Here is a 60,948-nt window from a genome sequence, read left to right as displayed (position 1 = left end):
GGCTAAATATAATTAGGAGAAACCTAATTTAGCCACTACCACATGATGACGACTCTATTAATGATCAATTGAGTCTAATTAAAACCTTTTGATTTTAATAATTATATCCTAAACGTAATCAATATTAGATATTAGTGACAGCCTTCCGTTGTCCAATGATATATAGTAATGTTTAAGACATTAATTTTGTCCAATTTACACACGATATTTAAGTGCTTCCATCCCATATGCAAAAAAAAAAAAAAAAAGATTTTTGTGATTTGTTGTCGACTTGTTATTCTTTTGATAATTTTAATTTACACAATATTCTTTTGATTATTCATGTCATAATAATTTTTTTGATTTGATTATATTGAAATATCTTCATTTATTCCATAGACCATAGTCATGTACGGAATATTTGTCAAATGATTTTAAATAACTAGTTTTATTTTTCCTTGGAGGTTTAGCCTTAACTACATAAATGGATTTTTACTCTTCAAATTATCACTTTTATTTGGGTTAAGATTCTGTTTGTTTTTGTGTTTTAAAAATGTTTCTAAAAAAGTTTAATTTTTTTTTTATTTTTTTCTTTGATTCAAATTAATATTTTTTTTAGTATTTTTATATCATTTTGATGCACAGATGTCAAAAATAATTTTTAAAAAGTAAAAAAGTATTATTTTGATGTATTTCTGAATAGAAAAACACTTTGAAAAGCAATCACTACTACACTTCCAAATACATCTATGTAAAGACTTATAGATGTTTTATTTAATTTAAATATATATATTAACTAGAAGAAGAATATGTATATAAATAAAATAACTATTTATTGTGGAATATAAGGAAGGAAAGAAAAGTCTAGATTGAGAAATCGTGAGCCGTAACGAGAATCTATAATTTGAAAAATATAGATTCGATTAACCTACTTTTCAGATGCAGTCTATTCAATTAAGTTCCGTTCCAAGATTTAGAGGTTTTTCTTGGAACCCTCCTTTCCTACAAATGCCTTGCCAAAAGGTGCTCGGGTCCCTGGTGTTGGACCGTTGGTGTCTGTTCTGTTGGTTTTTTGTGGCATGACCACCGGCGTTTGAATATGCAGGGCCACTTGGTCAAGCCACGCGGAGATTTTCAAGTGGACTCATATTCCCAATTTTTAACCTACTTCAGCTGTCGATTTCCTTAACGTGGGCCATTGCTAAAGGGACATCACTAGCCACGTGATTGTGGGGGCTACTCCTCCGTGACTGGTTTTTCTTTGATTGCTCCATGGTGATTCTCCATCTTCTTGTTACTCGATGCCCTGCCTCTGGTCACAAATAATGAGAGCTTGCAGCCTAGATGAGCTCTGCTCACAGCTAAGCCTGGTTCATTCAGCACACAAGCTCCTGGTCTCGCCTGCTGGAAAGGGATTGTTTGAATTCCAAATGTTAATAACAACTTGTTAGATATTGTGATAACAGATGATATAAAACTTAAAAACGAAGACAAACATCATCGGGAAAATCCGAGCAAAAACCACAACTGTAATGCATGTAATGCAACATGATGCTTGCATAAGCCAACAACTTTTCTCATTTTCCTTGTCTTTCATGGGTGTTCAATTGAATCATGAGTGCTAGTTTCTAATTTTATAATGTATACAGTGGTAAAGGTTCGACTGGATTTGGTAGAAATCTTTAGGATTCTATAGATTCTTTAAATAGTTCATCTTGTAAAGTATAGGAGGAAGCTTTTTCGTGGTGATTTCATGTTGAGGTGGAAGGTATTCAACTAGTCTTACCAACTATTTTAGCTGTTAGCAAATCCAACTTTGCTCTCAAGTAGACGCTCGGTTTTTAATATTTGGGATTTCCATTATGAAGATCTTAGGATAAAGAGATTCACCTCCTGCCATACAGCTCCAGATTCTTTGTAAGAAAATAGATATCTTATGAAGAGAGGCAAGAATGGATTTCGGAAAATATGAAAATCTGTCAAATCTATTTAAATATGTTCATGTAGTACAAAATCCAATAAATCTCCCAATGAAAAAAGAAAAGAAATAAATAAATAAATCAAGTTTAGAACGTTTCATGTGCTTTCTAAATGATGAGATAGCACTACCTGCTTAATTAGTTCGGAAGCACGAGTTCTTGGACAAAGGCTAAGATCCACTTCTAATAAAGCTTAGCTGCCATAGTTGACTGCCTGACATGACTTTGTGGTTCTAGGAATTATAGGGTTTATGATGAAGAGAAGGTCCTCACCTGTTCAAGAATGAAAAGCACCATGTGATAAAAAAAGAAAAAAAAAAAAAAAAAGGTGCTTCTGGATCAATCTAGGGGAAGTGTTTCTCCTAGGGCTTGTTTGGAAATGAGATTGCGATTGTTTCTTAAAGTGTTTTTATATCAAAATACATTAAAATGATATTTTTTATTTTTTAAAAATTATTTTTAAGATCAGCGTATCAAAACGATCCAAAATATTAAAAAAAAAATGAATTTTTAGCAAAAATAAAATTAATATTTTTAGAAACGCGGATATATTATCTGGCATTAGCCCTAAACGTGATCAAAATCAAGTAGCAAGAGCTACGCAATTAAGCAACTAGGTTATTGGGAGCACAACGAACAATATCCAAAAAGATTGATATTTACTAAATTTTAAGAGGGAGTTGTTAGGCCTAAAGGTCGGCTAAATCAAATCAAATTATAGCCCCACTTGCGTATAATTACAAGGAGAAGGGCATAATTGAAAATGAAAGGGGAAGGGGAAGGGGAAGGGGAAAAAATTGTTGTTTAAAAGGAGTCACCAACCATGATCATTTCCATCTTCATTTGCCCCTCCCATCATTTCCTAGAATGGCTTCCATGTGAGTCATGTAAGCTTATAATGCATACTATTTAATCAACAAATTACAAAATCGATTCCTTCTCTATGCACGAAATGGACATTATGCAGTAGGAATGCCGCAGTAATTTCTTTATACCAAAACACACACACACACAGAGGTACTTGCATACTCGTATGTGATTCATGTTATGTGACACTTTGGAGAGGAAATTGAATTCAAATGGAGGCAGGCGGCATCATAGCGCATGGCAATGCATGGTGGTCCTGAGTCATGGCACGTATAATTGCAGGAAGGAAATAGGGATCGGACTTTGGTGAAAGGGAGATGGAACACAAGATGTCCCTTTTATTGATACAGATGGTCCAAAGAGGATTGTCCCACAACGAAACTTTCTTGCAAGTAATCCGAGAGAGAGCAACAGAGACAGAAAAAAGGGGGTCATGGTCTTCTCGTACATACAAGAAGAGATAAGAGAAATGAAGGGAGGCAAACGACCACCTAAATGGTCGGTCGATGTCAGCTTCCTATCTTTTGTAAAAGAGAGATTTTAATTGGCGGATGGTGAACCTATCATATGCTTTCCTCTATGTCGTCAGCTGGTCCAGCATGAGACCTTGGAAGTGGCGCATAAACTAAACCTCAGCAAGCCAATAACCAGATTGAGTGGGCATCACAATTCCTCACATCCAAGGAATAATGGTAGGGAGGGGGGCAACTAAGGGTTAAGGAGTTGGATTTGAGTCCACCAAGACTATGAACGCCAGGCCTATGGACCACGGTCCCTTGCTATACATATCCTAAGAACATGGACCATGGGATAATGCATGAATTCAGGCAATTATTTGACCTTGCGTACTCCTAAAGCCGAAAGCCAACATCAATGATAAGACGCACACCAGAATTCTGCCACTCCTACAGTGTTTTCCCAGTTACTATCTGTTCCACTGTGACACGGTTTTGGCCATGTAATCAATGAATTTGATTTCTTTCCTTCCTAAATCCATGCATGGGTGGTCCAGTTCCATTTTAGAGGAGTTGATTTCCGCGTAGGAGTTCGACATTGAGTGCGTAGAAATAGACTATAGCTTGATTTTGATTTCATGAAATATGCACCTAAGGTCTGCCAGCATCCATACCTTCATTAAATTGCAGGCCGATGTGGAGAACTATGAGAACAAACACAAGCAAGTGATTAGAGCAAAACCTAAAAGACGACCTTAAGATCATGAAGCGATCGAAGCACCAGCAAGTCATGCAAGTTGATCTTCATGTTCCGGACAAGCCTTCTGTTTGAGAAGTGCAATTCAGTAGTGCGCCAAGTGCTTGGTCCGGTGAGGGCCATAAATGCGCACCACATTGCCTGCGTGTGGCTAACAACAGCTTAAGAGACTCTTAACATAATTAATTAGACTGCACCTGAAGGTATCTCAACATCCATAACACACCGAAGTAACCAAGTGGCATAAACTAAGGCTTTAGAAAACAAGGAAATCGAATTTATACTGAATATCAAACACCAAAGGATCTGTATTTCAAGTTTATCTGATAAGCGAATCAATGTGTTCTATTTTGCTAATTAATTCTTCTGGACTACTCTGTTGTAGAGAATAACAGTGAAAGCAAAAAATGCTGTTAAGAGTGGACATTCATCTTAGGAGCAGAAATAAAATGCAACTCCAAACACTCAAGGGCCTAACCCCTAATGCAACTCAGATTAATATAAGGTCATCAAGAAGGGTATAACACATAAAAAAATGTGCAACAAGTCATCCAAGACCCATCTCCCAGCACAATCCCTGCTTGAAAAATCTGGAAAAATAGGCCTGGAACAGGCCATATATGCACACAACTACATACACAAGCAAGTACAAGGTCTTCGCTGCAAGTGCTGTCCTTGGTGCAAAGAGTTGAGACCAAAACTCTCATGTAGCTAAAAAAGGGAAGGGTCCCTACTGAACCTGATAAAGCTATAGTAATAGCCAGGAGGTAAGGTTAATTTGAGTCGAGCTTAAACACACAAATAAGATTAAAGTTCAGCATCAAAACACAGTCTGTAGGAAATGTATAAAGTTAGAACACAAAATAAACATATGGAACACCCCCAGTGTACTGGTCACTTCGTCTCTTAAGTAGATTAGAGCTTAAAGAACAATTCATCAAAAGGCAGAAAACAGTGGGTCATTTCCCTCTTATGGAGTCCTAGAAATACTTGCTATGGCCAATGATTTAGAGTGGCCGGTCAAAGTGAGGAAATATGATATGGATATAAACAGGAAAGAATACAAGAAAGAGAAAGCAAATGAAAAAGACAAATACCAAAGTTTTTCTCCAGGAAATCCAGAGGCCAGAAATTAGCACAGAAAGGAGCTAAACAGTTTAGTTGTGTGTTGGAGCAGGGAAGTGGTGGTGGATATTTTGCCATAAGACTGACTATAATATTACAACTCTAAATCAAACACAAACCAAGATCGTTGAATTTCTATTTCAGGAAGTTGATATAAACATCAACTGGCTCTGTAAATACACCATAAACCAACCAAATAAAGATTTAACAACCCTTCAACATGCCAATCATGTGAGGCATATTCTGCGAATTCAAGCTCAAATAAAAGATGATTTTTCATCAAAGGTAAACTACACTGCCTTTTTAGAATAAAAATAAAAGTTTATAAGGTCTCACCAAAACCACAAGCTAATTCATGATAAGCTAATTCATGATTGACTTTAAAGATTGCTACTGGTGCTAATCAACCATAAGATGTGTGGGGCAGAATCACCACGCACTTGTAGGACCACATCTTCAGGAACCGAATACAATGACAAGTTAGAGGCTGTTGAGAAATAGAGTAATATTCTAATCTTTTGGATAGCTGAAGTTAGAAAAATAAAAACTGGAACTTCTGTTCAAATGCAACATTTCTCCATTCATAAAAATAGAAAACTAGTTCTCTAGTTTTCCAAATATGTACTGAGTTTGGGGAACACATTTTAGAGGTACTTCACAGTTTTTCTTTACAAGATTTCCACTGATTTTTAAATGAAGAAAAGACATGACCATTACAATTTTTTTTCTTCTATATATAAATACTTTTTAGGAATGTTATATATATATATATATATATATATATAGCTGGTGTCATAAATTTATTTTTTTTATTATAAATCTAATATAAAGTTTTTTATAGTTAACAATATAGCTTTTTCATATATAATTTTAATTTGAATACAATAAAATTAACATTTTACAATTAAATTATCACAAATACAAAATATTAAAATGACTATTATAAATTATGATTTTGATTTTTTTTTTATAAAAAATAGTTGTACACGTTTTCCAATTTTTCATTGGAAAAGAAAACTAGAAATGAAAAAAGAAAATAGTTTCTTGTTAGTGAACAGACCTCTAGTTTTTCAAAAATTGGATCCCTATGATAAAAATCAATGTGAGTTATACAAAAAGAAGACTAGAATACACCTAGATTCCTTTTGTGTGTTTAATCAAGCCACAACTATATAGACATGCACCATAATATTGCCAATCTATAGTGGCTTACTAATAAACCAAACCAACTTCAATTCCAGAAAGTAGACTTTCCATATCAAAGCAAACTTCAATACACCTTTTTTTTTAAGGTTATGTAACTGCAATCCATACCCTCAGTACTTTTGGACAGGTCAATGTTAGCTGGAACACGATACATTATGGTACATGGTACGGGTATGCATATGTCATTTAATTGAGATAGAAGTAATATTTCCTATTAAAAAAACTATTAGATTGTTTTAGTTATTAGCCATTAGATCAGTTTATTAAGATAATCATGACATGTGCTGCTTTCTAATTCTCAAAAGATAAAAGTATTGTATGGGAGCATGTAAACTAAAGCTTCCAAACAAGATATTTTCCATCCCAGGGCCTTGAAAATTGCGTACAAGTTACCTCTTCCCCAAAAAACCTCTCGATCTTTGCCATGCATGCAGCTGAAGATAATTGTCTTTTTTCCTTCTTTATTATTTTTTTAAAAGGTAACAAATTGAAAAGTCCAACCTAAATATGCAACCTTTTAGATTCCAATTAATAACAATAACTTCAAAACTTAATTTTTCCTTTCTTATAAAGGTTTTACATATTTATTGCTATATTTAAACACAAATACTTGTAAATCCATGTGAAACATAAAAAAAGGGTGGCCAATTTTCACAATCTAGATCACAAACATACCATGGTTGGGATCATGCAATCCAGATCATAATTCTACGGATTTCAGCAAATTAGGTAACTGTGAGACAGGTTTGTACTCTATTATCTTTGAACTATTTACCAACATAGCAATTACATTGCTAGGCATGCATAGAAGTCCCCGCCAAAAGTTTGTCAAGAATCGCTAAACCACAAGAAACCACACAAAGGTACATATACCTCTTTACCACTAATTTACAGGACTACATAATCTCATAAATAGTTTACTCATATTCAAGGATCACCATGCATTCGCATATTTTCCCACTCATTTCCAAGTCCTAATGCAGGGTTTCGAACTTGCTACCAATAATTTGCAAATAAAATGAAATCACATTCTGTACTCTCCCCAACACAGTTCAGGGAAGAACAGTATATGAAACTCAGATGAGTTATTCAATGTAGTTGCTATACCCAGATGAACTAGCGAAAGTCACGACATTTGTCGATAATGGACAGCATTTAGTGGCATACTTTCTAAGAGAAGAAAGCTTCTATTAGACAGCAATTAAAATTCATTAATCATTTTCCTAAATCATGGATTCATGGATTTTCTGTTATTCCCAAGATGTCAATTAGACTCAGTGAGGAACATTAATCATATGTGCCAATTGTGGTCTGGTTAAGGAAAACTATTACACTATCATGTCGTTACTAACCTAGGTGAATGTTTTTCTCCAACACATCTCAATCACCAAAGTATCTTTTTTCCTACCAACTTTAGAAGGAAAGGATCCTACTGAGCATCACCATCGTTGCAACTTAAAAACTAGCTTGTTGTATTCCTCTAGATTGTTCATCCAAAAAGAACATACTAACACAATTCCCCTAGCATCTCTTCCTCTTTAACTCTTCAGCATTACCACTAAGTTTTGAAGGCAAACATCCTCTATGATAACATCACCAACTTGTCTACAAACAGAGATTAAACAATAAATTTGTAATAAGAGAAACGAAAGACTACCACATCTACATTTCCACAATGATCAATTTCAAAATTCAAAATTCAAAATTCAAATGGAAAATAAACAAAATATCTATTCAAGGTTGCTACAACATATATTGCCAAATCACTAAATTCTAATCACTACTTGACTAATGAAATTAACCTCAGTTTTCTTTAAAACAAAACTAACCTTGCTTTAAAATCACGCGTCACTGTCATCATCATCACCATCATTCACGTGATTGTCATTAGCAATATAAACTCCAGGATGCACCGCTTTTCTTCGAGTCCTCGACGGTAAAATATTATCCAAATCAACTTCAGCCAATGGATCATCCTCCTCCGCCTCCTCACTATCATCGCCACCGTCCAATTCACTTGATTCATCACCGTCATCATCACTCGAGTCGTCATCTTCAACTTCTTCAATCAATATCCCTTTCCCTTTCCTATCCACCAACACTTCCTCTCCGTTCTCTTCGTCTTCATAATCACCATCTTCATCATCACCATCTTCTTCTTCTTCTACCACTTTCTGTACGGTGTCATTTTGGTTATTGAAAGAAGCTTCTAGAGTTTGCGTTCTATCAGTGGTTTTCTCTTGGGTGTTTGGTGAGTTGTTGGTAAGAGACTCAAGCTTTTGCGATTTGTTGGTGTGATTTTCTTGCTTGTTTTCAGGAAATGGGTCCTCATCGAGTTTGCGTTTTGTGGGTAATGCGGGTTCGTTTGGGATTTCGGTTTCTGCCATTGATTTGTTTCGTATGGGGTTTATGGGAGAAAAACACAGATTTTTAGGGTTTTTGGAGAGACTAGTGAGTGTGGTACCTAGTTGCAATTTAAGAGACAACGAAGGATAGAAGAGGAAGGTTTATTTATTATGAGAAACCTAAGAGAGATCGGTGATTTTCTATACACCATGGATTAACACACTGTATTTACTTAAAACCAGATATCTAAATAATAAGGTAAAGTCATTTTTTACTTGGGATTAAGTAGTCATTAGTAAATTAATTAGTTTTAATTTTGTCTATTTAATGATTTTCTTGTCTTTAAAAATAAAAAAAATATTAATTTTTTGTTCAAGAGTTTTTTTATCATTTTCTTTACAAGGTTAAATGATGCAAATACATGATAAATTGAACTTTAAATAAAAAAAATAAGGTTGATTTGAAATGATTATTTTGTCTTTATATTATGGTTTTTGTTTTTTATTATTTAGATTCTGTTTGTTTGCTGGAAAGTAGTTTCCTTTTAGAAAGTGAATTCCGGCAAAGTGAATTATTTTTCGATGTTTGGCAGTGTAATGAAAAATAAGTTGGAAAACACTTTCCAGTGTTTGATTATGTCATGGAAAATGAGCTGGAAAATAACTTATTAATGTTTTATTTTTTTTAAGTTTATTAAAATAATGAGGAACAAATCTTACAAATTAAAAAGTTGAATGAGAATTAAATTGAAAAAAAATATAATTTCATAAATTATCTCAAATAAAATAAATAATAATCAAAATAATAGAGATCAAATCTAAAAAATAAAAAAAAATTGAAAGATGAAGAAATTAAAATAATAATAAATAACATTTCATAAATTATTTCAAATAAAATAAGTAACAATCAAAAGAATGAGGATCAAATTTGATAGATAAAAATTTTCAATTAAAAAATGATAAGGGAAAAGCAAATAAAAATTATAAAAATAAGGACTAAAATTAATATAAAAATTAAATTCTAAAAGATGAAATTGGAAAACAAATATTCAAAACAAAATATATATAACAATCAAAAGTTTGAGTACCAAATTTGATATAATCAGCAAATAATATGACATTTCTAAATTTTTCACAACTTCCAGAAAGTGTTTTCCGCCCAAAATAAAAGGAAAACACTTTCCTGGAAACCAAGCCAAAATTTTCTTTGACCGGAAAGTGTTTTTCGTTGACCAACTTTTCTAATGACAAACAAACACAGGAAAGTTTGGAAAGTGGTTTCGGTTTCCCGAAAACCAGTTTCCGGGAAACAAACGCAGCCTTAGATAACCTAGTGTTGTTTAATAATTTTATATATTAAAATATTAATAAATAAAAAAAAAAGCTTGCAGACGCATTCCTTGCAACTTTCTAGCAGCATGTGGGAGCCATACGACGACCAAAAACTGTCAACTCTCATGTAATCCAACTCATCCAGTGATGTCATTCACAACAGTTGTTCGGTTTTTTCTCTTTCCTTTCTTTTCTCTCTTCTAGGCCTTAGTGTTCGTGTTGAGCCTTCAAAACTTCAAATGTATCCTCCCGTTTTCATTTTTATCACATTTGGTTCTTATTATGTTGATTGCTATTTATTTTGATTTGGATGGTTTTTAAAGTTTATTGTTTTTTTCAATTTCATCTTTTAACATTTTATTCTACTTTATTTTTTATTCAATTTGATCTTTATTTTTTTATTTCTATTTTTTTATCCTTTGCTTGATTTATTTTTTATTTAATTTTGTATCCAATTTTGGTCCTTATTTTTTATTCCTATTTTTTTAATCTTTTTTTCATTTATTTTGTTTTTCAATTTAATCCATAATTATTTTTAATTTATTTTTTGTATTATATTTGATTCTCATTGTTTTAATTGTTATTTATTTTGATTTTTAATTTTTAATTTTTTATGATTGGAAATTTTGCTTTGATTTTTTTTATATGTCTGTCTTCTATAGGGTAATCTTGGTCTCATGACCTAGGCCACTGATTTCAAAGATTAGCCTGGTTTAAGTTTGTCTTTTTTTGAAGTCCCTTTTAAAATTGATTATTTTTCAAATTCATCATTTGAAATTGAGTTATTGAGTTTTAAGTTTTGTTATTTGTTTTACTTTTCTTTTTGTGAGGTTATCCCTATTTCATATTCCGGGTTGCGAGTTAGTTTGAGTTTAGTTAACCTGGGTTGAATAAGGTTTTATTTCAACCTTTTTTAACGAAATTAATTTTTTCAATTTTATTCTTTGGCATTAAATTATTGGCTCTTGAGTTTTGTGATTTTTTCCACTTTTTTTTTCTGCGAGGTCATCCTGGGTGCGAGTTAGTCAAGTTAACACGTGTTGGTTCGGGGTTTTTTTCATTGTTTTTTTATTACTTGAGCTTTGATCTTTTTTTCTAGGTCCTTCTTTTAAATATTTAATTTTTTTTTATTCCGATCTCATATCATATTTGGCAGGTTAGTAGATTGAACTCATGTTCACTTGAGTTTTTTCTTCAATATTTCTTTTTTGAAATTGATTTTTTTTTACTTTCATACTTTGACATTAAGTTATTGGACCTTAAAATTTATGATTTTTATCACTTTTCATTTTACAAAGTTATTCAATCTCATATCTTGGATCGCTTGTTAGACAAGTTGAACTAGATTGACTCTATCATCATCCAAACATCCATTTTTTATGTTATGAAAACATTAACTTGGCTGGGGGCATATCACGGGCCACCAGTCTAGTTAGTTTTTATTTTATAAATAAATTTCAATTTATAACCCTAAATTTTAGTGTTTTTGTCAATTACACATATATACTTTTAGTTTTATCAATTAAACACTTATTATAGTTTTGTTGATTAATTCAAGTAAGATTTTATGAGAGGTTGGTACTTTTACAGTTTTCCTTTCTCTCTGTTTTAATTTTTTTTATCTTAATAATTCATTCATTTTTATTTCGGCATATAAATAATAGAACAAATTTGTACTTTCATGGGATCCAACTCAAATCAATGGGCGGTGGTTTCAAAAAGGGAATTTATGAAATAAGAATATTAAGCATTGGAAGAGATCAATTTCTTTAACACAATAATAATCTCATTAAAAAAAAACCTTAAAAAATGTTTTTATTGTTCAGATTGTGGATTATGTGTGAATTTAATATGGATTGTAATAATGATTTTTTTTTAATTTAACTCATATATATTGTGTTTATTAGGTATTGAGTTTGATAATTTATTTTAATTTTTATTTTATTGAGTTGTCGTAGTATAAAAAAAACATCCTGACATTGGTTTAAAACTCAATTTTATAAAAAAATAAAAAAAAATAAAGGGATCAAAATTGAAAGTGGGTGACAAATAAAGTCTTTTTTTCCTTGCACTCTTCATTTAGTGTTATGTTGGGGGAATAAGCCTTGAGATTTTTCTCAATTTCTATTTTGGTTCCTTTAGTTTGACACTTGTATGGTTGGGTTTAAAATTTTATTTTGTTCATGTTTAAGTTATTTGGTTTGAGGGAGGAGAGAGAAAGTCATTGGTTGTTCACATTCCAACAAAAGAAAAAAAAACTCGTTCTTGGCGTCAATACGATATAGAGAAATACTTGAAAACACAAAAGAAAAAGCTAACACTCAAAGACATAACAATTCTTCTCTTCTAAAAACGTTTTAGGAGATTTTTTTACTAGTGATTCATATGGATTACTATTAAAGATCGGACATTTGGATGACTTATGATTTGCAACAACCCAGTTTGAGAGATTAAGGATAAGAATGTAATTAATACAAGATATTATAATTTTAGACCTAGAAAAATCAAGTAAGGACTTGGTTGAATAAATTTCTAAAACTATTATAAAAAAACATATGTGATATTTTTCTATTTATAGGTTATTAAGTTTTTTTTTTTTAAATAAAATGTTATGCCTCGTATTTTGTAAGTTATGAGTTGTACAAATGTTACATAATATATGATACAGAAAAACACTTGAAGACAAAAAAGAAAGAACTAGTACTTATAGGAATAATGACCCCTCTCTTCTAAAACGATTTTATGAGATTTTTCACTAGTGATTTGAGTGGATTACTGTCAAAGATTGAACACTTGGACAATTTATGATTTGCAACAACTCAGATTTAAAGAAGTTGATCAATCCTAAAAAGAAAGATCTAATCTTTAGGTAATTTTCGTTCAAACTCTAGATTATCTAACAAGATCATTGTGACTCCTATAAAAAAAAATTAAATTATTATTTACATTGCATTTATATTTTAGGAAACCTAACAACAATGACATTTTGGATTGACTTAGGTCAACTAAGGTTAACCCACCCAATGAGTGTCATGGGTTATAGGACAACCAAGTTTAATACCTTTGCCTTTTGAAATCTATTTTTATTTAATTATCACTACCAAAATATTGGCAAATACAAATAGAAACATTGATGAAATTTTTACGTTGATAGATTGCAGTGAACTTTACCTACAGAATAATCTCTTGCTGCATCCATCGATAAATATCGACAAAAATATTCTTGTATATACCGACGCAATTACAGTGGGAAAAGAAGAAATTAAAAAAACTAAAAAGTACGATAACATGTCATTTATACAGACAGAATTATAGATAGAATTCCATCAGTTAATTCCATTCGTAATGTCGTCGATAATATTTATTTTATGACTTAGCCAACAACCCTCCTCTTCCTTCCCCCATTTATTCTTCTTCTTCCTCCCAGCTTTGCAACAAATAGCACCCCCTATTTTATCACAAATTAACCTCCTTCCATATATTTAGCCGCCGCAACACTCAGTTTGTCATCATCTTTATTCTGATTCAAATTTTATTGAGGACTCCCCACATCAAGTAAGAAAACCTACCTATTTCTTGTTTGAACTTAATTTTAAAATTTAATTTTTATTGCATATTTTTGTAGTATATGTATTTGATTTTGAGTGTTTACTTTTTTTATAGCTTTTTCTCAAATAAATTTGTTGTATGAATGTATAATTTGTACATGTTAGAGTTCATTTGAGATTTTGAATTTTTTTTTGAATTGATGAAATTTATTTTGAATTTTTAACTTAGGTGTTTTGTAATGAAATAAATAATGGCTTATTTAACGGGTCTGTTTTATATTTTTTTTCAATTTTATTATTGATTTGAAAGTTTTGGTAAATGTATAGGAATTTGGATTTATGTAGATCATTGATAATGGATTAAGAGTACTATTAAAACAAATTGAATAAGTTTGAGTTAAACCAATATTAGCTAATTTATTTAGTTTACATAATTAATTAATAAATGTTGTCGTCAATATTCTATATAGGTTTGATATAGGTAATGGATGATCGTTTATGGATGTATCAAGATTTTCCCAAAGGTTGCACATGATGGATTATTGTAATGATGTTGAGGGTTTTTTTATTAATTATGCACTATCTAATATGAGAAATATTAATGGAGATGATATTAAATGTTCATGTAAGAGGTATAAGAATAAAAAGTTTATTGGACCAGATGTTGTAATAATACATCTTCTACATAAAGGGTTCATGGAAAAATACTTATATCTTTATCTTTTGAAAGATTCCAACAAATCATTATGGGATGAATGCATAAATCACAGTAAATTATCGGTCGTTGCATATATGTTCACCATCAAGTCAAATCATAGGTTGAGTGAGACTGATTATGATAGAATTATCGAATAAAAGAAAAGCATTTTACCTAAAGAGAATAAGTTAAAAGATAAATTTTATGTTGCTAAATCCATGATAAAACTACTCAGCCTAGGATACCAGAAAATCAACATGTGTCAAAACTTCTGCATGTTGTACCACCTTAAAAATACAGAGTCGACTGAGTTCAAAACATATGGGCGTGCTCGTTGTAAACCAGAAGTAGTAGTGGAAAGACTTTTGTTGCACATTGAAAACTTAGATACTTCTCAATCACACCTAGACTGCAAAGGTTATTCATGTCTCTAAAGACTGTTGAGCACATGACACAATGGATGGAGTGATGGTGCACCCTTTCTATGTTAAAGGCTTGCAACATTTTAATATGGTACATCCTTATTTTTAATGGAATCAAGGAACATGCATCTTGGGTTATGTATAAACGAATTCAATCCATTCGAGTCATTTGTTACTCCTTATTCTTGCTGGCCGGTGATACTCATGGTTTATAACTTACCACTAGGGATGTGTATTGATTAGTACTTAAAGTGCATTTTCATTAAGGTTTTATATCATCATATTGTACTTAAAGTATCATTAAATTTCCTAACTTAAGCATGTTTTATAATAACAAGTCTGATAATATAAAATATATTTAATTTATGGTAAATGCTCATTTTAAATGCAGGCATATCTCACAATTTAAAGGATTAATTGATGTGTTTAACTATTGAAAGTGAAAAGACAAATAGAGGGCTAAGCTTAAAAAAAAGATGCTAGTTCAATTCAAACTGGAACATCATTCGGTTATTGGATCATAACTAGAGTTCAAGATTCAAACGACCGTTTTCAAGTTCAAATTGTAGCAACAAAAGAGAAGTCAGAATTTGTCCTGCAGCCTAGATACTATTAAGTGTTCAGCCCATATCTTGAGTTCTAGAAGTCCAAATGAGCTCATTCTTGTTTTTTTGGAAAGCAGAGACAAATTCCCAAAACTTTCATGAAGACTATATGTTCAAATTCTGATATTAATAATAACGTTTTGTTCAGATAAGAATATAATGGTTGTCACCAAGTCAAGAGTTGACCACCCACTCAATAATTAGTCATCAAATCAATAGTTCCGAATTTTAGCCTATAAAAGGAGGCATTTGCCATACATTTAGACATCTTGGTGTTCAGATCAAGATCACTCTCTCTCTCTCTCTTTGTATTTTAATGTTCAAGTTTTATTTTATGTTATATTAATTTCTTATTTATACTTTTCATTTCATTTTCTTTACTTAGTTAATGTATATCATTATTATGTTTTTATTTTGTTTATTTATGTTTCTCTTCTTCATTATGTTTAGCTAAGTTAATTTTGTCAAGGTGAAAAAGGCACACTAATGGTATAAGAATAAATATAATATAAACTCAACAATTTTGTTAAGGTGAAAAGGGTACACTAATGGTATAAAAATAAATATAATATAAACTCAACAAGGACTTTAATGTTTGATACTAACATGTTTTATATTTGTTATCTTACTCACTCGTAATACTTTGCTTGTTAAATGATTAATCTAGATTTGTGTTGAACAATCCTTGGTACAATAAATACTTGACACTTTCATAGCCTACTATATGGTATAACCGACACTTGTGCTATGAAAGGACCTTGATTTGTTGTTAACATAAGTTATCACCATGAATACTTGACCACAATTACAAGCATTGACATTACTCAAATAAGATAATTAATATAATCATGTTAATAATTTATAATTCGATTGGAACCTTCTTTGTGTGTGGTTTCCAGTTGAGTAATAAAAAGAGTTTATACTATACATATTTGAAATATCATTAGTGGATCCTCTAACCATGACAATTGTTTTATCCTTGTTTAATCCTTACATCAATATCACATCTCAAAAGTTCTCTTCAATTCCTTTTCATTTATTGTTTATAATTTTATATAGTTCACCTCCATGTGGTTCGACCCCGGTCTTGCTGGGTTATTTATTACTTCAACACTCCTGCACTTGGGATAAGACATCAATCTTTTGATCATATCATGTATAAGGCCGGAGTTCATGTTTTTATTTACGGTTATAATCGGTCCTAATAGTCTTAGTCAGAATATAAATGTTTGTCTTTGACTGTTGATTGATGAGTTAAAGTAGTTGTGGTCATCTAGGACTTTGACTTATGATGTATCGATGAAACAAAATTTTTAGATGAAGGTAGTTTTGATGTGGATTATCAATGATTTTCCTGCGTATGGAATGATTTCTAGTAGAAACATGCATGAAAAATTAGTATGTCCATGTTGTAAGGAAAATAACAAGACATTCACGTTAACAAATAACGGCAAAACATTTTTTATTACCACCGATAGTTTTTGTCGGTAGAGTTAAAAGGGATGTTACACTACCTCTACCATCAGGCGAAGAATTATATGACATGGTATCGCAGTACGATGACATTGTCTTTGATTTTAAATCTAGTAAGTAGAATTTTTCTGATTTTAGTTGATTTATAATTGGGTAAAGCGATGTATTTTCTGAGAGCTTCTTTATTGGAAGACCAATCTCCTCTGTAATAATCTTGATGTCATGCACAATGAAAAGAATGTGTTTGGAAATATTTTTAACACAATTATGGATGTGAAAGGGAAGACAAATGACAACATGAAGGCTTGAACGAATATACTTTATTTTGTCACCATAAAAATATGGAGTTGGTTTTTAATGGGTCACGGGTCACAAAGCCCAAAGCCAACTTTGCCTTAGATAAGAATGCACATCTATTGGTCTACCAATGACTCAAGAGTTTAAGTTTTTCTGATGGATATGCTTCGAACATATCTAGATTGTGAATTTGGAGGATTACAAATTGTATGGAATGAAGTGTTATGACTGTCATGTATTTATACAAATACTCATTCAACTAGCTTACTAGGATTTGTTGTCATAGGGGATATGTGATGCACTCACTAAGATCAGTCACTTTTTTAGAGATATATGCTTCAATAAGTTGCAAACACGCACATAAAGAGGCTTGAAACAAATATCATCCAGACAATCTGCAAACTTGAGATGATATTTTCTCCATCGTTTTTCGACTCAATGAAGCATTTACCCATATATTTATCGGTTGAGGAAAATATTGAAGGCCTAATCCAATATAGATGGATGCATCCATTCGAGAGGTTAGATATTACATATACATCATAATTAAAATTCATTTTTTTTTAATTTGAAAACATTCCTTTGATTCTATGTAGGTACTTGTTTGATCTTAAAAAAAAAAAGGTGCATATTGAGGCTTTGATATACAAGGTTTATGTTGTTGAAGAGATCTCAACATTTATCTTGTACTATTTCGAGCCTCACTTGAAAACAAGAATAAACCACATTTTAAGGCATGACAACAGTGAGGAAGTGTCTTTGAGTGAGAACTTGTTAATATTTTCTCATCCTAGACGACCTTTATGAAAAAATACCGCAAGGGGAAGATACTTGAAAAAAATTGAATTCAGACACGCACATAATCATGTGTTATTTAATTGTGATGAACTGAGACCTTTTATTCAATAAATATAATAATTAACATGTTACTTTTAAATAATTTATCTCTTATACTATCATAAATTGATAAATTATTGAATTCCTCATAAGCAACATGATCAATTTTTATTATCCAAAAACTCACAGCTGACTAAATTCTAATTTTTTTTTATTACAAGATGAACAATTTTTCATGTGGTTCATAACACACGTAGGGACTGCTTAATTATTCTTATCTCTCAAAATACTTAATTTCATTACATATTTCTTGTTAACTGTTAATTGTTGTAATTTATGTACTGGGTTTATCAATTGGGTGAGAATGTTAGTGCTACTTTGAATTTACTAAGTCTGAGTCCTTAAAAAAAGGTGAAGTGCTATAATAGGTATTTCATCAATGAACTTTTTTTTTTCATATTGAAGAGTATGGTCAGAGTAAAAAGACATATAACAGTGGAGTATATGTGTTAAATGATCGACTTCTAATGAGTTCAAAGTTGACTACTATAAGAAGTTAGAAAAGGTTATTGAGTTGCAATATCATAGAGATCAGAATATAGTTATTTTTAATTAAATCCTATTGATATGATATCACTAATAGAGAGTAGATCCCCATCATGGTTTGGTCAAATTTATTACACAGGCTAGACTCTGTAACGTCAACGATGTCTTTGTTTTCGCCAAGCAATGCCATCAAGTTAATTTTATATACACTCCTTCCTTTAGAAAGGATCGTTTGAGAGTTGATTGATTATCCATAGTAAAAACCAAATCCAAGAGTCATGTCTAGGTTTTTTAGGATGATAACAATGAAGTAACTATGGGAGATTATGTCTTACAACTTGATGGGTTAATTGATCCATATCGAGTTACTCTGTTTACCGACTTAGAAGAAAACTCAAATTTTTGTGTTAGTGAGGAGAATTTTGTTGATGTTGATATTAAGTAGTTAAATGATATTTTAAGAACCATTTGACATACAAAAATCGATGAAGATGATAATAGCGATGAAATCTATGTAAAAGATTGTGATGAAGATGACGAAGATGAAATTGATGAAGAAGAGAATTTTGATTAATATGTAATGAAATTAACTTTAATGTAATGAAAATGACATCAATTTATTATTACATGATAGGGAAACATTTATTTTCTATGATTTTATTATTATACATAGAACTGATGTTATTGTGTTGTGCATGTTATTGTGATTTTGAGTATTTTCAGGAAGGATAGATAATGAATACAAATACAATTTGGCCACAAAAACTCTTTTATACCAATGGCATTACTGAAAAAAATGTAAAATGCCAACTGATACACCAATGGATTGAGATCATCAGTATGTTCCTGAGAGCTTGAGAACTGTTCACTTCTCAATGATATTGTTCATGGTGTCCATTACATACGGGATCATCGACGGTTAATGACCATCGATATTTTCCCAAGACCTTTGGAACTATTTACTTCTCGATGGCATTGCTCATAATGTCTATTACATACGAGATCACCGATGGTTAATTTTTATTAGTGTTTTTCAAATAACTTTGGATTTGTTCACCTCTTAATGACACTATTCATGATGTTCATTACATACGGGATCACCAATGATTAATGTCTGTCGATATTTTCTTGAGAGCTTTGGAATCGTTCACTTCTCAATGACACTATTAATTACTGTTCCTTTAAGACAAAATCACCGACAGACTGAAAAGTCATCAATAATACTTGGGGGGTTTCTGAATATTTTCAAATAAATTGAAAATTTCAATTAAATATTCTAGGAAAAATCATAGATAAACAATGTTAAAAATACATTAAAATCCATAAATTAATAGTTAATTATCCGTCGGTAAAACCATTGGTAAAAAAACCCCAAATTAAAAGACCAGAACCCCTAATTTAATAACATACATGCCTCTTCTTCTTCTTCTTCTTCTTCTCTCTTTCTCTTCTGCAAAAAACACTAACGTCCCTCTTTTTTTTTCTCTTCTCTCTTCAACTCCTTTTCTCTTCTCTTTTCCCTTCACAGTTTTTTTGTCAGTTAACATATTTTATGAATTTGTTTGTTTTTTCTCTTTTCAGCTTCACTAACAATGAAATTAAGGTAAGATCTTTATTTTTTTTCATCTTTTTTTTTGTGTTTTTTACATTATATTTGTTTTTGTTTTTAATTTTTCTGTTCTTAATAATGGTATGAATGTTGTTGTTGAAATTGTTTTCATATGAGAACAATGGTGTTGAATTTTAGTTGGATTTGTTTTTTATTTTATTGTTCAATTTCAATTAAATGTATAGGATTGATTTTAATTATAATTAGTTAATGATATTGTATTAAACATTAATAAATTTTAAATATTCTTAGTTAAGAATAATTAATTATCATATATTTATAATTATAAGTTCAATTTCAATTACAAGTTAAAGTTATAAATTTAGATTGATTTTTATAGGATATACTATATAATATTATTATGATAGTAATTGTATATATAACCTAATTATAGAAAAGAAGCTTTGCTATTTATAAAGTGAAATTCTAGTTAAAAAGTAAAGATTCAATAATTAGGTTTTGCTATAATAAATATATGTATTAATAAAAAACCAACTTAAAAAAACAATTTAAAAACTAGGTTGAGTACAAGTTGAGTGAACTCTTTACTTCATGTCAAGGAAACAAATTGATAAAATCAATTGGTTTGTAGCAATCAAATTTAAATTATTGTGTATTTGCAAGTAAAGAAATTTTGGGTAGTCTCTTGTATAAATGAGGTATTGTTGATTTTTTTATATAATAGGAATTGTTCATGGTATCTTAATCCTTTAATTTGTATAAATGCATAGGAGAAAGTCAATAACATGTCGTATAGACAGGATCACTGTTAATTCTTCTAACAACACTTCTAATAATAATGAGTCATTAGAAGGAAAAAAAAAACCCACTATCAACGCGGGCTCATCATGTGTGATGCTGCCATGCCAATGAGGGGTCCTTTCAGAGCAGGATCCATTTACTAGGAAGTACCATGCCCAGTAGAAGCCTAACCTTTCAATGTAAGTTTGTTTTCCTTTCATCCACTACTAAAAAATAAAGAACGTGTTAATAATTTTGGAAAAATTAATTTCAATTAACGAATGCAATTTCAGGTTTACAAATATTATGGCTATCCAAACCATAACATTAGCGATGAAATCATCGATGAAAGTGTCATTATTTCAATGGAGTCAGGTTTCTATAAATCCTGAATGGAAAGCCATGATTAATTCATGGTTCAGAAGGTTTAAGGTTAATATTAATATTAATAATTTTTTTTATGTTAATTCAATTATTTTATTAATATTATTGAAATTATTCTTTTACAAATTTAAACTGCAAGAAATTTTTTTACTGGGATAGAGCAGACAACGTTGTTGTCAAGAGGGTCTAGAAGAATTACACTACAATTAAATAAGATTGAAATCAAGATAATTTTTTTTAATCTAAATTTTAAAATTTTCTATTTCACTTATTAACAGATAATTCATTTATACCATATATGCTATGTGATTTTTGGTATAATGTGCAAAAGAAAGAAAGAAAAAATATTTGAAAGATGATTTAGAATAACATGATGATTTAGAAGGATTTAAGACCTTCTTACATCCACAAGGATGTTTGGGCAGAATATATTCAACATGTAATGTCCGAGCGTTTCATGTGACGGTCACAATCTAGCTCAAAGAACCAAAATTGGCGAATTCAAGGTTTCATTACCACACACACTAGCGGATTCATTTTGTTTGCTTTGCATGCAAAGCGGATGGTAAGATTCTTTTTTTAACACATTTATTTTTTTAATTTATTTGTTTTATATTAATATGTTTAACTAGCAACATTTTTCTCTTGTAGACTACAGTTTTTAGACATGAACCGTTTGATGGAGCTTTTTGTAGAATGCACGTGTGAAATGATGACCGTAAAAAAATGGTGTTCATCTTGTGGATAGCCGAGCTCAGCACTTTGTGGCTAGCCGAGCTCAGCACTTTGTGGCATGTTGGATTTCAACAATTTCTTTTCTTAAATTAATATTTTTTTGAATTTGTTGACTTGTTTTAAGATACATTTAAATCTTGGTTGAAGGAGAGATACATGGATGATCTTTCAACTCATCTAGAACTCAATCTAGATTTATGGTTGGAGGTAGGATCGTTCGGTGGACTTGATAAAAATCAGGTGTACGATATCTCAAATACTATGGTCGAGGAATTACGAACAACCCGAAGTGTTTCAACCATTGGATGCTTGTAATTGGTTTTGAGCACTCAAACTCCAGAGTTCGAGATGATTTTAGACCAACAAGTTCAAACTCGGTCGGCTTATCTTGTTGCTGAGATAGAATGACTCAGTGCTGAGGAGATGACCGAACTCCATCGATTGGTAATGGAGATAAAATCACAGATGAGTTGTACATGTGCTCTCTTTTATTGGCCCCACGGTCTAGGCGAGACCCGCCTCATCCTCCTTCTCAAACCTTTCTATTATAGATTAATTGTATTTGAACTTATAAATTTTTAAATTTGTAATAAATATTTGTTTTTTATTTTAATTTGATTTCTTTTAGTTGTTTTCTACTTTTGTTTAATAGATTTTTTTTAAAAAATATTTTTAAAAATATTACTAATGGTCTTACCGACAGATTAAATCCATTTGTATATTCCAGATAATTGATAAAGAATTACTACAAATGCTTATGTGCCATTGTTTAATCACTGATGATTTTATTTCATCGGTAATATTAAAAAAAAACCTCACAGTTGGCATTACCAATGCTTTGTTTTTGTTGGTGATATGTGAAGTCACCAATGAAAATACTGACGTATTAAAATGGATAATTTTTTTTGGTTTGGCGTGTTTTGTCCGTCTTTAAATCCGTCGATAATTTTATTACCGATAAACTCACTGACAGACCATAAATCATCTATGATAAGTTTTCTGACAAAATATTTTTGTATGTGAGCTCGTCGGTAAATGTCATGCTGACGAACTCAGTGTATAATCACCGACAAAATATTTCGTCAATAAATTAAAAAATTATGGTAGTTTATATGATAATAAAATTAAATATTCACATGCAAACCAACAAAATAAAATTACGGAGAAAATGAGGGTTTTTTTTTTTGTCAAAATTGTCTTTTTTTATTTTTTATTTTTTAAGAATAAAATGGTTTTTTTTATTAGCAATGTAGTTCATTGAATAAAAAGTAACAACAATAAGAAACAAATACCCACAAAAAAAAAATATAATGATTTAAACTGGAAAGGAAAAATGTATACTTTAAACGAAAACCAAATTTTCTTATCCTTGCATTTGTTTTTCATTTTATGAAAAAAATATATTTTTATGACAAGTTTTGTTTTTGAAGTAAAAACTCACTATAGTTGTTATAGGAAGTCTTAATTATTATTTTTTGAAATCATGAATCAATCATTTTTATGCAAATATATGAAAAAAATACAAGAAAAATAAATTAAAAATAAATATTTTATTCTTAATAAATTATTAATGAGTAAATTATTTTAAAACTTCTGCATATTAGGCTAATAAATAATTATTCATAAAGCAATCGAGAATATTATCATATAAAAACCCTAATTTTCTTTAAAAAAAGACATAATTAAATAATCACTTAAATATTATTTTAATTAATTAATTTTGTATCATTTACTGGTTGGGTCTCCTGCCACCTCTAGTGGCCTAAACCTCAAGTTTCAAGTTTTGAAACCCAAAAAAAACTTATAAACCTTAATAAACCTATCTTAAACTCCAAACAAGCATGTAATCTAATTAACTCTTTAGTTACTATTATAAATAACAACAAAAATTAAATGAAAGTTAGATAGTACCAAAGAAAATCTTTGAACATTCGGGTTGAGTTTTGTACTGTGCAATGGTCATATTTCATATTTGTTTTATGACATAATCAAATCCTATTTGAATTTTCTTGTTTATAAAAAAGCATATCGGTCATATTTCATATTTCACAATTAATTTTTAATTTAATAATTTAAATAGATGTGAAAAATAAAATAATAAAGAATTAAGTTGATGTTTATTTGGTTTAAATTAAAAGAAATGATAAAGCATGACTGAATATATATATATGTTGTGTTAGTTTCGTATCTTTTATGTACACAAACAATATTACTTCCTAAAAATATGACCAAAATTAGGTTCTTAGTTTGCTTACACAAAAACATTTACCTTGTCTTACTACAAATTTTTTAGGTCAGTTTGTGTAAGAAAACCAAAATTTAGTTGTCAATTTCGATTTTTTATAGAGAGGTCTTGCTCACGTATTCCTTAAGAACATCACCAAGCTCGCCATTGACAATCGTCATCTCTTTATCAATGCAAATCGTCACAGAACGGGCCATGTGAAATCGTCATCTCTTTATCAATGCAAATCGTCACAGAACGGGCCATGTGAAATCGTAACCACAAGCGTCAGTTTTCTGTGCCAATCGTTGTCTGTAAAACCATTCTCAACACGCCCCGAGTACCCACAAAACCCCACACTCAATTTGAGTAACAAAAATCAATCCAACTCACACACTTCTCTTTCCATGCAATTCCAGCAATTAAGATGGGAGTCATGGGAGTACGTACAGCCTCACAAGCTCTTTGTCACTTTCCCTGCTCAAGGTCACATAAATCCAGCCCTTCAATTTGCCAGACGTTTAGTAGCCATTGTTGCACATATCTTGACCTTTGCTACGAGCACGGGTGCCGAACAGCAGATGTCCAAAACCGGAACTTATCCCAAAGGCTTGTCTTTTGCTGCCTTTGATGATGGTTCCGAACATGGGCTCGGACCCGGTGATGATATGGAACACTACTTCACCGGGCTCAGGCGTGTTGGCTCAAAATCTCTGGCTTAACTTATCGTGGCAAGTTCCAAGACTGGTCAACCATTTACGTGTGTGGTTTACTCCAATCTCATACCTTGGGGGGCTAAGTTGGCACGTGAACTAAACCTTCCGTCAATACTTCTTTGGAACCAGTCTCCTGCTGTTTTAGACATCTTCTACTATTACTTCAATGGCTATGGTGATACTATTCAGGATGATACTATTCAGGATGATATCAATGATCCAACGTTTTCGCTGAAATTACCCGGATTACCTCCTCTTGGCAGTCGTGATCACTTATCCTCATTTTTTAATTATAGATGTCACACCTGGATAGCGCGGCGACTGATTAAAAAAAAATCTTGATTGAGAAAAAAAACATATATCTGACATCTTGTTTTTTTAGAGGAAAATATCTTGTTCAAGGAGTCGCCACCTAATATTATGGTTACTAGAAACCCTAACTGGTCAACAAAGATTCTATGGTACAAGATTTGTTACGTAAAAGGAAAGACCCTATCACCTACTAAACGTCCTACCTGAGGCAGGCTGCATTGCTGGTTTTGTCTAAAATTGCTTAAGAATTTGTTCTCCTTTTTCCCTTTTTTTTTTCTTCTTTTCATGTTCCTAACTCTGGTGTCAATTAACAATTCCTACGAATATTTCTAACTCTGGCGTTGGTAAATATTGCACAAATAAAAAAAATACGATACTCCTGACTCTGGCGTTAATGAGTATTTTCGCAAAAAATGAATTTGAAGAAGAAATTTTCTATGTTATTTTTTCTTATTTATCCTTTATTATTATTTTTCCTTTTTAGATGGAAATAAAAAAACATTGCACGACATATTTTCATTTAACAATAATAGGCCATAGATTGAGCATATAACTTAAAAAAATACAAAACGCAAAGAAAAAAAATAAATCAAAGTGCGAGGGGCCCACAAATAAATCAACAAAGATCTCCAAATATTTTTAAAATTTTTTGATATCGAAAAGAGGTTTGTTTGACCAAATATCAAACTAAAATGGGCATAAAAATTGTGGCCAAGGCATAAGGGTGTGTTTTGCCCTTAATAAACATAATTTGGGCCGGCTGGGCCTAAAGCCCAGATCCGGCCCACTCTCTTTTCATTTTTTCTTTTTTTTAGGGGCTGGGTCTAGCCTAACCAACATGGCTGGTCTCCCCTGTTTTTCTCCTTTTTTTTTTTCTCTGTTTTTTTCTCTATATCGTCTCCCCCCTTTTATGCATACACTGAGATATGTATTTATAGTGTCAGAGTCCCTTCGCATGTGAGAAACAAAGGTTTAATCAAACTCATTCTCTTCTTCGAAGTTTGAATTTGATTAAGAATCAAATTTGAAAGTGGATAACTATCATTATCTTGAAGACAAGGATTAGAAGATAGAGATTATCTTGAAGATAAGGATAGAATGACAAAAGCACATTGTAGTCCTTAGTTTTCACGCAAGTTGACAAATCATACTTTTCATCGAAATAAAACTCTGATCTTTTAATTTTACATTTTAAACCCTGTAAAATTAAATTTAAAAAGCCAATGGGCCAAAATTAGGTTACAACAGTTGCCCCCTCTTTACAATGCTTACGGTGCAAAGGCATTAAAAAATTTATTTCTTTTGACTTTCTATAGTAAGTTTTGTAAAGAAAAATAATTGTGAAAACCCTTCCTCTTTTTCTTTCTTTTTTTTTCTATTGAGTTTTTGTTTTTGTTTTTGTTTTTTTTAAATGGTCTCATTGTAATGGGTGACCTACCCAAGAAAAAAAAAGGGTCTCATTGTAATGGGTGATTACCCAAGAAAAGGTCTCATTATAATGGGTGACCTACCCAGGTGGAAAAAGAAATTCTTACAGGGATGACATGATAGGGCTCAAAGATGCACTGTCCCCGAGATGAGGGCTCAAAGGAGCACTCGAAAAGAAGATCAGGGCTCGAAGGCGAACTCGAAAAGAGGTGAGGGCTTGAGGGCGCACTCAAAAAGAGGTGAGGGCTCGAAGGCGTACTCAAAAGAATGGTCGAGGGCTTGAAGGCGAGTTTAAAAGAGGTGAGGGCTCGAAGGCGAACTCAAAAGGAGGCGAGGGCTCAAAGGCGCACTCGAAAGAAAATAAAGGCTCGAAAGCGCACTCGAAAGAGGTGAGGGCTCAAAGACGCACTCAAAAAGATGGTCGAGGGCTCGAAGACGCACTAGAAGGAGGTGAGGGCTCAAAGACACACTCAAAAAGATGGTCGAGGGCTCGAAGGCGCACTTGAAGGAGGTGAGGGCTCGAAGGCACACTAAAAAAAGAGATGAGGGCTCGATGGTGCACTAAAAAAAGAGGTAAGGGCTCGAAGGCGCACTCGAAGGAGTTGAGGGCTCGAAGGCGCACTCAAAAGGAGATGAGGGCTCAAAGACACACTAAAAAAAGAGGTGAGGGCTTGAAGGCACACTTAAAAGAAAATGAGGGCTCGAATACGCACTCAAAAGGATGGTCGAGGGCTTGAAGGCGCACTCAAAGGAGGTGAGGGCTCGAATGCGCACTCAAAAGAAGGTGAGGGCTCGAAGACGCACTAAAAAAGAGGTGAGGGCTCGAAGGCGCACTCGAAAGAAAATGAGGGCTCGAAGGCGCACTCAAAAGGATGGTCGAGGGCTCGAAGGCGCACTCGAAGGCGCACTCGAAGAAGGTGAGGGCTCGAAGACGCATTTAAAAGGAGGTGAGGGCTCGAAAGCACACTCGAAAGGAGGTAGGGTTAGGAAACACATTACCTTAGGGATGGAAATGAAAGGTGGTGGAAAAATTCAAATATTTTTTTCTGCAGCCTGATTCTCATGGACGACCTGCCTAGGTTAAAATTTCTCATAGGTGAAAAATTTTCAAAAGCAATTTCAATCCTGACCATTTCAAGGTGGCCTTCCATTTGATGGATCCCGCCACAAATTTCTCTTGTGAAATTTGCAAAACTCATTATCCAATGTCTCAAAGTTTAGATGATATGCATGCATCTTTACCTTATTTGAAATATAGGCCCCCATTTCTTCTTAATCTTCTTGTTTGCTTGATTGATGACGACTTGCTATCTCTGATTTGGGTCATCTTCGTCGTTTAGCTTCTAGCCTACTCGAGTTGGCCCATGTAAGTCTCTTCCTAGATTCATTTACACAACTTAGCCTTTATGGTGCCCATCGTGACCCACTTTCTTGCTAGAGATATTTCGTCTCATCAAATAATTTGAGAGGATCATTTATTAATCTCTGTCTCACTTTAAAAACATTCGTTGTCACTTGCTAAAAGGATCAAGCTGCCTTTTATAAACCAAGATGCCTCCTTGTCTTGTTGTAGGAAATGTTCATCTCTTTTCTAGAAGGGATCGATTTTTCCTTCTAAACATAATGTTGCCCCCTTGTACTGGTCATTGCCCTTAGGTATGCTTTGTCAGCAACTCTGTCAAATGATGGTTTTTAAGTGACCATTTTCTCATTTCTCCTATTTTTAGTTTGGTGAAGGAATATTTGTCTAGAATGAATCTTGAAATCTTGATCTTGCATTTTGAAAACAAAAATTGTTTTGATGTAAGTTTAAAAGCATTTGCTTTTGAAATCTTGCAACTCGGTTTTTTCTTGGAAAAGAGATTATTTGCTCTTGTATTTGGCGATATTGTCTTTGGTGAAAGTACATCATGAGGTGACCTTCTATTTCTTATGGGTTTCCAAAGTGAAGTGCTCGAGAAAAAGCTCGAGGTTTTGTTTGAGAAAAACTTATCTCTTTTTGAACACTCATTTTATCAGCATGAATAATAATGAGTAGTTTGTTCTCAATGTCATGACTCCTATGAAAAAGTACTCTTTGTATGGTTATGAAGGAAAAGATCATAAGGCTCAAAGAGTGTTTCAGGGTTTCAAAGACTGAGGATTACTATCAGCAGTTCGACTCTTTGTGTCATTCCTCTCTCTTTTTTTGCCACTTTTCTTTGATTCGCCCTTTTTTTTTCATTTATTTTCTAAGGCATACTCACTTTATCCTGGTTATCACCTTTTCTTGTGATTTAGGCATGCCCCCTAATCATTGAGTTTCTTGGGCTCTTTTGCCTTTTCGGCTTTCTCACGGTTTTTTCATCTTTTCTCATTGAAATTTTCACTTGCCCTCAATGTGGGGTGTTATCTTGGGATTTTTCATGAAAGAAATATTATTCAGGCTCAAAAATAGAACCACAAGGGATATATGACATGATCAAAAGATTGATGTCTTATCCCAAGTGCAAGAGTGTCGAAGTAATAAATAACCCGGCAAGACCGGGGTCGAACCACAGGGAGGTTAACTGTATAAACCATAGTTTTGAAACCCGGACCGGCCCGGCGAGTCGACCCAGGACCCGACTGACCCGGGCCTGGGACCGGTCCGGGTCTAAGTAAAAACCCACCAAGGAGTTGACCCGGCGAAACCCGGTCGACCCGGAACCCGGGCGACCCGGACAAACCCGGCTGAGACCCGACCTCTTTGTTTTTTTGTATATATACAGCCGGGAAACGACGTCGTTCGTTTTGGCCTTTTAAAGTCAAAATGATGCAGATGAAGGATGAAGGATGCAAAATTGCAGATAGAGATAACAAGTAAAAGCAATTTCAAATTCAATCGCATAGCTCATGTGCCCGACTGCCCGTAATACACCTCCACCCCAAACATGGCATCCTCTTCGTAGTGATCCCTACGCGTTCCTGTAGATTCCATTGAAGACAGCATCCACGGTTTTGATCAGATCCTGCATCAAGACATGATTGGAAAAGCTCCTCTTCAAAGTTCTGTGCGTGAATATCAGCGTTGTCGTTGATGTATGATTGATGTTGTTTTCTGTTTTGATGCCCGTGTTTTCTCTCTCTCTCTCTCTCTCTCTCTCTCTCTTCAAGATTTTCTTTTCCTCTTTACCTTCTATTCTCAATTTAAAGAATGCCTATTTGCTGTTGATTAAAAATGAATGTTTATTTGTGATTGGAAAGCTGGAAAGTGGATTGAAAGCTGGAAAATGGTTTGAAAGTTGGAAAGAGGATTGACGAGAGAGGGATAAGAGAGGAGAATTGTATTTATTGAAGTTTTTATTTGATTTTTTTGGGTTGACCCGGGTCCACCCGGGTCAACCCATCTGACCCGTGATCCGATCATGAGACCGGGTCAACCACCGGGTCGGGTTTCAAAACTATGGTATAAACTACAAATAAAAAAATAGATAATAACATAAAAGGAGTTCAAGAGAGCTTTGAGATGTGATATTGATGTAAGGATTTAAACAAATATAAAACAATTGTCAAGGTTAGAAGATCCACTAATGGTATTTCAAATAAGTATAATATAAACTCTTTTTATTGTTCAACTGGAAACCACACACAAAGGAGATTCCAATCGGATTATAATTTATTAACATGATTATATTAATTATCTTATTTGAGTAATGCCAATACTTGTAAATGTTGTCAGGTATTCATGGTGATAACTTATGTTAACAATAAATCAAGTTCCTTTCATAGCACAGGTGTCGGTTATTACATGCACTTGGGCTATAAAAGTGCCAAGTATTTGTTGTACCAAGGGTTGTTCAACACAAATCTAGATTAACCATTTAACAAGCAAGGTATTAAGAGTGAGTAAGATAATAAATACAAAACATGTTAGTATCAAACATTAAAGTCCATGTTGAGTTTATACGATACTTATTCTTACACCATTAGTGTAACCTTTTCACCTTGACATAATAAACTTAGCTAAACATTATGAATAAGAGAAACATAGATAAACAAGATAAGAACATAATTATATAAGTATAGTAAATGAAATGAAAAGCATAAACAAGAGATTAAGAAAAATATAACATGGAATAAAACTTGAACATTACAAAATACAAAGAAAGAGAGTAAGACCAAGATCTTGATCTGAACAACCAAGATCTCTAAATGTAAAGTAAATGCCTCCTTTTATAGGCTAAAATTTGGAACTACTGATTTGATGACTAATTATTGAGTGGGTGGCCACCTCTTGACTTGGTGACAACTATTATCTTCTTGTCTGAACAAACTGTCATTGCTAACGTCAAAATTTGAATAGATAGTCTTCATGAAAGTTCTGGGCATTTGTGTCAGCTTTCCAACAAAATAAGAATAAGCTCATTTGGATTTTTAGAACTCAAGATATGGGCTGAACACTGAACAGTGTCTGGGCTGGAGGACAGATTCTGACATCTCTTTTGTTGCTACAATTTGAGCTTGAAAACGGTTGTTTTGAATATTGGACTCCTCATGAAAGTTTTAGGCCTATGTCTTAGCTTTTCATCCATATAAACCAGACCTAAATCCCAGTTCTACAGCTCCAGTTATGATCCAATAATCGAATGGTGTTCTAGTTTGAATTCAACCAACATCTCTTCTCCAAGCTTAGCCCTCTTTTTGTCTTCTCAATTTCAATAGTTAAACAAATCAATCAATCATTTGAATTGTGAAACATGCCTGCATTTGAAATGAGCATTTACCATAAATTACAGATATCTTATATTATCAGACTTGTTATTATAAAACGTGCTTAAGTTAGAGAATTTAATGATACTTTAAGTGCAATATGATGATATAAAACCTTGATAAAAATGCACTTTTAAGTACTAATAACACCCCCCAACCAGCTTATTACTGGTCCCTAGTAATTAAAGCGTTAAAGTAGAAAAACAATGTATAAAATCCAAAAAGCAAGGCATTCATCATTCAACTTCCATTAATCTATCCAAATAAACAAACTCTCATTAGATTTATTTATCTGCTTCCTACTTATTAAACAAAATATTAATAAACCTTCTTTTTATGCTCAATATATCAACACATAAATATGGGGCTTTGCTTGGATGAAAACACAATTTTGTTCTAATGTTTTTCTAAGGTTAACTTCCTTGAGTTGAGATTTATTATCTTCTTTTCTTTTGTTTTCTTTTTTCTTTTTCTTTTTTGTTCTATTTTTTTAATATATATACATATAACTTAAAACACAATGCATTTTTAACCCATGTAACGAGTTTTAGGCTAATGACTCCCAAACCAGTTGGTCTTAGGGCATTAGGTGTTGGGACACCCCTACGAGCTTAGTAACTCGGGTTGCAGATACTAATACGTAGATAATGCAAGGTTTGATTCCCTTAAGGTTTTCTCCTCAACCCATGTAACAAGTACTGAGCCAATGGCTCCCAAGTTAGTTGACTTTAAGGTATTAGGTGTTAAAACACCCATTCAAACTTAAGTGCTTAGGTTAGGGAGGCTACGAAACCAAACTTATCTACGTTTTTATTATCATCAATATTATATTTAATTTTTTTTTTACAAATTATATCTTATCCCTTTCCCTTAGTTGTTACCTTTAACAAAAGAACATAATTAATGTAATAATCCAATGTGCAACCCACAATCATATGTTAAAGTGTGTGTGTGAAAATGAAGGTTGAAGAATACTTGTTAAATGAGTATATGAGTAAAATCAAGTGATAACAATCCGAGAGTTTGTAAACCTGAATATTTTAAGAAGTGTTATGATAGACCTTGATAAGAATGTTTACTAAGATGCGTCTCAAGAGTCAATAAAATTCCTTCTTACTCTGCCATCCTAAAAACAGTTTTGTCAAATGGTTTTAATAATAACAAAAAGTTAGTTTTTTTTTTACTTACGACTACTACCCTCCCCCCAACCAAAATGAGACATTGTCATCAATGTTTTAAGGTAGAAAGGTAGAGTATATAAGACATCACCTGAAACAGTGAACATTGACAAACCTGAAACACACTTAAACAAATATAAGAAATAACAAAACAAAATAATATGCTATTAATAAAACCAAAAGACACAAGGTTTCACAAACGAAGGCTCAAATCCAATCTAAGCTTTTTACGGCTTTCCATAGTTGATCAATTTATACGACTCATGGAGGGATCAATTACAGGGATGAAAGACTGTAGTTGATCAAGCAGTTGTTCAGCAGTAGCAGCAGAGATTATGATTTTTCATGCCGAAGATGTTAGAAATTTCTGTTCCATAGCTTGATCAAGAAAAGACAACAAATTATCATAAAAACCATTAACATTTAACAAACCTATAGATTTATGATGAATGTGAAGTTGGGCCCAAGAGTAAATATGAAAAATCTTTGCCAATGTGCCCAGACCACCTGGTAAGGCAATGAAGGCGTCAGCAAGGTTAAACATTGCATTCATTCGATCAGACATTGTAGAGACCTGTAGTTCCTCTCCAATTATTTTTTCAATGAAGTCCCCTTTTGTTAAAGCTTTGGGGATGACCCCCAAAACTTGACTGCCTCCTAAAAATACAGTTATTGACACACCCTCTATTAACCCAAGGCTGCCTCCCCCATATACTAAATGAATTTTTCTCTCAGCTAGTACCTGACTAAGATGATTTGCTGATTCTAAAAACTCTTTTTCTTTCCCAGGACTAGATCCACCGAAAACATAAATATTTCTTATTTGATGACTTGAGGAACCTACCATTTCTACACACTTCTTTATATGTTGAATGTATGGGTTGAGTAGAAATGAAAGGAAGGAAGAGAAGATTTTATAGATGAGAAATTGAAAATGCAATCATACCACCTATATGTAGGCCAGCTGGATCTCACACTCTCTCTTTCTTTCTCTTTTTTATTTTTTTTATTTTTTTAGAACATGTGTATGTACAAGTAGTTGTGATTGTGGCTCACATCTTCTCTTGGTTTTACATCCAAAAATGGCTTAAACGCCCTTTATGGGTTGGGGATAAGCTTCTCATCTAGTTTTCTTAAAAACTGACAAACAGGGTCTTTTTTAGTCAGATTCCCAAGACTAAGTCGATCATGTTTTTTATGAAAATTAGGTCATAAATCATGAATTGCACGATGCACATCTCCACTAGGATGCGTCTCAAGAGTTAATAGAAGATTATTTAAAGACTCCTTACTCAAGCCATCCTTAATGAATTGTATTTTATCTTCACGGTTTATAGATATCATTCCTAAAGAACAACATTGTGCATTACAAGTCCATCTAGCACATTGGTGACAGACTTTCAGTCATTTTGCACGACGTTTCTTTGCAAAAGTCCTTTTACCTGTCCCAAGCATGTATGAAATAAAAGAATTGGAAGACTCACCTGATAATCGGACCTTTGCTTCAATCATCCAACGAATATCTTCAGGAATTCGATGGTTCATTAACAACCTTAATCTTTCACACCTAGCGCGGTAAAATTTTACAATCGCATTTGGAGGCAAAATGGGAAAATACTTTTTCAATTTTTCAAGAGTGGTGTCCATTTTTTAGATGAGAAGTGGAAAAGAGATGCAAAGAAAAGAGAAGGAATAAGGAATTGAACAAATATATACACAGATATCAGTTATCATGGGAAACTAAAAGAACCGACTTAAGAGTCACGGAGTACCGTTATCCACCATTTGACCGGGTTGGAGAAAGACTAGCAAAAAAAGAGTCATGCCAAAAAGAAACACAAAAACAATGTGAGAAAAACAAAATAATCAACCTTTATATACAAGATCATTCAAACCAATGAATTCATTTTCATTAGGAAAATTATCAAAGTAAGCTTTCAAACGATGTCCATTTACCTTAAAAACATTGTCATTCTTTGGATTCTTAATATCAAAGGCCCCATAAGGATACACATGTTTCACAATAAATGGACCGCTCCATCTTGATCTTAGCTTTCCAGGAAATAAATGGAGTTGAGAATTATATAGCAAAAATTTTTGACCAACATCAAATGTTTTTCTCAAGATTCTCTTATCATGAAACTCTTTGATTCTTGCTTTATGAATTTTCTAATTCTCATATGCATCATGTCTTATTTCCTCAAGCTCATTTATTTGTAACTTACGCAACTGGCTAGTATCATCAAGGTTTGAATTGAAAGCTTTGATAGCCCAATAAGCTTTATGTTCAAGTTCCACAGGCAAGTGACAAGATTCTCCATAAACCAAACTATAAGGTGACATACCTAATAATGTTTTAAAAGCAGTACGATAAGCCCAAAGTGCATCATTAAGTCTTAAAGACTAGTCCTTCCTATTAGGGCTCACTGTTTTTTCCAAGATTTGTTTGATCTCCCTATTTGCAAGTTCTACCTGTCCACTTGTCTGAGGGTGATAAGGGGTGGCAACTTAGTGTGTGATTCCATATTTTTTCATTAAAGACTCAAATGGCTTGTTGCAGAAATGTGTTCCACCATCACTTATCACGGCTCGAGGGATTCCAAACCAACTCAAAATATTTTCTTTCAAAAACTTGATCATTGTTTTATGATCATTGTTTTGACTTGGAATTGCCTCTATCCATTTTGAAACATAATCCACTGCGACTAATATGTACACAAAACCAAATGATGGAGGAAATGGACCCATGAAATCTATACCCCAATAATCAAAGAATTAAATCACAAGAATAGGATTTAAAGGCATCATGTGACGTTTTGAAATAGATCCTAACTTTTGACAATTTTCACAAGTTTTCCAGAATGCATGCGTGTCCTTAAACATGGCGGGCCAATAAAATCCATATTGTAAGATTTTTGCATTCGTCTTCTTTGATGAAAAATGACCCCCACATGCCTCAGAATGACAAAATTTAATGACACTACTTACCTCATTGTCAGGAATGCATCTTTGAAATATTTGATCAGGATAATATTTGAATAAGGGTCATCCCAATAAAAGTTCTTTACTTCGTTCAAAAACTTTCTTTTGTTTTGGGTACTCTAATGAGATGGCAAATCTCCTGTTGCAAGAAAATTAACAATATTAATAAACCAAGGCATTGTAGAAATAGAAAGTAAAGATTCATCAGGAAAGTTGATTAGTACTTAAAAGAGCATTTTTATCAAGGTTTTATATCATCATTTTGCACTTGAAATATCAATAACTCCTTAACTAAAGCATGTCTTATAATAACATATCTAATTATATAAGATACCTTTAATTTATGGTAAATTTTCATCTTAAATGCAGGCCTATCACATAAATGAAAGAATTGATTGATGAGTTGAAGTACTGAAATTGAAAGGACAAATAGATGGCCAAACTTAGAAAAGAGATGTTGGTGCAGTCCAAACTGGAACATTGTTCGGTAATCGGGTCATATCTAGAGCTGTAGATCTCGGATTTAGGTCCATTTTATATGGATGGAAAGATAAGACATAGGCCTACAACTTTCATGTGGAGCCCAAGATTTAAAAAGGCCGTGTTCAAGTCCAAATTGCAGCAACAACAAAAAAGTCCGAATCTATCCTGCAGCCCAGACACTGTTTAGTGTTCAGCCCATATCTCGAGTTCTAGAAGTTCAAATGATCTCAAATATTTACCCTGGAAAGATGAGACAATTCTCTAGAACTTTCATGATTTAAGTTTGTTCAAATTATGACGTCATCAATGACGTTTGTGGCAGACAAGAAGATAAGGATTGTCACCAAGTCAAGATGTGGCCACCCACTCATCAATTAGTCAACAAATCAATAGTTCTGAATTTTGGCCTATAAAAGGAGGCATTTGCCATGTATTTAGGCATCTTGGTTTTCAGATCAAGATCATGCTCTTGCTCTCTCTTTATATTTTGTAATACTTAAGTTTTGCTTATATTAATTTCTTGCTTATGCTTTTCATTTCCTTTCCTTGTTTATTTATGCTTCTTTCTTTCATTATGTGTTGCTAAGTTAATTATGTCAAGGTGAAAAGGGTACACTAATGGTGTAAGAATAAGTATAATATAAACTTAACATGGACCTTAATGTTGGATAATAACACGCTTTATATTTGTTATCTTGTTCACTTTTAATACTTTGCTTGTTAAATGGTTAATCTAGATTTATGTTGTATAACACTTGGTACAACAAATACTTGGCACTTTCATAGCCCATACTGTATGGTATAACCGACACTTGAGCTATGAAAGGAACTTGATTTGTTGTTAACATAAGTTATAATCATGAATGCCTGACAACATTTACAAGTATTAGCATCATTCGAATAAGATAACTAATGTAATCATGTTAACAATTTATAATCTGATTGGAACCTCCTTTGTGTGTGGTTTCCAATTGAATAATAAGAGTTTATACTATACTTGTTTGAAATACCATTAGTGGATCCTCTAACCTTGACATTTGTTGTTATCATTGTTTAATCCTTACGTTAATCTTGCATCTCAAAGTTCTCATCAACTGCTTCTTCTTCTTCTATATTATTATTATTATTACTATTATTGTTGTTGTTATTGTGTTGCTGGTAACTATAATTTATACAATTAACCTCCTTGTGGTTCGACCCCGGTCTTGCCGGGTTATTTATTACTTCGACACTCCTACGCTTGCGAGAAGACATCAATCTTTTGGTCGTGTCAAAAGTAATCATTGATTTGTGTGATGTCAGATGTGGAATTTATTGTCAATCTTGACAAATGATCCGCGACAATATTTTCAGTGCCTTTCTTGTCCTTGATTGTGATATCAAATTCTTGAAGTAACAAAATCCACCACACCAATCTAGCCTTAGAATCCTTCTTAGAAAGAAGATATTTCAATGTTGCAGGATCACTAAAAACAACAATAGATGAGCCAACAAGATAAGACCTGAATTTTTCACATGCAAATATACAACTGCAAGTAATTCTTTTTCAGTGGTAGTAATTCATTTGAGCACTATTTAAAGTTTTACTTACATAGTAAATCACATATGGTTTCTTATATTTTCTTTGTCCCAAGACAGCACCCATAGCATAATCATTATCATCACACATTATTTCAAAAGGTAATGACCAATCAAGAGGTTGAATGACAGGAGCAAAAGTAAGCAAGTTTTTAAGTTTAACAAGGGCTTTTTCACAACGTTCAGTTCATTCAAAAATATTATCCTTTCTTAGAAGGTTACTCAATGGTTTAGATATTACACCAAAATCTTTGATGAACCTTCTATAAAAACCAGCATGTCCTAAAAATGGTCTAACATCTTTAACAGATTTTGGTGTTGGTAAGTTGGCAATTAACTCGATTTTAAATTTGTCAACCTCAATTCCTGTTGATGAAACAATGTGACCAAGTACAATGCCATTTGTTACCATAAAATGTCATTTTTCCCAATTCAGCATAAGATTCTTCTCTTCACACATGTTCAAAACTTTTTCCAAGTTAGTTAAACAATCATCAAATAAATCACAAAAAACAGAAAAATCATCCATAAAAATCTCAAGAAAACATTCAACCATATCACTAAATATGCTAAGCATGCATCTTTGAAACGTGGCTGGTGCATTATATAATCCAAAAGACATCCTTCGATATGCAAAAGTACCAAATGGACATGTGAAAGTAGTCTTCTCTTGATCTTCCAATGCAATTTCAATTTGGTTGTAACCTGAATAGCTATCTAGGAAACAATAAAATTCATGACATGCAACTCTTTCTAGGATTTGATCCATGAAAGGTAAAGGAAAATGATCATTCCTAGCCATTGAATTAAGTTTCCTATAGTCAATGCACATGCGCCAACCAGTAATAGTCCTAGTTGGAATTAACTCATTGTCCTCATTTGTTATCACAGTGACTCTAGACGTTTTAGGTACAACTTAGGTAGGACTTACCCATTTGCTGTCAGAAATAAGATAAATGATTCCATTATCTAGAAGCGTAATGACTTCATTCCTCACTACTTCTTTCATATTAGGATTAAGCCTTCGTTGCATTTCTCTAGAGGGTTTAGCATTTTCTTCCAAATAAATCTTGTGCGTGCAAATCAAAGGACTAATTCCTTTTATGTTAGCTATGGTCCATCCTAATGCATTTTTGTGCATTTTCAGAATCTGTAATAACTTACCTTCTTGATGTGCATTAAGTTCGGAAGAGATTATTACCGAAAAAGTTTTATTTTCTCCCAAAAAATAAGTATTTGAGATTGAATGGTAACAGCTTCAAATCAGGTTTTGGTGGTTGAACACTTGAAGGTATGGACTCAATTAATCGTGGTGACAATTCCTCAATTTTTGGTCTCTAACTATTTGCCTTTGATTCTTCCTGAAAATAAACCATTTGCAAATGTTCAGATTCATTAAACTCAATTTCATTAGAAGTAGTTTCAAATTGATCATAAACTAATTTTTCAATAAAGTCTACTTCCTGTAAATCATTATCATCTCTAGGTTGCTTACAAATGTTAAAAACATTCATCTTCAATGTCATGTTTCCAAAATATAACTTCATCACTCCATTCCTACAGTTAATCAATGCATTAGAAGTTGCAAGAAACGGACATCCTAAAATAACAGGAATTGGATTACATGTTTCAACAGGTTATGTATCCAAGATAACAAAATCTACAGGGTAAATGAATTTATCAACTTGTACAAACACATCCTTAACTATTCCTCTAGGCACTTTTATAAATCTATTAGCAAGTAAAAGAGTTACAGAAGTTGGTTTTAATTCACCTAGATTGAGACTTTAAAAAACCGAATATGAAAGTAAATTCACACTAGCTTGAAGATCAAGTAAAGCTTTTTCAATTTTATGTTCTTCAATAAAGCATGAAATTGTAGGACAACTAGGGTCTTTACATTTCAAAGCATTATTGTTTTGAAGAATAACACTTCCTTGTTCGGCTAAAAAGAGTTTCTTTTTCACATTCAGTTTTCTCTTCGCTGTGCACAAATCTTTCAAAAATTTAGCATAAGAAGGTACTTGTTTAATAGCCTCCAATAAAGGTATATTGATCCTTACCTACTTGAAAGTTTCAAAGATTTCATAATTATGATTGACTTTTCTTTGTTTGGTCATGGCATGAGGAAATGAAAGTGCTGGTGGGGAATCAATCTTTTCTTCGCAATGTTCAGATTCAACCCTTTCCTTACCCTCAGAGATTAACTCATCATCTTTCTCACAAGGTTCAAGAGCGGGTTTTTCAATAACCTTACCATTGTGGAGAGTAATGACTGACTTGACTTGATCCATATGTTGGCTTTCGGAGCTACTTGCACTTGAATTGTATTGCCCTTTGGGATTTTGCTGTGGTTGAGATGGAAACTTACCTTTCTCCTGAAAACTGAGAGTAGATATGAACTTTGAGCATTTTGAGTGTTGATTGTCTCTTGTTTTTCAATGAATACATGCAATGTTTCCTCAAGATTTCTTCTAGAAGGTGGAGCATAAGGAGGTGCATATCCATGAGAATTTTGGAAATTATGGTGTGCTTGAAACGATGGCTGTGAAGTTTGTGCATTATTGTTATCACTCTTCCAACTGAAATTTGGGTGATTTCTCCAACCAAGGTTGTATGTTTTTTTTTTTATCAAATGTAAGAATTGAATAGATCAAAAAACAAGCTGGAGACCAACAGTACATATATACAAACAAACCCAGGCGAAGGGAATAGACTCCCTTGAACAAAACTGTAAGCAAGACAAGCTTGATGGGTTATGATTGGGCCTTTGGAAACTATTTAAAGCATGGGCTTGTTCATAGAGATCTTCCTTGAAAGAAGGCAAAGTTGGACAGTCATTGGTTGAGTGTTCATTGGTTTCACAAATTTGACACACAATGTCTTGAATAAATTTTAATTGACCACTCTTTTTCAATTTTAATACCTCAACTTTTCTAGCTAAAGATGCAAACTTGCCTTAAAGGTCATGATCTTCCCTAAGGTTGCACATACCTCCACTAGATATATGAGGTTGAGTTTTACCTGGTGCCTCATAAGTGTCCGTAGTGTCCCAATTTTGAGCATTTTCAGCTACCGAGTCTAGGTACTTCATTGCTTCATCAAGGTCTTTATCTTCAAAAGTTCCATTGTCAATTCCACCATTTGCCTATCTTTAGGTGTTAACCTTTCATAAAAGTGTGAAACCAATCTCCATGTTTCAAAACCCTGTTGAGGACAAGTATTAAGCAAGTCTTTATACCTATCCCAACACTAGTAAAATGTTTCTCCTGGCTTTTGAGTGAATGTGGTGATTTGTCTTTTGAAAGAGTTTGTTCTATGAGAAAGGAAAAACTTCTTTAAAAACTATTGTTGCATTTCCCAAGCACGAATGGATCCTCGTCTCAAATTTTGTAGCCATGTTTTAGCTTTATCTTTTAAAGAAAAAGGAAAAAGCTTTAATCTGATAGTGTCCATGCTACAATTTGAGTCATTATAAGTGTTACAAACTTCTTCAAATTCTCTCAAATGCAAGTAGGGATTTTCTAGATCTAAGCAATGAAAAGAAGGTAAAAGTTGAATAATACCTGGCTTAAAATTGAAGTGAGATGCATCAGGAGGGAAAACTATATGATTGGTACTTAAAAGTGCATTTTTATCAAGGTTTTATATCATCATTTTGCACTTGAAGAATCAATAACTCCTTAACTAAAGCATGTTTTATAATAACATATCTAATAATATAAGATACCTTTAATTTATGGTAAATGTTCATCTTAAATGCATGCCTATCACATAAATGAAAGAATTGATTGATGAGTTGAAGTACTGAAATTGAAAGGACAAAGAGATGACCAAACTTAGAAAAGAGATGTTGGTGTAGTCCAAACTAGAACATTGTTTGGTAATCGGGTCATATCTGGAGCTGTAGATCTCAAATTTAGGTCTACTTTATATGGATGGAAAGCTAAGACATAGGACTATAACTTTCATGTGGAGTCCAAGATTTAACAAGGCCGTTTTCAAGTCCAAATTGTAGCAACAACGAAGAAGTCTGAATCTGTCCTGCAGCCCAGACACTGTTTAGTGTTCAGCCCATATCTCGAGTTCTAGAAATCCAAATGATCTCAACTTTTTACCCTAGAAAGCTGAGACAATTTCCTAGAACTTTCATGATTTAAGTCTGTTCAAATTATGACATTATCAATGACGGTTTTGGCAGACAAGAAGATAAGAATTGTCACCAAGTCAAGATGTGGCCACTCACTTATCAATTAGTCAACAAATCAATAGTTCCGAATTTTGGCCTATAAAAGGAGGCATTTGCCATGTATTTAGGCATCTTGGTGTTAAGATCAAGATCATGGTCTTGCTTTTTCTCTTTGTATTTTTATAATGTTTAAATTTTACTTGCATTAATATCTAGTTTATGCCTTTCATTTCCTTTTCTTTACTTAGTTAATTTCTTTCTCATTTATGTTCTTATCTTGTTTATTTATGTTTCTTTCTTTCATTATGTTTAACTAAGTTAATTATGTCAAGGTGAAAAGGGTACACTAATGGTGTAAGAATAAGTATAATATAAACTTAACATAGACCTTAATGTTGGATACTAACATGCTTTATATTTGTTATCTTGTTCACTTTTAATACTTTGCTTGTTAAATGGTTAATCTAGATTTATATTGTATAAAACTTGGTACAACAAATACTTGGCACTTTCATAGCCCATATTGTATGGTATAACCGACACCTGAACTATGAAAGGAACTTGATTTGTTGTTAACATAAGTTATAATCATGAATGCTTGGCAACATTTACAAGTATTAGCATTATTTGAATAAGATACCTAATGTAATCATGTTAACAATTTATAATCTGATTGGAACCTTCTTTGTGTGTGGTTTTCAATTGAATACTAAGAGTTTATATTATACTTGTTTGAAATACCATTAGTGGATCCTCTAACCTTAACATTTGTTTTTATCATTGTTTAATTCTCATATTGATCTTCCATCTCAAAGTTCTCATCAACTTCTTCTTCTTCTTCTTCTTCTTCTTTATTATTATTAGTAGTAGTAGTAGTAGCAGTAGTAGTATTAGAATTATTATTATTACTATTATTATTGTTGTTATTGTGTTGCTGTTTTTATAATTTATACAATTAACCTCCCAGTGGTTCGATCCCGGTTTTGCCGAGTTATTTATTACTTCGACACTCCTACACTTGGGAAAAGATATCAATCTTTTGGTCGTGTCACTATACATGAGGGTGCACTTGTTCTTGTGGGATTCATATGGTCTCTAAGTGTTCTAACTCGATTATTCTCATTAAGAAACGACTGATTATCTTCTTCCGCCATATTTTTTGAAAATGATGAGGATACCCTACAAAGTCTACCACTTAATGTGCATGTCCAAACTCTTATGCAAGTGTAGAGAAAAGAAAAGGAAAAGGAAGAACCAAAGAAAAAAAATTAGAAAAACAATAAAAGTGAAAAGAAGAATAAAATAAAATATATAATTTATACAATAACTTACCTCCCCAGCAACGGCGCCAAAAACTTAACACAATCAAAAGATTGATATCTTATCCCAAGTGCAGGAGTGTCGAAGTAATAAATAACCCGGCAAGACCGGGGTCGAACCACAGGGAGGTTAACTGTATAAACTATAAATAAAAAAAATAGATAATAACAGAAAAGGAGTTAAAGAGAGCTTTAAGATGTGATATTGATGTAAGGATTTAAAAAAATATAAAACAATTGTCAAGGTTAGAGGATCCACTAATGGTATTTCAAATAAGTATAATATAAACTCTTTTTATTATTCAACTGGAAACCATACACAAAGGAGGTTCCAATCGGATTATAATTTATTAACATGATTATATTAATTATCTTATTTGAGTAATGTCAATACTTGTAAATGTTGTCAGGTATTCATGATGATAACTTATGTTAACAACAAATCAAGTTCCTTTCATAGCACATGTGTCGGTTATACCATGCAGTTGGGCTATGAAAGTGTCAAGTATTTGTTGTGCCAAGTATTGTTCAACACAAATCTAGATTAACCATTTAACAAGCAAGGTATTAAGAGTGAGTAAGATAATAAATACAAAACATGTTAGTATCAAACATTAAAGTCCATGTTGAGTTTATACTATACTTATTCTTACACCATTAGTGTAACCTTTTCACCTTGACATAATAAACTTAGTTGAACATTATAAATAAGAGAAACATAGATAAACAAGATAAGAACATAATTATATAAGTATAGTAAATGAAATGAAAAGCATAAACAAGAGATTAAGGAAAATATAACATGGAATAAAACTTGAACATTAAAAAATACAAAGAAAGAGAGTAAGACCAAGATCTTGATCTGAACAACCAAGATCTCTAAATGTATGGCAAATGCCTCCTTTTATAGGCTAAAATTCAGAACTATTGATTTGATGACTAATTATTGAGTGAGTGGCCACCTCTTGACTTGATGACAACCATTATCTTCTTGTTTAACCAAACCGTCATTAGCATTGCTAACGTCAGAATTTGAATAGATAGTCTTCATGAAAGTTCTGGGCATTTGTGTCAGCTTTCTAAAAAAACAAGAATGAGCTCATTTGGACTTCTAGAACTCGAGATATGGGCTGAACACTGAACATTGTCTGGGCTGGATGACAGATTCCAACATCTCTTTTGTTGCTACAATTTGAGCTTTGAAACGGCTGTTTTGAATATTGAACTCCTCATGAAAGTTTTAGGTCTATGTCTTAGCTTTTCATCCATATAAACCAAACCTAAATCCCAGTTCTACAACTCCAGTTATGATCCAATAACCGAATGGTGTTCCAGTTTGAATTGAACCAGCATCTCTTCTCCAAGCTTAGCCTTCTTTTTGTCTTCTCAATTTCAATAGTTAAACAAATCAATCAATCCTTTAAATTGTGAAACATGCCTGTATTTGAAATGAGCATTTACCATAAATTAAAGATATCTTATATTATCACACTTGTTATTATAAAACGTGTTTAAGTTAGGGAATTTAATGATGTTTTAAGTGCAATATGATGATATAAAACCTTGATAAAAATACACTTTTAAGTACTAATCAATATACTCTTTTAGAATGTGAAAGGAATAACAAAGATGGTCTTTCCTCATTTCAAGCACAAGCATTTAAGATCAATAAACTTTGAACTCATCCAGTGTGATTATTTGGAATTTCGCAAAGAAATGCATTTCATGAGTCTATGAACAACAAGTCCACTATATACCATTATGCATACATTTAAAACACGGCTCAAGGGTCATGGTGTGAGGGTGAAAGTTCATTTTTTATTCGTGCACTTTGGTTCAAAGTTTAGGCACCTCAATGAAGGAGTTGCTTGATTCATGTGGCATTCTACAAGTAGAATGTCAAAAATATCATTTTAAGTAAACATTAAATTATTTTTGAAATCAAAATGCAAGTTCAATTTTTAAAATTCCAATGGGGAAACTGATTTTGGTAAAAGAGATTAAATTGAGTCTATGAGATCATGCGAGGCTTTAAAAATGTATTTGTGAGTGCTTATAGGGAATCCCTTTCAGGATATTTTGGTTGTAAATCCAAGGAAAAGACACAATTGAAGGACAAACTCATTATTTCATTGAAATCCTAAAAAAGCAACAAAGACCTTATACTAGCAAGGTGACACATAAATTGAGTTGTGCTATTACCTATAGTGCAATCTACTAGATTGGGTTGTTTTTAACAATACAACCCATGAAAATGTATTATTATTTCAAAACTTTTTAAGGTGCGTTAATTTTTTAAAATATTTTTTGGAATATGTTATGTCATGATGTTATTCTAAAAATCTAAAATTGCCAACCCAATTAATGTCATCATTGTAATAATTAAGGAGAGCATAAAAAAACACTCACAACTGTGAAATAGCAAACAACAAAAGTAAAATCACTCCCGAAAAGAAAAAACAATAGTTGTTTTGCAATAGAACAAAAATGGAGACTACTAGCAAATATCACATTAATAGAATTCTATCAAGTGAATAGTATCTCAAAAAGCTCATAGCTCAAGTTATATATTGGTAGTAACATAACTTAAATGACTTCAAGCAATAAGCATCTTGAAAATAAGACAAATATTGTTAGAGTCAAGGTTGTTAAAATCACGAGTCAACATGTATATAACGTATCAAATCGGGTTCAAACTCGAAATCGGTCAAAATCGGTCAAACTCAGTTAAAATCGGTAAAATCAGACCGATTTTACGAGTTTGACCGATTTTGACCGAGTTTGACTGATTTCGAGTTTTAACCCGCAAAAGTTAAAAAATTTACTGCCTCCATGTCCGAGTCCCCTGACACTCCACTATATAGTCCCCACTCCCCATTCTCCCCTTTCCCTGTTGCCTAAATCTCAAATTTTCAATCTTAGCAGACTAACATCAGCATTTGAGGATCATGGGTATGAGAAAGCCTTATACTGTATTTTAGGTCGGGAAGGCATGATCGGATGATCGAAACCATGGGAAGACAGAGGTAGATGGTAAGGAATCAAATGAGTAAAATAAGAGATATGAATACTTATATAGAGAGAAATACTGTGTTTTAGACTAACCAATTGTTAACTACAAAGAGAGACGACAAAGACTCAGAGAGAACTTGAAATACATGTCTTGCTTGGTGGGATATTTGGACATTATTTCTAGAACTTATTACTAACATAAAAAAGGTGGAAGGTGAGGTGGTATGAGATTAAATTGATGTCATTTAGTACGTTTTTGTTCTCGTTGTCACGGGCTCACTGTATTGGTCTCTATTAATTTTTTTTTGAAGTTAGTGATATATCTTAGAATGTTGTATCATCATGTCCTCTAGAAAATGTTCTGAAACTCTATCAATAAAACATAGTTGTTCAATCTTTTTTTTTCTTTTCGTATTTTTAAGTTATTTAAATCATTTATGAATTTTTATTTGAATTATGTATTTTAAGGTGTTTGGACATTTGTATTGTTTATTTCACTTTTATTTTAATTGTGTTATATTATTATTTATTACTTGACTGAAATTGTCAATATATAATTAGTTAAAATATTTTTCTTGCGAGTTTACGATTTTACGATCCGAGTTTATATTGTATATTTCGTGTCATGTCAAAAAAGCGTTTTTGACAACCTTGGTTAGAGTGTTAACATTTTCTTCTCTAACCTACGATCTCTCTACATGGAATTGAACTTCCACCTTTTAAACATATAAAATATCTATTAATTATGCTAATATGTAAAGCAACTCATTCACAATAAATGAATTTAAGTAAATATTAGACCAAGTTGTTCTCGAGAAGAGAATCGCCTACTTGGGTACATAGCCATTCTCCCTCAAAGTTAAACAAAAACCTAACATGATATCATTTCAAAGGCCCAAAGATAAGTTGTTAGTATGAGTCACAAGATTGTAATTTGTTGTAATTATATGGAAATAGATTATAATTACCTTGTAATCATATAATAAAAATATTTGTAGGGATTATGATTATTTTCCTAATTAGGCTAGTTGATCATTATATTATAATATTATAAAAAAGCTTCATATAGGTTAAATATTATTTGGGTTATATTATCTATTGTTGCAAATCTTGATCAGCCATTATAGCAATATGATGTAAGAAATTCTTTTTTAAGTGGAAATTTATTCGAGAAATTTTATGGTACTCAAGTTGTAACTAGTAGTATCCTAGTAGTTACAATTTAGTTTTATTTATTAGTCTGATATATGTCATTAAAAAAATCCATGTCAGCAAAATAAAAAATATTTCTTACCTTTTTTTTATCATCCCTGTAAGGAGAAATCCCTAAACAATCACAACCACCCTAATTGCTCTTTCCCTACAAAATCAAATCATATCACCACCCTCATTTCTCTCTTACGCAGCTCAACCAACAACCCTCCATCTCTCTCGTATGACACAACTAGCAATCGCCCTCCTTCCTGTCTCTTTTTCGTGGCCAACAACCATCCCTCCCACTTAGGTCATTTCTAATTTGAGTATCAAAAGGGAGGAGTAACATTCGTTTTTGAGAATTGGTTGGGTCTTTGCGTAACTATTATGAATTGGCGAATCTCTTATGCAATATCTTTCAAGAAAGATGATAGCCACATCGTAGCTCGTCAAATTCCAAGGCAATTCAAGTAAGAGATCTCGAGTTGCACTTTTTTCAGTGTAAAAAGTTTTTTTTTTTACATAAATACATGTAATCACTTAAATTGATTCATCTAATAACAATTTGAATAACAAACTTTAATAGTTGTATGAATAAATACTTTGTATTTTTTTATTCACAAAAAAACTTACACTAAATGTTGTTACTCACGAAGCTCTCAATAAAAAAAATCTTCAAGTATTAACTTTCTTTAAAATAGAATAAAACTTGAGGCTATATCCATTTTATCATTGCTTATACAATTCAAAATCTCTTAGATGTTTCACATCAAAATTATAGTTCAATGTTCTAATCCATCATCTTGAATGAAGTAATTAAAGAATTAGAGCAACCATCATGCAAATTAATACCATTCCATAAAGAGAGAGAGAGAAAGATGAAAACTACAACTTTAAAAATTTCTAACATGTTTCAATGGTTTCATTCAAAATCATAGATTTATGCACTACATCAGAAGGAACTAAAATCATTTTGATTTAAAAATACAGCAAATGTAAACAAGCGTTAAACCATAAAATAACTAAAGGATAAATAGAGCAGTTAAGGTAAAACAATGAAGCACCTCACTAATCTATCTTTAAAAAAACAAATACAACATATTGTGTCAGGAACTTGCTTGAAGACACCACGTTCTAATATTGAAAGTTTTTCAACATGTTGTATTTTTCAAGTAGGTCGTTCAAAAAACCATAATGTGCTGTACCATTTACTTCTATAACAATGGTTGTAACTTTAAATGTGATAACTAGTATTAGCTTCTACCAAAGATGAAACATCTCGTAGCATATAATTTGTTGTATACATATACCATACTACAATCATTGATAAAGAATTATAACCTTTAATCATAATCACAAAATCACCAAAAACTTCATCTTGATTTGATGGACTAGGATTTATTAATATTTTTAGAAAATACATCTTTAAATTAGTCCAAACCTATTTTAAAAATGGCACATGCCTTGAATGGATTTCAAAAACATGCATTACACCCAAACCATGGTCTTGAGCCTAAACACTAGACACACACCAATATATGTGGGCTCAGCCATAGTACCCAAATCCAGTCACTGGATATTTGCCCAACACCTATATTGCCAGAGCCCTTACGAGCTCAAGCAACACACTCGAGCCTAATCATTTAGAGCATACCTAGCGCTTCATGGGCTCAGACCTAATGCTTAAACCCAGGCATATTGCTCAATGTTCATGGGACTGTTGCACTTTCTAGATCTTTTTAGGCTTGGCTTTGTGACTTGGACCCAACACTTATTCACTTGGGTTTTTTTTTTTTTCTTATCAAACTCATTCTTTTTTCCCTATGTCCTACTTAATATGCTTCCTTAGGTGTACAAGAGTCCCTCATGGCCTACCACATTACCATCTCATTAATACATATGTAAGGGACATTTGTCCCATATTAATGTTTATGTCAAAGATATTTCTCTTTTATTAATGTTTGTGTAAGAGATATTTATCCATCATTAATACTATAAGGGTGGAATGACTTTCCACTCCTCTTCTTTAAATTTTTTTTAAAAAGGTTAATAAGTGTTTAAAAACTCCATGAATCTCTTAGGTAAGGGGTTCATAATTTATGTCACGTGTGTGGCATCACGACAATCATCCCCTGGATTGGGACAATTGAGAATGGCGTGGGAGGAAAAGACAAGGAGTTCTTATCCTTTATCAGTAAAAAGAGAGAATAAGAGTCACCACCTAATATTTTGGTCACTAGGAACCTTAACTGGTTTTAGAGTTTGGATAAGGAGACTGAATGCACATAGAGAAGATATTAGCACCCTTAATACACATTAATTGGGATAAGCTGCATTGTATATTTGTATGATATAAACTAAGAAAATGTTGTGTTTTCTAACTGTTGGTCTGTTTAAGGTTGAAGAAAAGTTCTTTTTAGTGAGGAGGTTCTTATTTTATCAGGTGAGAAATCTAATTGTTCTAATACCAATATAAAACTAAAAAAATAAAATGTCTTTTTATTTAATATCAAAAATATGTCCTATGTATAAGTTTATAATCCTAAATATTAAAAAAAAAATTGTTTTGGTATTTTTAAAATAATTGCTCAAATTATTATTATATTTAGGATTTTTGGCCATATGAAAAAAACAAAATATTTTTTTTACCAAGTCGACTCGACTGAGATGACCCGATCGGGTTGACCAGAAATTTTTGGTTCGACCATAAACCGACCTAAAAAACTTGGTTTGATCCAAAAACAACCCAAATACAAAACTAAAGTAAAACAAATATATTAAATACCCAAAAAACACAAAAACTCAAAAATTCTTGAATGAAACGAATGAAATACCAAAAATATAAAGAATATAAAGAACATCAAACATGAACCTAACAACATAAGTTCCAAATCAAACTAGATTTGGTCAAAACAAAGGCACATACATGTTAGAAATCATGCAAGGATCAATAATCTAGCATCCAATCATTTCAATCTTCACTCAAATATCCTGATTTTTGTCAAAATGGGTTTCAATTTAAAACCAAAAACCTTGGATTAAAAGCCATTGAAATCATGTTAATGATGCAAATAAACACTAGATTATTTATTAATCATGCATAAGGAAGGGTTCTAGAAAATAAATAAAACAAACAAGTCAAAATCATATAATTAAGACAATGTTCTTGGGAAGAACACAAAGAACAAATGAAGCGTATTCAACTTGAACCCAATAACATGACTCTCAAACCTGACCAAATATGGACAAACTAAAAGCAAATACATGTTGAAAATCATGCAAGGATTAATAATCTAATATCCATTCACTTCGATTATCAATGAATCATCACGATTTGACTAAAATGGGTTTCAGTTTAAAATCAAAACCACAGGATTAAAAACCATTTAAACATGTTATTGATGTGAATAAACACTAGATTATTGGTTAATCATATATAAGGAAGGTGTATGTGAAAATAAATAGACCGAAATTGGTCCAAATCAAGGGGGTAAGACAATGTTTTTCCCAAGAACATGAAAAACATTGCCTAGAAAATTAACCTAGCAACCTAGCCACCATCAACCCTAGGAATTGGTATATTTGACCTTTAAAACATGCATTTTTATCCAAACAAGTCATCCTAACATAAACAAACATGTTTGAATCTAAAAAAAACTAATAAAAAACATCAAAACATCAAAATCAAGCATGAAATACCAAATCTAAAAAACTAACATGTTCATGAAACATGGATTCAAAATTATTTTTGTAAACCCATTTTTATGCAAAAACAAGCTTAACAAGCTAAGGATAAACATTCTTGTTTTAAACATGCATAACTCCAACTAAAACAAAGTTTAAAACAACACACACACACACACACACACACACATATATATATATCAAGAGAAGAACTGAAATAACAATTTGAATACATTAAAAATATAAAGAAAACTTTAAAATAACTTCATTAAAAAGAAATCAAAGCAACAAAGAGGTGAATGCAACATTGCTTATTAAGCATTCAAAACTCTTTTCTTATGCTTGTAACTATAAACATTAAAAAAATAATAATAAAAATAACAAAAGTAGGTCACAGAGAACCTACTTTTATGTTTGCAATGTATACCTAGAACAACTACTATCTCTTGTCTTTTCTTTAAAACGTTTTGCCTCTCATGAGCTTACAAAGCTTTAAGAAAACTTGGTTTTTGCTCTTGGATCTCTAATTTTATATTTCTTACTGTTATTACTCTCTTTTTCCTATCTTTTCTTATCCTTTTTTCTTTTTTCATTCCCTCTTTTCTCCTCTTTTTTGTCTCCTCCTCTGATTACCTCTCCTTAAATAGGTGGAATCCAAAGCTTCTAGATGAGTTTGTTGGGGTTATAACAAACTAATAGTAGGTGTTTCACCCCTGGATCAATAGTTTTGGCTTTGGGTGGTTTTGTAACAAGCTCGGAGGCCAAGGTGAAGTGTTTATGACCTTTTAATCTTAAAAGAATGGTTTTAGACCCTTGATAAGAACCCTCTTGGAGTTTTTAAGTGTGAACACATGAAAACATTAGGCGGTTTTGTGCAAATGAGTGTCTTAGTTAAAGCTGACTAGGTTGGCCACTTTCGTGACTTCTCTAGAGCAACACCAACATCAACGTCTCATGAGATCACCTAATCATGGTAGAGAGGGTGCATACCTTTTAATTGGATCTATTCTTACTTAATTTGGAGGTATGTAGCTTCATATTTATTTATTTGAAAGTGTCAACTCAATCAACATGAAATTTGAAAGTGTTGTGATGGCTGATCGAGGACAAGATGTTGTTGAGATTATTAAAGAAAATGAAATGTAAACATTTGATTTCATGGCAATAAGGTTATAGAATGGGTATTTCTCAGTTGAATGGTGGTGGTTACAACCATAAAGATAGTCAGAAATGTCACATTCATTCACTTAAAAGTGCCTCCTCATTCAACTAAAATTATTGAAGAATAAGGTGCACAGTAGCTGAACGACATCGTTTTGGCTAAACCCTACAAATTAGGGATTTCTAATTTAGGTTCTGGCAAACTTCAATTGAATCCCTATTCTTCCTATTTCTTTTAATCTTACCTGTAATTTCCTCATGAACTCCTAGTTTCATGTAATTTCACCTCTATCAAATTCAATTGCCAGCCCCAGATTTGAGCGCCTTTTATAGTTTGGTCCTTAGTCTTTGATTTATTTAATTGGACTCTCAATTGATTAAAAAACATTTAATGTCTTCGATTTGACCCTTGATTTCACCAATTTCAATCCCTAAAGTCACATGCCTTTTGCAAGTTGGTCATTGGTTTATGAATTGTTCAATTAAGTCCCTAATTGCCTATCGGACTTTGAATTTTATGCAATTAAACCCTTAATTTGACCAATTAAACTTTCCAAAGTTTAATTTTAGTCCCCAAACTTCAATTTGTTTCAATTAACATCCAAATCGACTCTAAAAGCTAATTTTCCTTATGATTAAGTCCTCTATAAAATTAATTAAGCCTTTCAAAATTTCAATTGAGTCCTTAAACACCTAAATAAAAATATTTTCACCAATGGAGTCTTTTGTCAATCAAAATTGGGTTGCTAATTTTTCCGATCTCGTACATTTCAGTCTACTAATTTTTTACTTGTCGTTTTGATCCACCATCAACTTGGGCAATCTTTTAAGCTTTCTTCATGTGTATTCTCTTGGATTTTTTTGGATTTTTTTTTTGTGAGGTAAAAATGGGTAACAACAATTTTCATTCTCAACACACATATACACACCCTTTATTTATAGAGCATTAATTTTCTACCAAGAACAAGAATAAACAACCTTGTTTATTATAATTTAATACTCTTTATTAGATTTATTACTCTTTCCCTTTAAAGTTACTAACTCAAGCATATGAGGGTCCCTAAATTTACCCAAACGGAAATTTTGTATATATATCAGGATGCTTTAATCAAAAGATCATCTTTTTTTACTATAAAAAATGGATTTAGTTGAATAAACACACGATTAACCGATAATCCAACCACTGAAAAACCATATTCCTAAGTATCTAGATTTTGAAACATTATCAATTGGCACCATCTGCGAGAACTTAGATAAAAAAAGCCCTCAATTCTTTGAGAACTTATTTTCAACATTCTAAATCACTTTATGATAGACAATCAAGACATATTAAGGTCGAGATGTGTGGACTTTCAACAACTTATTAATCAAATGCAACTCTTTACTTAAGCAATGCTTACAACCTAGAGGCAAAATCAAGTCTTGCTACCTTAGTAAGTCTTGACACCTTCGATGATACCAGGTGCCCTAATGACACCGCTAACCCGCTCTCAATGTTTATAGATAGTTACATTATACCAATAAGTTTGGGAAAAACAACATTCAAGAGAGTGTTTTGCTTTAGTGTTCATCGAGTCCCTCGAGGGGTTGTTCACATCATCATGATACCCATGTATAAAATAGGTATTCAAGGCATGCTCCTTTTTATTACCGTGGGATGGATGTTAGTTACCAATCCTGTCATTTTGCATAAGACTACTAAGCTTTTCAGAGCCTGGTAAGAAAATGACCGAGTGATGGTTGATCTTTAAACACATCTAGAAAAACACCTACATCCTTCACCAAGTTTGGGACTCTCTTTTATCCATACAAGTTTTGAATACTCAGATTCTTTGGGCTTACATCTCTTTAAAAATAAGCTTAAACAACTATGATGGTCTTGCTTACTCGAGAAAACATGTGCAAAACATGTAGAGTAACTTGGATTTAGTCATCTAGGATAGCAATGCGATATTCAAGATCCTTCAAACTACATTTCATGGGTCCGCGCATGTCTGGTGTAATAATATAGAGTTGGGCTCTATTGGAGGTTTCAGTGACCTCTATGTTAAACTAGTAGCACACTTCAGTATAAGTATACATGTCAAGAAAAGTTTTACGGCTCTATTAGAGGTTTTAGTGACCTTTGTGTCAAACTATTAGCGCACTTCAGTATAAGTATACATGTCAATAAAAGTTTTATGGAGCTCTTTGAGGTTACCTAATGAGAGGGAAAGTCCATGCATGCATATTTGATAAGGGTCAATAAGAAGATACTTAGAGCAGAATAGTTGTTTAAGCCTGTGGCCTAAGAGGCCTTGATAAGTGTGGTAAGAGTGTGCTTTGTAGAGAGAGCTTTACTTGCCAAACAAAAACTTGTTTAAGGTGAAGCAAGTTATGAAGAACCATATACGGGTGGGAAAGACATGTGTGGTACAATACAAATATCCCTATTTTTATAAGAAGAGCCAATTAGAAGGGACCTTCAAAGCAGAATTATCCCTTTAGTGTTAACCCAAGCTCAAGGAAGAACAAGAAAGGACCAACCAATGGGTGTTTGGTATATCTTGAGAGGTTTTCCACCCCTCTCAACACCACTATAACTAAGGTCTTTACTGTTATTAAAGGTAAAAAAAAAAATTCTAATATCCTTCATCGATGAATGTGACTCCCAACACTCGCACCTCCAAGAAATTTTGCATGTTCCACTAGGACATGGGGCATGATACAATATAGTGTTTTATCTTGAAAATTCATTTTTGAAATTCACTTTTATTTTTTCTTGACATGTTCTCCAATTCAAAGACCAAAATCATAACAAAAACCTATTATTATATATTCAAAAAATAAAACCCATTAACAGAAATGCCTCTTCTCCCAATTCTCATCCTTATGATGTTTTAGAAATTTTAAAAACAAACCTAACAGTCCAATGCTTTCAAATTCCTCAACCTAGTCTACTATTTCAATTTCTTTGTTCTCTCTGAAAAGTTGAATCCCCTTTCGTAAGAATCACCAACATATTAGCAATGGAAGTTCAAAGCTGTTCAGTTAAAACACCCAAATCCCTTCAAACTAAACCCATAGACCTTAGTTGCACCTCCAAGGTCGATGCCTTTTCTTATACTTTTTCTTTGGGTTGCTGTTCATAATTTTATGGGTTTTTTAATTGCATTTCTGTTCTCATTTTTATTTTGTTGCTATCAGAGGAAATGATTCTTCACAATTTATTTTGTTGCAATTGTATAATAGTGTCTTAATCCATGAATGCTTTTATCTTCTACGTGCTTTACTCCTCAAAGTTTTATGCTTGCACTATACACCTAATCCCAAGTAATTTGTCGATGTTTGTGATTGTGCAGATTAGAGGAATGCCTTCCATATTTGAGATAAAACCAAACTTGTGTGAAGATGGACTTGAACATGTATGTGATATGTTTTAAGTAATTCTCGAAGATTGGGCCTCAAACCACACATTCAAACCATCTTTGCATCAAAATAAATTGTGGAGAATCATTTCCTTTGAAGTAAATTATATTACAAGATTGGTACGTTGAAAAATAAAGAAAAAAATCCAAGATTAGTGTCGATTGAAGCAAAAATATCAAAATCGAAACGGTTCTAGCAGTACAATCGCTGCTTATAAGGAAAGAAGGGGTAACATGATTTTTATAGGCACACTTTACCCTAATGCCTATGGATTCTTGCCTTATTAAAAGGAAAACAAAGTCCTATTTTGAGAGGGAAAGTCGGTTTTTTTATTTTTACATAAAAATATAGTAAAATTAAAATAAATAACATGAAAAATAAATGGACCTTTATGTATTTCTTGACTAATATAAAGCTGACACACGAGATAAAATATTTAAAATATTTTATCATAAATAGAAGATCTCATAAATAAAAATTAATCAATAAAATAATATCATATAGCATTAGCAAAAAAACCTGAGTGTCCTGATAAATCTCTATAAATAGAGAGATTCATCCGAGGCACAAGGAAGGAGATTCTTCTAGGTGATACAAAAAAAAATTTCAAGACAAACTCTTCAAGCAATAAAACTCTCTTAAAAGCTCTCATGTCTAGCAACTCTCTTAAAAACTCTCAAATCTCCTTCATTTATTAGAACAAATCTAAATGTTTTATACGAGTTATTTAATAACACTAATTTGAAGATAAATCAAATGTGATTTTCAAAGCATCATATCATTGAATCTTGCTCCACAATACATGTTTAAATTTGCATTCTTGCAAAATATAAATTTTGACCTGATTTCATAAATAAATTAAGTCATCGCAAATCAAATTAAAGGAAAAAATTAGATTATTATTTTATTCTTTTGTGCGAATACTTTAAATAAAGATTATATTCACTCATACATTTTAATAATATCAAATATTTATATACACTCCTTGCTTAATTTTTATATACTCAAATTTATGTCTATAAATTATTATTTTTTTCAAAACAAGTTGCTTGGGCACTAACATAAACCCAGCATGATATTCTAGTGCAAATCTTATTATTATTTCATAAATTCTCCCGAATCTGAAAAAAAAATGTAAATTTTTCTCTCAGTATTGAATTCCTTTGCCCCTGCAGTTTGTCAACAATGAAACATCTTTGAATAAAATGGCGGAAATATAACAAATACATTGCAGATCTGGTGGTTTTCTTTTTCTTTTTTCTTGCGTGGTTATGATCGCCGTGGCTTGTTGATCGTTAACGTTTCACGTTTGCAGTGTTGTCGTTTTGTTGGATTTTCTTGGGAGATTAAAAAATCAGAATTAACTTTTAGAGACAAAAACTTGCACGAAAAGGCAAAGAGAAACCAACAAAAGAGTGATGTGAGGTGGGACCCTAACATTACCCAAAATACGGCATTTTAGACTTTCTCTCTCTATCTAGTGTGCTGGATTTATATATATATATATATATATATATATATATATTAGAATCTTATTAAATGACATATTTAAGACTTAATATTAATAAATATTTAATTTTAATACATAAAAATTATTTACTCTAGCTAGTTTATGCGCACTTCAACTAATCCCCTGAAACCCTAAAGTTAATAATCAGGTAAGTTTTCAGTGACCCTGAAATTTATGGCATTCGAACTGGTAACCTCGAAAAGTAAATTCAAAATCTAATCAATTCAACTGCAACCCTCATAATTATAAATTATTATATTATAATTAGTCAAAAAAAATGCAAGTAAGTCAATGTTAATATAATAATTGTAATTTCTAATTATCCATTCTGCAATATAATTTTTTTATTATTATCATTATTTTAAATACGTTTTATATTCCAAATCCAATATTATGCATTCCGCAGTATTTTTGCTTCTTGTTTTATCAATATTCTTTGTTCCAGCAATATCTAATCTTATGGATTCCAAATCTTCACTCTCACCATCGTCATCGCCATCCCCATCTACGCCTTTGATCCGACGGTTATGGTTATCAATTATGGATTCCAAACTTTCATTCACATGTCGATTGTAGGATTGGTTAAATCCGACGGTTACAGTCAAAGATCACAAATGATGCTAGCAATGACATGCTATACATGTGTGGCCGTTGTGGCCTTGGCGTAGGATTGCACTTCTAAAAACCGAAGGAAGAGAGAGTTCAAACTTCAAAGTGCCTGATGTAATGTTTCCTAGCATAGTTTTATAATATAGTAATGGTTATTTTTTAATATTTTTTTAAATATATTAAAATAATATTTTTTTATTTTTAAAATTTTATTTCTAATATCAATATATCAAAATAATTTAAACACACATAAGAAATAATAATTTTAAACAACAATTTTTTTTTAAACGGTATCTTAGTATAGTGTTACGCTCAACTTAGTGACGCAACATTCAACATAAATTATAAAATCAAGATTTTTCAATTTCTAAATTATTGTTTAATCTGTTATGAAATCCAAATTATTCACAAAACTATTCTGAAAATAATATGCAAAGATGTTTAAATAATAACTAAATTGACCTATACTAGAAAGAAAAAAAATCTCATAACAACTAGATAAAATAAGAAAGAAATCTAAAAATAACTTGGAAAATAAAGAAAATTAAAAAAACATCTTCTATGCTAAATTTAGATATATAATCAGCTAGCATAAGCAAGTTGACCACTATAAACATCAATAGAATGTTCTAAAAAGCTTAATCAAATTATCATATCAAAAGTTATTGTAATATCACATCAGCACTTAAATCTGGATATAATTGTTCATCATCACAATATGAACGAATGTTATAACATTAAAAATCTTACAAAACCCCCGAATTATCTGGCATATTAACAATATAGACATTGTCATGTATCTTCTTTATAATGTTATAAGGACCATATTTTTTTTGTTGCAGCTTGTTATACATCTCTTTGTCCAGAAATAACATCACCTTATCTCATTTTCTAAATAGTTTAGCATGACAGTTCTTCTATATAACCTCATTGTACTCGAAAATGGTTTGTTGAAACTTTGTCTCACCTCAACCTATATAGCTTATGCATCTGTAAACATCTTATCGACGATAGTGTTATAACCAACACCTTTTTGAATTGCTACAAGATCAAGAATATGCTAATGACACTGCATTTATATAATTTTGAATTATGTTTTGCATGTTGTATTATGTTTAACACTATTGTATATGAATTCTATTCATGCAAGTACAATATCCCACCACTTCATATTGTCGCCATAGATACTATGAATCAATTGTCAAGTATCCAATTTAATGATTCTATTTTCCTATCTGTTTATAAATATGTTGTAATACTAAAATTCCAAGATAAATCATATATTCTCTATAATGTCCATAAAAAATGACTAAGAAACTTGTTGTCTTGATCAAAACTAACGGTATTTGACACGCTATACAAATGACCCACCTCTCGGAATAAAGTACATAATCTTTAAGAACTCATCTTATACAACAAATACAAAATTCATGACAAGTCCTCTCATATATTTTTAGAAATAGGTAAAGGCATATATAAACCTAAGTTTTGTGCTTGCTTTTTGGTAGTTTGACAAGTATAACATTTTTTTATAAACATATCAATATCTTATTTTAATTAAGACCAATAATACCTCTCATTGATAAAAGCAATTATCTTATCTTGTTCTAAGTGACCATTTAAGCCTCTTTCATATAAATCTAGATTCGTCTTCTCTTATAATGAAAAATCTAGATTACCTCGTATCAAGAACCCATAATGAATTTAAAAATCATCAATAGACAGATTCTGATAATTCCTCCATAACTTGCTAAAATACTCATCATACTCATTACAATTCTTTGTAGTATGGAATATTTGAAAGCCTAACTCTTGACACCAAATCAATCTAATATTGAATATCTTATATTGATGGCAATTTATCTAGCAACTCTTTTAACAAGATCTCCTTAAATTTAGTAAGAAAAAGTTTTAATGATATTAAGTACGTCAATCATCTTCTCTTCTTCATTCTCATCAATTAGTGTCTTTATAATCAAGGCTTAAACGTTTCTCGATCCTTGTATATTTGGTTGCATTTTTTATTATAAACGAATAATTTACACCATATTTAGAAGCTTTAGAAGGTTAGAACAGGGTCTCTAATTCAAAGGTATAATCATACAATTTACACCATCTTTAATAATCTTATGCAATTATTTCGACCCAAGTATCTGACATGTACATTATATTGCCAAGGTCTATCAAATATCAGATTGCATGCATGCATATCTACTATATCATATTATATCTCATCCCTATAGGAAAAAGGCTCTATATAATGTTGTGTTATCTTTATTTCACCTATTGTCTTAATCTACCTAATCTTGTATGGTTCAAGATGTGATTCCAATGAAAATGTTAATTTATCAACAACATGTTTGCTTATAATATTTTTACAACTATGACTATCAATAATCAAGTAAAACATGTTATTATTTATAGTATATCGAGTACAAATTAACTTCTGCCATTATAACTCCTCAATAACCTTTGGTGTTAACATTATATTTCTAATCCCATAGGCATGACTCTCGTCATCATACTTATACAAATCTTCCTCATACTTCCTATCAGGTTTGCACAGCTAACCTTTGCTTTTGAGATTTTCTTACTTGTACCGCCCTTCAATCAAGTTAACCGATTTATGTCTTTTATAATCATTAGAATGATAACCTAACTCTCCATACGTAAGGCACTTTCTCATAATTAGTTTGGCGTCAGGATTGCTTGGGTTGTTTATTTCATCTTATCTTCTTAAAGCTCTATTAGGTTTAGCAACATCTTGTATAACAAGTGATTGTTGCAACATCTAAATTGTCTTTCCCTTATCACCAATATTGAATTTACTCGTCACATTGTATAATCTCTTCGAAGGCCCAAATATGCTACTATTGCTAGCTCTTTCTTTCAGCAACATCTTATTCTTTAATGTTATATTATTCACTTTTATGAACATAAATAACATTTGCACTGCAATTTTGTCTCAAATTATTAGCCTCAACTCCTTAAAAATTCTCATAACTTGCAGTGCTATATATACAACCTATAAATTATATAATTGACTTAAAAAATAAGTGTGAAAAAAAACTCGTTCTTGACATCAATATGGTAAAACACATCATATAATTTAGAAGATAGATCTAACATACCATCACAAATTGATTTGGTCAAAGAAAAGAAAATAGTTGATTGAGATGTTGAAGAGAACAAGTAAGGATTTATTAAAATGCTTATACATTTTATGATTGCACAAATATATTCATATTTTGAGTATTTGTTATTGAAAAGGAAACAACTCAAAATGAATCC

At 32.0% G+C, this 60,948-nt stretch overlaps 1 protein-coding gene across 7 annotated transcripts; it reads right to left on the bottom strand.

The window, feature by feature from the left end:
* Positions 1–817: 817 nt before the first annotated feature.
* Positions 818–8,921, bottom strand: LOC18107121 (nuclear polyadenylated RNA-binding protein 3). Of its 7 annotated transcripts, none has more exons than XR_008057697.1 (4): positions 8,198–8,921; positions 4,035–4,178; positions 2,089–2,231; positions 818–1,383 (listed from the first exon to the last, which is right to left on the bottom strand). XR_008057697.1 is itself a non-coding variant. In XM_024588546.2 (2 exons), the coding sequence occupies exon 1, from the start codon at positions 8,753–8,755 to the stop codon at positions 8,210–8,212; it is 546 nt and encodes a 181-aa protein (XP_024444314.1). In that variant the 5' UTR covers positions 8,756–8,910; the 3' UTR covers positions 1,999–2,231; positions 8,198–8,209. The 7 variants fall into 7 exon arrangements, 4 of the variants coding, with proteins under 4 accessions (XP_024444314.1, XP_024444313.1, XP_024444311.1 ...); XR_008057698.1 differs by having other exon boundaries at positions 818–1,380; XR_008057696.1 differs by lacking the exon at positions 2,089–2,231 and having other exon boundaries at positions 1,369–1,383; positions 8,198–8,910.
* Positions 8,922–60,948: the final 52,027 nt, after the last annotated feature.

Source organism: Populus trichocarpa, chromosome 17 (genome assembly GCF_000002775.5).
Source record: "Populus trichocarpa isolate Nisqually-1 chromosome 17, P.trichocarpa_v4.1, whole genome shotgun sequence".
Lineage (NCBI taxonomy): Eukaryota > Viridiplantae > Streptophyta > Magnoliopsida > Malpighiales > Salicaceae > Populus > Populus trichocarpa.
The sequence above is the reverse complement of the archived record's forward strand: the minus strand, read 5'-3'. Positions and strand labels throughout refer to the sequence as shown.

Coding starts and splice junctions, on each gene's coding strand:
- LOC18107121 (XM_024588546.2), bottom strand. CDS start 8,755: ATGGCAGAAACCGAAATCCCAAACGAACCCGCATTACCCACAAAACGC.